Source organism: Panthera leo, chromosome A1 (genome assembly GCF_018350215.1).
Source record: "Panthera leo isolate Ple1 chromosome A1, P.leo_Ple1_pat1.1, whole genome shotgun sequence".
NCBI lineage: Eukaryota > Metazoa > Chordata > Mammalia > Carnivora > Felidae > Panthera > Panthera leo.
The window spans coordinates 226,510,422-226,582,510 of record NC_056679.1 but is presented as its reverse complement, the minus strand read 5'-3'; positions in this window follow the sequence as shown (position 1 = coordinate 226,582,510).

Genomic DNA, 72,089 nt, shown 5'->3' with positions numbered 1-72,089 from the left:
GGCAAACTGGTCGATCTCACTCCAGAATCCCTGTATAATATCACTCTCTTAGAGACCCTCTCCCCGAGGAAACATAGGCGTCTTCCGTCAAGTTTATTTAGATCCTAATCTCTTTCAGACAGAGGCTGTGCCTGTTTTGTCTGCTGTAGAGGCGACCATGTTAAATCATTCTTTGCTCACCACCAGCAAGAAACAGTGAGAGAACGCGTAAAAAAGTGGAGGCCAAGTCAGCCAGGAAGATATCTCTGGGTGGAGAATTCCTTCCTCTGTCTGGGAGAATTACAGAAATGGTAATGGAAGGGAAATTACCAAAGCCCAGAAGCTGGTCTTCTCGACTGCAGTAACATTGCTGGAGTTGCTTCTGTGCTGTTAATCACGCAGTCTCAGGGCGCGTGGCCAAGTGGCAGAGTTGGGCGAATTTTCTTCTGGATGTTTATTGGAGAGGAAAATCTTATATCATCATGTGTGTCTGAAGAGGCCACACCCCCGAACACTGAGCAGAATCCTGCAACTCTGCCCTTGAGTTTCCAGGGCTGCTACTCAAAGGACCCATCTACATTTGTTCAGCATCTCAAGGAGCTTGTCTTTTTAAGGACTCTGACTAGCACTGCAAGTATTTTCGGAACTCTCATTTACTGAGATGAGAAAGAACGTAAAGTTTCTGGACTATTTTTTTGCCAGAGGAATTCAAGAGTTCGATTTTTGGTGCGTTAAGTTTGAGATGGATATTAGATTTAAAAATGAAGTTATGTGAACAGATTTTTGGATAGAAATGAATTAGGTGTGCCCCATTCATAGTCCAGTCTTTCTTTTGCCTAACGACATGCCTTAAACTTGGTTGGGTTTGGAATTTGGTTCTGCATAATGCAGCAGAATGTAAATATAATAGTATAGACCTAGACTCACACATTGTTAATAGATGTTTCTGGTCATGTTGACATCCTTTATGCATTTAAGATTGATCCGTTTTGACACAAATAAAATTTTTAATGACACAAACTCCTTGGAGAGAGTCTATACTTTTAGAAAAGGCTTTCTTCTAGATGAAGCCCTCTTGTATCAAGGGTCCCTTTGGGGAAAAACTAGGAAATCTTTTACTCTATTGTTCTATATTCAGGGGACACTCCAAATATACTCACAGAAGGCTGCAGAGTTGACGGTAAAAGGTGTCTATCAAGACTTGCCTTATTCAAGAAATGCACTTATACTGCCACAGAAGGAGCAGGAGGAACCCACGGAGTTGCCATCCTGCAGCATTTTCCTGAAAAAAGCATCCCTTCTCTGTTTCAGGGGGATCCAAAGTGAAATCTCTTCCTCCAAGTAAGAAAAAGAGCTTCCAGTGCTTTACTAAGGAGTGACACCTGGTGGGTTATGTCACTCAGAGGAGAGAGTTGATGATGGTTTCATTTTGCAGCCTTAGTTCCTCTTGGATGTTTCCTCTCAGGAAACCCAGTGGCTACAGCCCTCGTGCACCTCCCAGGGGAAACAGCTGAGCAAAGGTGCTGCGGGAGCCTGATGAGCTCTGACATGCGACCGGGGAGGAATTCTGGGAAACTGAACACCTCACCTTTTGAAACGCGGCGTGTTTTCAGGAATAGGACAGGTGTAGCCCGTGGGTTTAGGCAAAACACTTGACAACGTATGAGAGATATACAAAAGAAAGGTTTACAACACATAGTAAAGAAATGTTTTACTTAAAGGCAAATGAGTGCTACCAATATTTAACTAACATATGGCTGCTTTTCTGGAGAGTATCAAATCACATGCTAATATTTACATAGTAAAAGAAGAATCAGGCTCCTGCTTTTGTCAGGATTTTTTTGGTTGTGAGTGAAAGAAACCTGACTCAAAGTGTCTTGACCACGGGAGATGTGTTGGCTCGCAAAACACCAAGTCTAGGGTAGATAATAGCAGGCAAGGCCACAGCCAGATGTTAACACATTGATGTCTGGAACTGATCTCTCTCTATGTCCTGGCTCTGCTTTCTCTGTCTTAGCTTCGTTCTCAGAAAGCCGTTTTCTTCATGGCGGACAACATGAATCCTAGAAGCTACAGGCTTACATTCTATCAGCTAAGCAAATTCAGAGGAGAAATTGTGCCCCTTCGCTCAGAGTTCCAGCATCGCAACCTGAGACTCTCTGATTGGCCTGACTCCGGTTAAATGCTCGACTCTGAACCGATCTCTGAGGCCTGGGGTGAGATTTTATGATTTGGGTAGGTATGGGTTGTTACCTGCCCATAATCTGAATCGCGGAAGTGAGATTAGCATCAGTCCTCCCTGAACCGCTGGGGGCAGAGTTGAGTGTCATTTTAGTCCGCTAGGACTGCTGTAACAAAATACCGCATACTGTGTGGCTTAAACAACAGAAATCCACTTTCTCACTGTTCTGGACGCTGGAAGTCCAAGATCAAGGTGTTGGCAGGCGTAGTGTCTCCTGCGGCCTCTCTCCTATGCCTGCAGATGGCTGTCTTCTTGCTGTGCTCTCACTTGGCTTTTTTTCTGGGCATACATTTCCGGTATCTCTTCCTCTTCTAATGAGGTGAATCCCCTGGTGTTTCTGGTAGACACTAATCATGTGGCAACTTTTCCCAATATACATATGTATCTATTCAGATTATCCATTTCCTTTTCTTTTAATCTTGCAAATGGCACAATTTCATTCTGTCTTATGGCTGAATAATATTCCATTCTCTGTGTGTGTGTGTGTGTGTGCGCACACACACAATGCATATATATGTAATATATAATATATAGATAGATATAGATTATATATAATCTATAAATCTATGTTATATATATTATATATTACATATAATATATAGATTATATATAATCTATATATAGATATAGGTAATTATATAATATATATATATATAATCTATATATATTGCGTCTTCTTTATCCATTCACCAATTGATGCTCACTTGGGCTCCTTCCATAATTTGGCTATTATAAATAACGATGCTATAAACATCAGAATGCATGTACCCCTTTGAATTAGTGTTCTTATATTCTTTGGGTACTCAGTAATGTGATTGCTGGATCACAAGGTAGTTCTATTTTTAACTTTTTGAGGAACCTCCATACCATTTTCCACAGTGGCTGCACCGGTTTGCGTTCCCACCAACAGTGCGAGAGGGTTCCTTTTTCTCCATATCCTCGCCAACACCTGTAGTTTCTTGTGTCGTTGATATTAGCCATTCTGATATGTGTGAGGTGATATCTCATTGTAGCTTTGATTTGCATTTCCCTGATGATGAGTGATCTTTTCACGAGTCTGTTGGCCATCTGTGTGTCTTCTTTGGAAAAAGGTCTATTCATGTCTTCTTCCCATTTTTAATTGGATTACTTGGGGTTTTGGGGGTGTTGAGTTTTGTAAGTTCTTTTTCTATCTTGGATACTAGTCTTTTAGCTGATATATCCTTTGCAAATATCTTCTCCCATTCTATGGGCTGTCTTTTAGGTTTATTGATTGTTTGCTTCACTATGCAGAAGATTTTTATTTTGATGTAGTTTCAACAGTTTATTTTTGGTTTTGTTTCCCTTGCCTCATGAGACATACCTAGATAGAAGTTGCTATGGCCAATGCCAGAGAAATTACTGCCTGTATTCTTTTCTAGGATTTTCATGGTTTCAGTACTCATGTTAGCATGCCAACCATCTTGAGCCTGTTAGTCCTCTTTCTACCGTCTTCTGTGGCAATTCTGGTATTCAGACTTTGCTCAGTGAGGGCCATTGCTTCTTTCCTGCTGCTAAGGGCCATCTTTCCTGCAAGTTTGCCTCATCTCCTATGGCCCTTGCCAGGACCATACGGCATCTCAGGAGAGCATGCCCAGGTCAGTCCTCTCCTGTTTTGTGTCCCAGTTCTCATCATCACATTCAGCACCCTCAGAATCTGGTACCATACATATTCCCTCTAGTTCTGGCCAATACTAACCAGCTAAATCTTTCAGCTCCTTTAAATGTAGTCAGTTTCTTCTTTACCAGTCTCAGTACATGCACAGCTGAGATTTCCTGTGATTTTTAAAACATTTTTCATGTTTAATTATTCATTTTTAGAGAGAGGGTGGGGGAAGGGGCAGAGGAAGAGGGAGAGAAAGAATCTCAAGCAGCATCTGTGCTGTCAGTGCAGAGCCTGGTGTGGGGCTTGATCCCACCGATCATGAGATCGTGACCTGAGCACAAATCAAGAGTCAGACGCTTAACCGACAGAGCCATCCAGGTGCCCCTACACTTTCCTATGATTTAACCTTATAGGCTGAATGGCCAAGATGTGAGGTAGAGGTAAATTCTGAGTGGAAAACCTATTGAAGGGAGAGGTGTTTGTTTTCTTTTCAGCACGGGATACAAGGCTAACTCTTCCTAGGGAAGCCTGCAGAGTTCATGCATTTTGAGAAGTTTCAGAGAAGTCGAGAGAATCAGCTCTTTGGGAGTGCTCACTAGACGGGTCCAAGCCATGGGTTTCATCACGAGAGCTCCAACCCCGGCTTCTCAGAGGTTACTTAGTTGGGAATGTAAAAACCTTTGAATTTTAGCCACTCGCACTCTTAATTACTGGCCTTGATCCTCTTACATTCTCTTCTTTGCTGCTACAGGGGATAAAACTTCTTTGTAAGAGGCCTTCATTGCCTATTATGATCTCTCAGTTTTTGGTCCTATTGTTGTATAGCACCAACACCACTTAACAACAGCCATCTGATCTCAATGTTTTTTATCTATATTTTCCATGAATCTGAAAATTCTGATAAGCCTGATGCTTGTGCTGCCTCCTCTCGTGCATTGCCTTCCAACAGCAAATCATCCCAGTTTACTCCTGCTGAAAGTTCAGCATTCGAACGTCCCCTTGTGTCCAGGGCTGTCTGTCCTCCTCCGTGCATCAGTTTAGGACCCTTATGTCCATCCGAACAATGAGTGACTTATGTCCCAAATCTCATCTTATCAACCGCTTTCTAGAACACTGTCAGTATAAAAGCTCCCAGGCTGAGTTCTCTGAAAGTAGATGCTGCAGTGCAAAATCTCTAGTGGGATGGGACCATGTGAAAGGAAGGGGGAAGGACAGAAGAAAAGCTGGGATGTAGGCCAAGAAAACACAGCCCAAAGTGTAGGAATCTCTGGAGTTCATATTGCTCATGTTAGATTTAAGTGACCAAGCCCTCTTACCTCTGCTTTGCTCAGTCATCTGGTATACCAAATGTACCCAAAATGATTTTGGACAAGACAGAGTTTTGTAGGTAAGACAGGCCCTGAAGGAGAGCATAGCTGGAAACTGTATGCCAACTGTATTCCCTACAGCTGGATTGAAAGACCGTCCCTGAAAGGACATGTTGGCAGTGTATCTTTGTTTATGTCATAGACATTGTTTCACAAGTCCTAAGATGCTCTTCCTTTCCTCCAATCTTCTGTGTCCTTCAGATGGCATGATTTCTATTTGTATCTTCAAGTTCATTGACTCTTCTACTGTCTCCAGTCTGCTGTTGAGCTCGTCTAGTAGATTTGAATTTTTATTCCTTCTAATTTTTCTGTTCTAGAATCTCCACTTGGCTCTTCTTCGTAATTTCTATTTCTTTGCTGAGATTACTCATTACAACTGCATTTCTTCCATTCTTTGAGCACGTTTTAATTTTAATTTTAATTTTTTAAAAGCTTATTTATTTATTTTGAGAGACAGAAAGAGAGCACAAGAGGGGGGAGAGGGGCAGGGAGAGTTAGAATCCCAAGCAGGCTCTGTACTGTCAGCACAGAGCGTGACTCAGGGTTCAACCCCATGAACCGTGAGATCATGACCTGAGATAAAATAAAGAGTCAGATGCTTAATTGACTGAAGCACCTAGGCGCCCCTCTTTTAATTTTTAAAACATACTTACAATAGGTGCTTTCAAGTTTTGTCTACTAAGGCCAATATCTGGTCCATTTTTGCCTTTGATTCTGTTGGATGCTTTTTTCTTGATTATGACTCATACTTATCTTCTTTATTTTTTTTCATAATTAGAATTTTTTGTTGTAGACAATGTGGATGGTGCATTATAGAACTTCAGAGTCCATTATTGTCCTCTGAAGAACACTGATGTTTGTTCTGTTGGGTGGATGAATCATTTATTGATTAAACTTGAATTTGGATAAGCTTAGCATTATGGTTTATTAAGGAAGATCTATAAAAAGAAAAGTAGTTTTTCCAAGGCCCTCTAATTTGGCCACTCAAACTTCAAACTCTCTATTTGCAAATGGCTTTGGAGCTTGGCTTTCGGCCTTGTTATAGTGGGTTTGCTGTTGGCATCCTTCTAGGACGTGGTCCTTAAGGCATATGTAACTAGTTTAAGTAGAATTAGCTATATTCATAATGTTGTGAAAACATCACTACTATATATTTCCAAAACATTTTTATTGCCCTAAACAGAAACTCTGTAATCATTAAGCATTAACTCTCATTTCTCCTTCTCTTAGTCTCTGGTAATTTTCTGTCTCTATGAATTTGCCCATTCTTGGTACCTCATATAAGAGCTAGCATACAGTATTTATTCTTTTCTATCTGGCTAATTTTGCTCAGCATAATGTTTTCAAAGTCCATGCACACTGTAGAATATATCAGAACTGCATTTTTATGACTGAATAATATTCCACTGTATGTATATATACATTTTATCCATTCAACTGTTGATAGACACTCGGATTGTTTTCACCTTTCAGCTGTGAATAATGCTACAATAAACATTGGTGTACAAGTGTCTGTTTGAGTCCCTCCTTTCAGTGCCTTTGGGTATATACCTTGACATGGGATTGGTAGATTATATGATAATTCTATGTTTAGCTCTTTGAGGAACCACCAAACTATTTTTATAGCAGCTATATATCATTGCACATTCCCATGAGCAGTGCACAAAAATTCTGATTTCTCCACATTCTGGCCAACATTTATTGTTTTTTTTTTTTGCTTTATAATAGCCATTCTAATGGGTGTGATGTGGTATCTCATTATGGTTTTCTTTCAGTTCTTTAAATACATCATTTCACTTGTCTTCTGGCTTGTAAGGTAATGTAATTGAGGATTCCTTGTATGTGACCTTTCTCTTATGGTTTTCAAGATGCTGTCTTTATTTTTTGATATTCAACAGTTTTAATATAATGTGTAGTGTGGCAGTTTGGGGGTGTATACTGCTTGAAGTTTGTGGAGCTTCCTTTATGTGTATATCCATGTATATCCTCAAATTTGGGAAGTTTTTAGCCATTATATTTCAAATAAATTCTCTCTTTTGTTCACTCTTCCTTTGGAACCCTTTCTTCCATAATGTGTATATTGGTTTGCTTGTTGGAGTTCCATAAATCCTTCAAGCTCTTTGCATTTTTCATTATTTTTTTCTTTTTACTTCTTAGACTCAATAATTTTAAATTAACTGTCTTTAAGTTCATCGATTCTTTCCTTTGCTTGCTCAAATCTGTTCTTGAACTCCTGTACTGAATTTTTCAATTCCTTAATTTCCGTTTGGTTCTTTATGATTTCTATTTCTGTTGATATTCTCGTTTTGTTCATATAACATTTCCTTGTTTCCTTTAGTTCTTTGTTTATGTTTTCCTTTAACCCTTTGGGCATATTTAAGGTAGTTGTCTTAAATTCTTTTTTAAGGAGGTCTAATGCATGTGTTTCTTCAGAAATGGTTTTTACAGATTTGTTTTATTTCCTCTAACAGACCATGTTTTCTTCTGTCGCTGTACGACTTACGACTTTTTTTTTTAATTTTGCCAAAACATCCACCTTTCTCAGTCTTCGCAGACTGTCTCTGTTCAGGGGAAACCTTCACTAATCATTGCGGCACAAACACTTAAGGTTTTCTTAAGATTTTCCATGGTGTGCCTCCTTCTTTGGCTTGTGTGTGTGTGGGTTTTTCTAATTCTACCTTATACATGGTTGCTTTTAAGTGCCTTGATTTCCTTTAGAATTTTACTCCTGCCTATTCTTGGCACCTCAGCTGTTCTATTTAATTTCTCAATCAGAAACCTCTTACCACAGGCATCTGTGGATTAGTGGTCTTCTTGACGTTTTCACAATCTGTGCCTAATGCTTCCCACAGCTTCCCTTAGTTTGAGACCTCAACTGCTTTTGAGCACCTGAATCAAGATTAGGTAACTCAGAGACTAATACCTCAGGGAGCCTGCAGACTACCGTGTCACAAATTCACTCTGTTCCATTCCCTCCCTTCCATAGAAGGTAATCGGGGAGCAAGCCACTGCTTCTTCTAAACCGTGCTGTATCTTGCCAAGTAGGAGGTAGGACAAAGGCAAGGAAAATTCCTACCATTTTGAATGTGTTTTTTTCCTGATTGGGTACCTCTTGATTTCTGTAGGTTTTTAACTGGTTCCCAGAGTACCTATGAAGTTATTTTAGTCCATTCGAATCGTTTAATTGATATATCTGGGGGGGGGGGGAATAAAGGCCCAAAACTTTCTAGTCTACTATCCTGCTGACATTACCCCCACCCACCATCTTTTAAAATATAATGGGAACTTGGACCAAAATATGTGATATCTGAGAACCGATGTGCGTTTGTGACAGGGTGAAATCTCAGCTGGGCTAGAAACTATAATGGATGTTCAGTGCGTTAGTAGGACACTGTGATTCCTATTTTGAGTTCCTAACATGCACTGTGATAGTAAACTCTGAGAATGAGAGGGTAGAGGGAACCAGTTTCAAGACTTTCTTTAGACTACATGTAATCTTGGCAGACGACCTTTCAGGCATTATATTTTCCCAATTAACTTTTATTTCAAACTTCCTGCCAAAGATAGAAAGATTAGACAAAGTTGGCTGCCATTGTAATTGTCCCCCTGACCTTTTTCGGAACACAGGAAGTGGGACCATCAGTTCAGATTTACGTCAATTTACAAACCAGGGTGGATTATCGCCTGCTAGGTATATTGCAGAGGAATTAACTTTTAATTGAGGTGACCCAGAAAAGGAAACTGTTTCAGCCCAGACCTTCTGCCCTGAGAAATTGGCTTTTAATGACCAATTTCCTTTCATGTCAAATCACTAGAGGTGGTTAGGTTCAAGAATCTTTTTTTTTTTTTAAACCCACCTCTGATGCTTTTATCCACCTCTGAGAAAGGATAGACACTAATTAAATTTGCTTTTGTGACAGGGAACTGAGAATGTCATAAGTCTGCAAAAAAATGTCAGGAAAGGAAGACAACATCGTATGTTGCTAACCAATGGAACATCTAAGCAATTAAGCTCTTGACCTTGAAGTTCCCTTATTAGAGATTAGTTTTTTTTTTTTCTGCTAGGATTTATAAAATGACTGGACCTGGGCTCATTAGAAATGGTAATCACTAATTACCATTGTTGTTACACATCTTATGTTTCTGCCGCTTTTGGACAGTTGGTCTTTTCTTCTTGGATTCATGGATTCTGCAAAAACTGATACTTGTAAAGTAGCCCATTTGAAAACTGATGTTAATTCACTTTTTTCATTTCTGTTTTTATCCTTCCATTTCAGAATGGTCATGATACACTTCTGGAACTACTTGCTGACATGATTTAAGGAAATCTTGCACACTATTTTAGAGTTACCACTCATGTTACGGGACCATCGTCCAATGACTCATCCTGTTTAGGGAAGAAAAGGAGGGCTTACTGCCTTTGAAACAGGCATGAGATTATTTAAAGTCTAATCATGTTCTTATGCTGACTGCCCGTGTGACCTAAAGAAAGTAAAGGGACACACAAATTGGAATAAAAAGAACAATCTGCCAAATGAAACGATTGACAGTTAGATAAACCCCCCTGCGACAAAGACCCTTCTAAAAGGAGTACTATGAATAAATGTACATGGGGAGAATCTTGCTTTGGCACCCTGACTGAGCTTTTCTTCTCACTAATACTTATATTCTAGATAAAAAAGGAGTGGATGGAATAAGGGGTAAAAGCAGCACAATGAATAATTTATTGGTAGTGAGTTTTTAAAATAAAAATTTTTAAACACTTCGTATTAGTGGTAGCAAAGCACAGGATGAATCACAACTAGAGTTTTCCTTGGAACTATTTTTCTTTACTAAATGGATAAAAATAAATATCCTTTTGCACCAGTCATGGCAATAACAATCCAGGATTATAATCAGAAACCCCTTTGTTTGAAAGGAACCCTGAACACATGCAGATGTTGGCAGATAGAAAGTGTTGGGAGTGTCAGTTTCAGGACAAACCCTATTAACCTCACCCACCTCTTAAAAAAATGTTTTATTTTGATATACCGAAGAGCAAACCCTTTTCAGTAGTGAGTGCAGCTATCACTGCACTAGCTAAACACGCAGGGAGCACGTCAGAGTGAAAAAATAAATACCAATTTCCTTGCAGAAATCAGTAAGACTGTCTATTTCGTTTTGTAAAGGGAAGTCAGTGACCTTCAGCAGGGAGTGTTTCACTCCTGATCGTAACTGCTTCTTTCTTTCAATCTTATAGTCTAAACTTTCAGGTTTGAAACAAAGCAACATATGAGAAAATGAATCTGTGCTTCGAAGTGAACTTGTGTCTTGAAACCTGGGGACATGAGAAGAGCTGGAAGAGGACTGACCACAGTAGCATGGCCAAACATGCATCGGACTACTGGTATACTCCCCAGGCAGGTTCCTGGGGGTGGGGGATAAGGAAGACCGACAATACTAGTAATCCAAACACATGTCTGCTTCCCCCAAAGAAGTTTTTATAACACGACTCTCGAACCCAACTAACTGCCCAAAGTATGTCTGTTGTAGAGAATGTATCTTTAGTTGGTAAACCTTCGTAGTTTTCTACGAATACTCATCCATCTGCCCTAAGAATTTTTCCTGTTTCTTTCTTTGAAGATCAGTGTTTTTTCCCCTCCTATTCAGAGAAGCACTTGTAGGAAAAGCAAGGCTATTTTACAGGTCCCAGGTGAGTTATTTTAAACAAGAAGGTTATGTGCAGGAAACCCCCCGGTGGGGGACTTGACTTGGATGTTTCATGGTCTTTGATCTCTCTCCTCACTGCCGGCTATGAGGAGAGGCCGCTCCCAGCTCCTGCTGACCCAATTATGTTCTCAGCCACAGCACTATTTTGATACCTGTGGTTTCCTGGCCTCTGGAGGTGGTGTATTTGGCAATGGGGAAGGTGAAAGAGCAGGCGGCAGATCAAGGAGTTTTGCTTGTGATGTGGGATTGAGATCCCAGAGTGAAATCTGAAAAGTCTAGAAATCTCAGATCCAGCTTTCTGACCTGTTGTCTGGACAACCTAGTGAGCTTCCAATACTACTAGCTTAGGGCCTGTTTTCAGAAGAAAAAATCAGAACGAGGTAGCAGAGCCCCGCAGCCCAATGAAGGAGGACGGTGAGGTTAGTAAAATGAAATGTCTTTAAATAGTAATAAGTGATTAAATGCATTTAAACTAAATTCAATCGACCAAGCCTTTCAAAAAATCGCTGAGTGCCCACAGGTTCATCTGTCTATCTAACTATCCACTTGTAAAACTCAAACTTGTCTCAGGACTGTATCATCCAAGTGTAATAGCTAAGTTACCTGAACTCACTCAAAATAGTGTTAGGAAATCGGTTTTTAATTGTTTGTTTATTTTTTGAGAGAGAGATTGACAGAGTGTGAACAGGGGAGGGGCAGAGAGAGAGGGAGATCCAGAATCTGAAGCAGGCTTCGGGCTCCGAGCTGTCAGCGCAGAGCAGGAGGCGGGGTTCGAACTCACAAACCGTGAGATCATGACCTGAGCCCAAGTCGGACGCTTAACTGACTGAGCCACCCAGGTGCCCTGAGATAGTTTTTCTTACAGAAAGTCAAGTAACACCTTCAGCTCTTGTTTATAGGTGGTTCACTTGGAGTGAACTCTCTTCAGTGTTGCAATCTGAGTAAATTAAAAGGGGCCAACTGGAGACAGAAATCTTGCCTAAGGGAAAAGGGGGAGAAGTTTTCATTACTTTCAGTGGATGTCAAGGTGAGATGGTTGCCTCACATTAAGAGGAATGGTATCTTGGAAACAGAGAGAAGGTAACTTCTCTTTGCTTTCGTTTGTGTGAGTCACATAATATTCCCAGACTATTCAAAATAGTGTCCTATACCACTGCAGTGATTTCCAGAAACCATAGCTTCAGTTAGCTATCTTTTAAACACATTCACAGCTCTGTTGATTTTACAAGTCTGGGAATTCATCCACACCAGAAAATGTGTGCTAAGGAGAGCGGAGAACCCTCTAGATGGTTAGATAGTATAATACGGAAAGACTGATGCAGGCAAAACTATTTGTTAAACATATATTGTCTAGCTTAAGGAAAGCTTATTGGTAACAAGATTGTATTTACCCAGCCAATTTGAGTTTTTTTCAGGTGTAATAGAAAATGCTTAGCTATTCAGGTTCAGTCTTAGAATTTCTAATATCAACTTCATTCTTTTATTTGAACGCAGTTAACACACAATGTTACACTCGCTTCAGGTGCACAACATTCTGATTCCACAAGTTTAAACATTATTCTATGCTCACCACGAGGGTAGCTACCATCCGTCACCATGCAACAATATGATTACAATATCTTTGACTGTACTCCTTCTGTGGGGCTTTTTATCCCCATGACTTACTCATTTCGTAACTGGAAGCCTGTATCTCCCACTCCCCTTCACCCCTTTTGCCCACCCCCTCTGACATCCATCAGTTTGTTCTGTGTTTACAGGTCTGATTCTGTTTTTTGTTTCTTTATTCAGTTGCTGTTGGGTTTTTTTTTGAATAGATTATATTTAATGAGTTATTGCTCTATTCTATTTAGTAGATTTTAAATGAGTGAAATCCCATTTTTCAATTTGACTTATTTCACTTAGCATAATACCGTGTTGTGACAAATGACACAATCTCATTCTTTTTTTCTGATGGCATAATATTCACACGCACACACACACACACACACACACACACACACCTTCTTTCCTCTTGGTTCATCTATTTATAGACTCTTAGGTTACTTCCATATCTTGGCTATTGTAAATAATGCTGCAATAAATATAAGGGTGCATATATCCTTTTGAATTAGTGTTTTTGCGTTTTTTGGGTAAATAGTAGTGAAATTATTGGATCATACAGTATACATGGTATTTCTATTTTTAACTTTTTAAGAAGCCTCTATTCTGTTTTCCACAGCAGCTGTACCAATTTGCCTTCCCACCGACAGTGCACAAGGGTTCCTTTTCCTCCTCGTTCTTGCCAACACTTGTTATTTCTTGTCTTTTTGATTTTAGGCGTTCTGATAGGTGTAAAGTGATATTTCCTTGTGGTTTTGATTTGCATTTCCCTGACGATTAGTGATATTGAGCATCTTTTCATACGCCTGTTGGCCGTCTGTATGTCTTCTTTGGAAAAATGTCTATTTAGGACCTCTGCTTATTGTTTAGTTGGGTTGTTTGTTTGTTTTTTCGATGTTGGATTATATCTTGTATCAATTTTTGAACGGTCTTTGATTCCCTTCAATACTTTGTATGCTATGCTCATTCAATTGTTCGTTCATTCATTCATTCATTCATTCATTCGATTTTCATGCATTCATCAAACGTGCCCTTGGATAGAATGAAGTCCATCCCTTCCCTGTTGATGAGGAGTCTGCCATCTTGTAAGTTTGTTGATGAATGATTTACTATAATACGTATATGAATAACAAAAGATTTGAAATACACGCTTAAGGCCAAAAGAATTAGCATAGCAAATCAAGGAAGCAAATAAAAATGCAGATGAATCCTGAAGTAGGTGCAGCTAGCAATGGGAGATTTTTTGAAGGCAAACCTCTCTTTGCCCCATATTCTTATTTTGAATTCCCCAAAGCAACTGGAGTGTGTTTGGTGGGTAGTCAACTGACGCTTGTGGAATGAACTCCACACAGTAAAATGTTAAAAGGCAATAGACCATAAACTGCTGTCCTGTAGGCTTGTTGTTGGGACATAGTGAACTCAGAATGTTTTGACAGAAGGTTAAGCTCTATATGATTCTTCTGTTTCCACCCTCCATCTATTTTCAGCTATTTTCATTACATTACCCACATCTCTCAAGAGTTCAATTCTGTCTGCTTTTGTTTCATTGTTCTAGACAGGTTTTTACATGTTACAAATGCTCAGCAGAGTGTTTTCTTAATTCACTGTTTTTCAAGTAAGATTAATTTTCACATTTCCCACAGGTTCAGCCTTTAATCTTCTGTATTATACGAGTAGAAAAATATAGCAACAATGGGTAAGTGAGGTTTTGAATTTCAAGACTTGGAGCTAAGTTGATGGTACAACAGAAGGGAAAAAATCTCTCTCTCTCTCTCTCTCTCTCTCTCTCTCTCTCTCTCACAAACACCAACCAGTAATGCACTTTATGAATATTTTTAAGTAGCCCCACAAATAAACCAAAACCCAAAGTTTGAGCAAGCTAGGGAATCTCTGAATAAGTAAGCAGAGAAAACCAAGCTCTACTGTTCTCAGTGGATTTGTTGAATCTGTGTGTTTCCTTCAGTCAGTCTTGGGCCCAAAGTTCTCTCTACTGTTCCTCACAGAAGGATTTTTTTTTTTTTTAATTTTATAAGATAAAGCTGCCTATTTCCTCAACACTGTTCTGTTTGTGACTTGGCAAAAAAGATCATCTATAGTTCTTTGGAGAAGGTTGTTGAAATCCATTTCAAAAAGCCACTCAATTGACACATGCTAGAAGGAGCAACTCTCTTTAGAGTACTTAGAGTGGCCTTAGGGATTTGATTGTATTTATTTTATGTGTACAGAGTACATCTCAATCCAAAAGCTTAAATTCAGTTATCTAGACAAGAGAAAATGCTTAAGGGGTTCTTTTCAGTATTTTCTTTCGTTAATGTTAAATACAGAAAACATCAGGTGGTCAGTCTTTTGGCTGTGGGAAGGTGGAAGGTGAAAGAAAATCATCTAAGTAGGTCAGCAAATTTAGTAAAGTTAAATAAGAGCTGGTCTTCCGAGGGGAATCCCAAACTCTGAGCTTTGAGGCGTGTTAGAGATGCTTCTCATTCTAAGGCGGCTCTTTTTTTTGGCATGACCATTTATATCACTCTGCCACGTTTTCTCCTTGCCTTGATGAGCACGTACGTCATCTATTCCGCCATATTTTATAGCTACTTACTTCTATTACTGCTCCTTCCTTTCACTCACAAATTTCTCAAAACTGTCTGCTTCCTTGTCCTCTGTTCACCCTCAATCTGTTATAGTCTGACTTCTGCTTTCACTTTTCTACCAACGCATTAATTCTGGGCCGGGGGTGGGGGGGCTAACAAAAACCAGAAAGAGGTTTTTAAAAAGTTTGTATTTTATTTCCCTCGAAGATAAATCTTTGTGGCTACATAGTTTTAACTTTTGAACAAATGCCTACCCACTCATGTCATTCAAAGAGAAAATGGATTTTTAATTTTTTCCCCCTTTTTTAAGAGGAAGGAAACAGCTTCTGCAAAATGGAGAAAGTTCCAGGCCTTGGACTCCCTCTGTCCCAGAGATTCAGCAGTATTATTGCAGAAAAACAACACAACTTTACAGAAGAATCTTAGGCCTTTTTGGCAAAGCGTGGAAGAGAGACAGTGGGAATGATCACATCTAATGGCAGGTTCTGAGACCCCATCTTACTTGGCATTTCTGCATTTTCCTACACGCTTGCCCCTTTTTGTCTGGCACCCTTCTTCCATCCCACCTCACCTCACTGACTTCCTCATGGCAGGGTCTGTGGCTCTCTACCTGCTCCTTCTCAGCTTACCTGGTCTCATCTCACCTTCAGTGATGGAATCCTCCAGAACCTGGTGTCAGGGCTGTCGCTGCCTCAGCACATGTACTCTCATGCCTCAACTACTACCCATACGCTCTTGCCCCCAATCACTGTGTCCACACCTGGTCCTTTCTCTGAGCTCAAGACCCACATTTCCGTCTTTCCAACGGAAACCTCAACTTGCTTATCGCTCAGGTACCTTATACTTAAAAGGTTCTAACTAGTCATTCACTACCCTTCCACCTTCCCTTCCCAAATGTGTGCTTCCTCATGCATACACTGCCCTGGAGAATGGGATCATGTTGCCATAATATCTACTTTCATACCCTCATTCTCCACGCTTAATCTTCCCCAAATCCCTTGTCCGGTCTGCTTCCTAAACAGCTTCTTGATCCGTTTTCTCTTATACTCACGACCACTCACCAACTTTCATCAGGCCATTGAAATGATCTCTTACCTACGCCCCCTCTCTCTAGCTTCATCTCCAGATGTCCTCCCAACTGGTAACAGCCTTATTTTTTCAAATAGAAATGTTCTTACCATCATACTTAAAAATCCGAGTAGCTTACAGTCACCTAAAACCTTATGGTAAAGTTAAAACTTTTAGCTTGTCATACAAGAACTTTCAGTTCTGACTCTAGTCTGCTTGGCCAACTTTGTCTTCTACAAGCTCTTCTTTTGCATCAGGCATCATGCCAAGATTGTTTTTAACTCCTTGCCAATTCTTTTACTTAGAAAGACCTCACTTTTCTCAGTCTGATTAAAGCCTACCTGTCCAAAAGCACCCAATGTACCTTGGTGTTGCCTTCTCTCAATCTTCGTTCGTTCCAAAGGTGTGGGTACATACCTCTTTATAACACTATGGAGATGCCGAGGTTATCTCATTTGTAACCACAGGAAGACTGGATTTACAATCAACCGGTCTGGCATAGACTCCTGGCTTGACCACTTACCTATTGTGTGACCCTGGATGAGACAAATAACTTATCTTTAAAAGAGATGTAATCACCTAATAAGTTTGTGAAGAATAAATGTGAGAAAAATGTATGTGAAAGTATTTTGTAGGTCACAGCATTTTATAAATATGCTATTGTTTGCTATTGATGAACAATTTTTCTTTATATGGTCAATTCTCTTTCTAGCCATGAACAGTTACTTTATTTTTGTGGAGTGGTAGAAAAAAAAATATGTTTATGTCATTTACCATATTTTGCCTTTGTTCCTGTCGTTCGTATATTTGACTCTTCTTGCCTATTCAATTGTATGTTCCTAGGGCTGGAGACATTATTACAGTCATCATCGCAAACCCTATGCTGCCTGAAATATATCAGAAGCTCCTTTAATAGGTGGTGAATTAGGGGCACCTGGGTAGTTCAGTCTGTTAAGCATCTGCCTTCAGCTCAGGCCATGATCTCATGGTTTGTGAGTTCGAGCCCCACATCAGGCTCTGAGCTGATGGTGTAGAGCCTGCTTGGGGTTCTCTCTCTCTCTCTCTCTCTCTGCCCCTCCCCTGCTCATTCTCTCTCTCCCAAAATAAATAACGAAACTTAAAAGAAAGGAGCTGGTGAATTGAATATTTAACTCTATATTAAATTATCACAATTAGTAAATATTACAACTACTGCATTTTTGTACACTTTAAGTCAGTGACTCTCAACCAGGAGTAATATTTGTTCCCGGAGGGACATTTGGTAATATTGGAAAGTATTTTATATATATATATTGCTTAAAGGAGGATCTTTGTCTCTCTCTCTCTGAATACCTATTTGGAACAATATAAAGTTGTGCTACTACAAAATAAGAAGAAATATGAAATTAGGTCCTTAAATAGGTCCAGCATTTCATCAGGAAAACAACTCTGACATCTTAGGGGATTTCTGAAAGCTTTGCTTTGCAAAATTTTCTAGGATTTTTATTTATCCTGGTGTGGATTTTTATTATCCTCATAGCTCATCTCAACTTACAGCATAAATTCAATAGAGTAATATTTCACTTGCTTTAAAAATTTGGTTTAATTTCATAAAAAATGGCAACGAGATCCCAACTTTGGGTATATTTTTAAAAAGTGGTGTCAATGTTTTCAATAGCCATGTTTAACTTTCAGAAATATAATCATAGAATAAAACGTTCCCAGGGGTGTACTTAATTTTTTATTATTCAAATATTACTTTGCAGTTGAAGAATTAAATGTAAAGGGCATACTAAGGGTAAAGAAGGAGGGAATAGTACTCTTTATTTTTGCTTAAGACCCAAGATATCCATTTACTACTTCATCAATCTTGGGCAAACTATGGTCACGGGAAGAAATGGCAGGATGGTCAGGCTGGGAATCTGAGAAGAAACCATGGCAAGACTTTATTAGACTAGAAAAAGGATTTCCCTCTATTCTCCTTCTTCTCTATCACCTTCCTGCTCAGTGGTTAAGTGTGTGGCTCAGCTTATAAAGCAACTGGATCCTTCACTTGGACAACAGAGCAATGCAGTCCAGTTCTACTTCAGGACATGTCTGTTGCGAGATTTCCGCCATCTCTCTGCTAAGACATTGTCCTGTTCTGTCTTTTGACACAGATCACACAGGACAAAAGAAGGAGGAATTACTTTTCTACACAGGGAGGCGGTTTTTCACCTTCTCTCTCTTAGTTCAACAAAAGGCATTTTTCTAGTTCTCTTTCTTTTAAAACGAATGAAGAAAATAGTCATAAGGACACTTACCCTTCAGGAGCGAAATTACTGGTTTGAGGATCAAATTTGGTGACGTGTGTGGCTTTTTGAAAGCCAACACACCATAAATAAAAAGTGATATGAATTATTACATAGAGTCTTCACTTGAATCTTGAAGAGAAAAAAACACAGCTCTTTAAAATTTCCGGAAGTCTCCTCTTCTTCTAACAATATGGCAGTAAGTGCAAATTTTCTTTCTGGAGGATCCTGGGAGCTGTTGTGTTGAGCCACTGTCCTTGAAGGTAGAGCAAGTTGTTTGCGAGAAAAGTTGATAGAGAATGTGCTAACCCTCCTTTTTTTGAACTTCAAAAATCAGACTCTAATTACAGATATCTTTTCCAGATTTAACCACCGCTAATTTAACCAGAAACATATGTGTGTAACAAAAGAACTCATAAAAGGAACATTTGAGGTTTCACATGGATTTCTGCAAAAGACAAACACAGTAAAATCACAGAATTGGCTGATGGACACTCAGCTATACGAAAGCTATAAAGCTTTTATTGAATCCTTGGGACTTGTAATATCCATTCATCCTTTAAGAGAAACTAAAGGTCTTAATCCACAGAGGATCTTTCCACCATTTACCAGAGAAGCAAATCCTTCCACCTTGAATGGCACAGTCTGGAGCCTTCTGGAACCTAGTGTGATTTGCCTTCTGATTTCCATCCAGCCCTCTATCAGATGTGCTATGGAGAGGTGTTAGCTCTGTCACTTAGCATGCGACTTGAAACGATACTGAGCATTTATAACTGGAGTTATTGCAGTATGTTTCTGAATAGAAAATTGCCCATTTTGCAACACGTATCCTGGAGAGACACCCAATAATGCCAAGAATACTAAATAGACACTTGCCAAATAATATAGTTCAACTGACTCATAATCAAGATGAATGTGCTCAGAACAAGATACCCAGAGACCCCTTATTCACCAAGAGGGCTGACAAATGGAGATGCGGTCCAAAACCCTATGAAAACATCCCTCAATGTTCTAGAGTGATGTTGAGCAAAATTATTTAATAAATGAAATTCAATAAACACTTTTTTCCCCTTGATGCAGCCTGCTAAACATTCCTATTTCCTTTGTCTCTTCTCAGAAACTGTTCAGAGAAATCTTTGAGAAACTGAACCAGCCAGTATTCTAGACCATAGGTCTTAGAGACCATCAGCTAGCTAAGATAGATAGGCAATGTCTGTTTTATTATTACACTTCCTAAGAATGAGGGTTATTGTCATGACAAGTGTCTCCTGGGTGTCAAAATGCTACAATTGAGGGAGAGAGAGAGAGAGAAGACAGAGGTAGAGCCATGACTGTAGCTAAAGGGCTAACTCTTTTGTGAATTATAGGAGTACAGAAAATGCACATCCTTGGTCTGGGGTAAACTGATTCTTCAGAACAAATAGAGATGATAGAAACTTCTGGGAGAACATGATCCTCCCCTCCTCTGAATTTCAGGCATTTGGAAGTATTTCTTTATTCATTTATCACTCAAATTCTGCTCTTGTGGCAATAAATGCAGTTGTGAGTTACCATCTCCAATGATCACTGGATTATCTGGTGAATATACATGCTGCTTATTTTGTGGGGTGTTAGTACTTCTGGGCTAAATATTTTTAGTAAAAATTAATTCAGAAGAAGTGTATGGGTAAGGTTGACAGAATAATTCAGGATCACAAATATTCTTCTAATGTCTGTAAAAATAAATCTTAAAAAGTTAAAAAAAAACAGCTAAGATTTACTGGTAGCAATCAAACCAGGAAAAATATGTAACTTTATGGTAAACATTTCTAAAAGTGGTAGCTAGGGAAAGAACTAAAAATGCTTATTTTTTTAAATGCTTATAGAGAGAGAGAGAGAGAGAGAGAGAGAGAGAGAATCCCAAGCAGGCTCCACGCTGTCAGTACAGATCTCCATGGCTCGATCTCACAAACCCTGAGATCATGACCTGAGCCAAAAACATCAAAAGTCCAATGCTTAGCTGACTAAGCCACCCACGTGTTCCCTAAAAATGGTTCTGCATAGGTTTAAGTGACAGCCAGACCAACAGCCATAAGCAGTACAAAAAAAATAAATAAATAAAATAAAGAAAAAGAAAGAAAGAAAGAAAAGAATGATAATTAACAAGATCTTATGAAATTGTACCATATAGGAATAATTGTTTCCTTAATTAAAGAACTGAACTAATGGAACAGGTGGCGCGGTGGGGGGAGAGGGAAGCATACAGAGATGTAATATGGGAAACTTTCCCCTAAATAAACGAAGAAATAAACTGCACATTGAAATGGCGTGTGGTAGACAAAGAAAAACTGATAAATAGGAGCTTATATGGAAACCTCCCTCCAAACAAAAGCCAAAGACTTTCAGTTGCCTCCAGGGCTTACATGAGTGTACCATTTACTGACCTTATCTCCTACTGATTTTTAGCAGCAACCTCCCGACACTGGCCACATTTGCTTCCTTGCTGTCGTTGAAAACTCTAGGGTATGCTAATGTCTCAGGATCTTTGTATCCTTTCTCCTTTATGTCAAGGCTATCCAATTTTCCTCCTTGATTTTTCCACAGCAATTACTATCTTGTAATATATTATATAAATTACTTTTATTTTAGTTTCTCGATGTCCCCCTACTATGTATGTGCCCTGAGGGCAAGGCTTTTTTTTTTTTTACAATATCTATGAAATGAATAATTTTCCTGTATTATTACGTGCAAGAAACGAAAATGCTGTGTTCCGGAAACAAACAGGAATGCACCAACAGGAAATGAAGGCTTGAGGTACCAGGACTCAGTACGATTGGGGCAGTGCTGTCCTGGAGCCAGTGTGCACCAGCTCGCAGAGCCAATGTGGGCATCTCTTACCAACTCTGTGCTCAATGACGTCACGTGCTAGCTTGACATCAGCCGTGGGAGCATTTACACCACAGATATCAGCAAATGCTACCAATGAGGGGTTTTATCCCCCTAGAGAGCTGGTAGTTAAACATTTACGAGTACAAAACTTTGTAAGGGACACAAAACTAAATTTGGAAGCAGAGGATTAAATTTGCATCCCCCCTCCACTACTTTCCAGGTCTCTACTTTGGGAAGATCATCTCATTATTCCAAGTCTTCATTTCCTTAACCTTAAGAGCGGGTCACCTATCACAAGATCACAAGGACAGGGGCAGCTTGAGATAAAGCAGATGAATTGACCGGCCTTCCTCACCCCTGCTCGCTAAGCCTCTCTGCGCACACACTCTGCCCAGACGCAGGTGACTGCCTTGGCTGCTTCCCTGCTTGTCTAACCCCTGGCTGGGTCCGAGATTACCGAGGTTTGCTTGTAAATACACGGTCCATAAAGTTTCCAGCACCGTGGTCATAATTTTGACACCCAGTCTGTAATTTTGTAGCGTATGTTTATCCTATCTAGTTTTGGTGACAAGGTCATCTAAATCTCGTTTGAATAAGAGGAGTGCTCTCTCTCATTTCCTGTTCTTTGGAAGAGTTTTTTAAGGTTGGAATTGTTTCCTTGTTGACTGTTGGACAGACCTTGCTTTCCTTCTGGGCCGGGTGGTATTTTGACAGGTGTATTTCTTACTAGTGACTCAATTTCTTTAATGGTCATAAAGCCATTCAGGTTTTCTTTTCCTCTTGGTTCAGGTTTGATAAGTTGTATTTTCCAATTTGGATATTTTCATCCACTATTCAAATATATAAGCCGTTATATATAATATTTTCTATACTTTAAATTCTACTGTGTGGTAACTATGTACCACCTTTTATGTGAACTATTTATTTGAACCTTCTGTCTCTTTTGTGAATCTTACCAGAAATTTATTTTATTAGTCTTTGCAGAGAACCCATGGCTTTATTGATTACTCTATACATTTTTATTTACTATTACACAGATTTCTCCTATCTTTATCGCTTCCTTCCTTCCACGTTCCTTGGATTCATTCTACTTCTCAACATCTCCAAGTTAGAAGTGCATAGCTCCTTTCTTTAGTTTTTTTTTTTTTTACATGAATATCAGGAATATATATTTTACTTACAGCTTAGCCCTATCCGACAATTTTTGTGTGTGGCATATTTATAGAGTTTTACATATCTCGACATTTCCATTATCCTATTTTTCCCTGAGTCATGAGCCACTCAGAATTATCTTTTAAAATTTTCCAAATATGGAGGTAGCGTTATGTTAATTTTGTGTTTCATATTAATTTCCAGATTAATCTCATCATTGTCTAAGACTGTGATCAGTAAGAAACTTCTATTCAATAGCACTTGATTTATGGCCAAATGCATGGTCCATTTTCATAAAAGCTCTGTGTGTGCTTGAGCAGTGTGTGCATGCTCTAATAAGGGCTACCCTTTGGTTCAAGTTTCTTCTTTTCATTGATGTTTCCTTATATTGTTCAATTCTTCTACATCTGTATTCAGTTTTATCTATTAATTACTGAGACATCTGTTTAATTCTCCCACCTTGATGGTGTTATACTGTCCATGTGACTCTCGATTTTTTGTGTATTTGTTGAGCTTAAATAATTAAGTATATACTATGATATATGTATCTTTATATCATATCTTTGTGGTAAACTCTTCTCACTAATAGTGCTTTGTGGCCTCCAGTCTATATTGCCTGTTACTAATATAGCCATAGTGCCTTTCTTTTCCTTGGTTTTGCCTGATGTATCTTTTTCCTATGACTTGACCTCAACCTACCTGCATCTTCGTGTATTGTTTGTCTATTATACCTTATACATTTTGTTTTTCTCTTTTCTTCCCTTTTCTTTTAAAGTATATTTATTTTGAGAGGAAGAGAAATCATGAGCAGGGGAGGGACAGAGAGAGAGAGAGAGAGAGAGAAACAATCCCAAGCAGGCTCTGAGCCAAGCCTGACCCAAGACTTGATCGCATGATAGTGAGATCATGACCTGACCAGCAATCAAGAGTCAGACACTTAGCCAACTGAGACATCCAGCTGCCCCTCTTCCCTTTTCGGTTGATTCACTTCTTAATTCATTTTTTATCTTTATTTTCCTGGAGATGATGCACGGTATTATTGTCTTACGTCATTTTTGTGGTTACCTTAATACATTAACATGAATAATTTTCTCTTCCCACATAATGCAAGGAGCTTAGAACAGTTTTAAGCTAAGCAATTCTTTTTTAAAGTTATTTTTACCCAATGGATTATTTCAGTCTCTTAAAATGTCTAATAGCAACATTATTACTATTGTTTGAAACCCTCAGCATTTGTTCAGATCTAACTATGTATTTATCATTTTCTTTGCTCTCTTCTCCTCAGTGGGTGTTCACCCTCCCTCCGGAGAGAATTTTACTTGTTCATTATGTACTTCTTTCACTGTACCGTATGCCCTTGTATATTCTCTTGTTTTTGCTTTTCTTCGTTTGGAAATGTCTTTATTTTTGCCTTCATTCTTGAATGATAAATTAGCCGCGTATGAAAACTGTCAGCCGATAGTTATTCGCCCGTAGCATTTTGAAGATACGAGACCACTTTGTTCTAACTTCCCTTGTCACTATTGAGAAATCAACTGCCTGTCTAACTATTGTTCCTTTGTGATTAATCTCCCTTTTCTCTGTGAGTTTTTTAAATGCTCTTCTCGTGATCAGTATATGCCATCACTGCCATAAATGCCTTCCTTTATAACTAGCTTAAGTCTTTTATGTGTTCAAAAGATCATTTTCCTCAGTCTTATTCTTACGAAGATGGTATTCTATATGGTTGTTCACCATTCCTTTATTAATTATTTCATTTCATTAGCATTTATTGGCCATCCTCCACATGCCTGGAATTGTCCTAGGTACCACCAATGGAGGAGCAAAAAACACAGAGACCCGTATTCGAATACAGCTTAATCTTCTACTTCAGATAATTAACTTCTGCCTCATTCATTCATCGGCTTTAAAAAATACCGAGATCTTTTGCAGTCTTTCTCATGTGGTTAATTTTCCACCCCTTAACAAGTATTATTTTTCTGCTAAGGCTCCTCGACATCTGCTTCGCAACCTTGAGTCTGTCGAAGAATGCTGATGATGGTCTGTGCAAGGCTTTCGTCAGGATTTCGGTGATCTCAGATGTAAACGTTATCCTTAATTTCAGAGATACAGGGAAGCGTCCGGAGTGGGATTCAGGATACCAGGAGCCTCAGTCAAGCTCAACAGCAGGGTGACCTTGAACAAATTCCTAAGCCACTCTGGGTTCTCATTTCCTAATTTTAAGATAAAGTGGTTTCAGCGATTCTCTGGGTTCTTCTAGTTCTACTGCTTTTATTTTTTCAGAGCAGTATAAAGTGGACGTCTTGGTGGTCAGTCCTGAAATCCACCCTATCCTATCTAATTGCAAAGATGAAGAGTACTTCTTGAGTAAGAACATTTGCATCAGGAATGACCTTCTCTGCAAGGACGGAAAACCAACTTGGTGGCTTAAACAGCAGGGGGCTTATCATCTCACACGATAACACATCTTAGATCAATTCGGAGTGGGCGTAGCTGCTTACATAGCACCAAGAGCTGAGGCCCCTTCTACCTTTTGCATTACCGTCATTGTAAGACGCATTTGTTTTCACTGTTGTGAGATGGCAGCTGTACCTCAGAGCATTGCATCTCTAAGGCAAACAGCAAAAGGGGGAAGGAAGAAAAAGATAGAGGGGCAAAATGGGCCATAGCTACTAAGTCTTTTCCTTTTTAAATCCTTCTTGGAAATTCCCTCTGCTGACGTCTATGAACATGCAATAGTCCAGAACTATGTTACACGGTTGTTTCTATAAGTAGCCATGAAAAGTTGAGTATTTTCGGCCTTTCCAGTAGAGAAAACTAACACATTTAAATTCTAAATAGTCATGACCCATCTTGTCCTTATGAAAAAAAATAAAGCCTTGGAGAGAAGGAAACGTGGGCTAAGAAAAAACATCCAATCATAATAAAAGCAAACAAGACAAAATTCAATGAGGGCATGTAAAGATTAACTGAAAAGGTGTGTTTTTGAGTGAAATCTCTGTTTCCTTTGCTCTATATTTTAATCACGCCAGATGTTCTCTTGAGAACAAAAGCAAGGTGCCTCTCATTGCCTTTGTTCTAATACACATACATATACATATATACAATGTATATACATATATACATCTTACAATGAAGAGAGAACTCGAGATTGATTCAATAAGGGTTCAATGTGGTTACTTTCTGTTCTCAAGTTACAATGCTATTTAATTGACAGTCATCACACAGTTTTAATTACATCCAATGGAATGTATATTGCCAATTAATAAAGTTACACCGTGGACTACTCTTTGTATGGGCAAAAGTAGCTATAAATAAATTCTCCACTATATCTAATGTACTCTAGTGTACTTAGCTCTTAATGCTCAACGTTTAAGATACAATGCTAGTCTCACTGCGTCCTGCTTCAAATATGGTGTTATGTCACGAAAAGTGTATCAGATTAAGGACCACAAGATCTGGATTCCAGTGCTTGCTTCTACGAATCTCACCAATTTGATTATCTCTCCAAACAACAAAGGGAACATCACTACCCACACCACATAATTATTGTAAGAATCGATGAGAGTAAGTTCACCATAAAACCGCACATACTTACAGAAAATTAACATTCGGCATTCTACCAGTCTCCTGGAGAAATTGGCAAAGAAATCATCACTTTTTAATATGATCATCACTAAAATGGAACTGTATACACCCAAGTGAGAGACCAGTTATAAGGAGATCTAAATCTGTGTCAGAAAATACGAGGAGCTGCTCAGAGAATGCAACCCTGAACTGAGACTTTTAAAAACATATAACATCTTCTAGAAGGATAAGATATGTGAGGGAATTTTGAGGAGGGGAACAACCAAGAACTACTGTTAGTTCAGAATTGCCTAACTCAGTATATTAGGACAGGTGTGATGGACGGGTGGACAAGTAAGCAAAGGCCAGATCATAAAGAGCCTTACATGCTTAATTAAGGAGGCGCATTTTGTTGTGTAGGATATAAAGAGCGTTGAGAAACTTTGAGGAAGCTAAAGAACAGAGAGCACCAAAAAAGGAAGGAAAAGTGAATGGTCCTATTATATTGTACAGAATGAACTGGAAGAGGGTGAGAAGCCAGCACACAGGCCATTGCAATTGTCCTACAGGGGATGATAGAACCTACCCCATAAATATGTCTGGGGGTAAATATGAGGGTGGGTGGGGTGGAAATACATTTAGGAGGAAAATTAACTAAATATTTTGATTAATGATAAAGAGGAAGAGAAGAAACTGATTGATAGTCAGATTTTGGGCTGAAGATGAGTGGGTGGGGGTTAGTAGCACCCTCTAAGAAAATTGAGGAGATGGTGTGAGAGTTAGAGGAGTCAAGAGTAATGATTGAGACATACTGAGTTGGAAATATAGACAAGGTAGAAGAGGGGACTATGGTTGTTCTAAGTAGAGATGTGTAGATAGCTGTTTCATTCACTCATTAAACACCTATGGACCGGGAACCGGGTTGGGCAGAGGGGATATAAGATGCTAGGACATCGTTTCCTCAAGGAATTTATTGCCTCGTAAGAAAATTGCCATATAAAAGTTGAATGAAACCATTGTAAATGTTAAGATGAAAGTAAATATAGAACATGGGGGCTAATGAATGAATTCAATTATTGGAGGGAAAGCCTGAAAGAGAGGCCTATTATCTGAGAACGTGAACACGAAAGAGATTGGCAAACCCATGGGCGTCACGGGAATTGCATATGGAACCATGTAAAATGAGGAGAGCATTGAAGTGTGAACCTGGGAATCACCTAGAAGCTTCAGAAAGAGGAGATTATACAGCGGTACTTAAGAGCATGCTGGGTTTACTGCAAGAAAGACCAGGATTTGAGTTCCAACTCTGCTTCTGTCAGATGAATGAACCTGTAAAACATATTCACCGTATTTAAGGACATTTTATCATCTGAAATATGGGTGTGGTGCAATTGGGTCTGACTCAGAGGGGTATTGAAAGAATTAGGGATATAATATTTGAGGGCTACCAAACGCTTAACATTTTACGTTCAAAAAAAAAAATGAAAAATGTTTCCCATCTTCAACGAAGTTGGACAATGAGAGTTTCAGGACGAGAATAAAAGCACAGAGACTGTCCTGCTATGGAACCGAGGGAAGAAGAATTTCAAGAGAGAGAGTCAGTAGTCATCAGTGGCGAAGACTGCAGCAAGGTTAATACCGTGAGGAATGAAAACTGTCAGGTTGGGAGATAGGAGGCTGATAGTGATGTGCACGCCAGCAGTTTCCAAGGTCTGCTGGGGCTAGATCGCAGTCACTTGAAAAGTGAATGGTGGATAAAGAATTGCAAAGAACAAGGAACACTTTTGCTCGCAGGATTCTTTTTTCTTTTTTTGCTGTAAAGACAAGGGAAATCGCTTGAGTGAGACAAAGTGCGAAGGATTGTGCTTTACTTTTCCTTTGTGATGGTAAAAACGGTTTTCCATGGGGATGGATAGGAGAGAATCTATGCAGAGGAAAATGGTGAAGAAGCAGGAGAGGAGAAATACTTGATGGGTAAGAGGTCCAGAAGACCGCTGGGGACACAGGACCAGAGCATGCTAGCTGGATGAGCTTTGAAGAGAACCTACGTCGGCAGGGTGGAGGAATTATCTTGATTAGGTCATCTGTATAGGCTGAGTTTCAGTTTTTCACTGAGATGAGTAGTCACTGCCTCCGGGGATCAAGGAGGTGGTTTACATGAATGAAGCTGGCCTGCCTTGAGCACATCTGCAGTCGTTACATCAGTGGTGGGATTTAGATGGAATTGGAGCTCTCAGCCTCCTCTGCCCCAGCAGGTTGTACGTTATAGAAATATTGAGGCCAGGATTGTGACACGTTCCAGTCTTCAAAAGAAGCCAGAAGCTTGGACTTTATGTGAAATATCCTGAATTTTATTTTGGTCTACATTTAAGGGGGAGAGAAAAGCCAAGCCCAACAAAAACACCATCTGCATGCCAGGATTGGCCCAAGAACCACTAGGCTGCAACCTCTACCAATGAGAGAGGAGAGTAAAGCCCTGGAAATAGTAGAGGTCCTGTAACAGAAAACAGATGTCATGTGAGTTTGGTCAAGGAAGCATCAGTCACTGAACCGGTAAGGCAAACACATAGAAAGGGACACATGGTCAGGGGTCAATAGACTATGAGCTGTCTGACTTAGTTTTCACTGCAAATGAAGACAGGAGTGAAGGTAAGAAGAACGTCAACGTCATCTTTCATCTTCTAAGAGTGCTTCTCTTTTCCGTCTCCATCTTGCCCTGGCACGGGCATGCCCAGGCACTCTGGCACACGCTACCCACTCCACACGCATCCGGGCATCTTCTCATCTTCCCACCGCTGCACTTTGCTCCTTCTCCATTCCTGGGTACCAAGGCTTGAAGTGTAGGATGGACAAATTAGAAAGTAACCAAGAGCACTCAATCCAACTTCATCCTTTTTTTCCACTGTACCCCACCCTTAGACTTGATGAAAAGGATGGCAGTTTCCAGTTTCCTATATTACACAAGTAAGTTACATTCCATTAATGTTATAATCTTCTTGGCCCCATCTTTAGCCTGGCAAGCCTGGAAAACATGGAAAGTTTACATATTGAGTAAAGACTTTTAGATTAGCTCATGTTTTGTTTGGAAAATGCCCGACTCTGCCTGGAGATAGTATAGTAACGCAGTTCCTTTATGGTGTGGGGGGACTATTGTGACATTTCCTAAACATAATTGCCTCCCAGTTTCTTGGGATGGAAAGTGTCTAGAGGAAACCTACAAAAAGTTGTCTTGTAAACTCAACAGAAACTTGAGATATAAACGTCATTTTTGGCTCTAACTGCAATGATTGCTTAAGACAGTACCTCATTGATATTTAAAAAGATCTAACAATAAAGTATTTAATCATCTGCATATCAAATTATATCTGCAGCTTTTTAGTAGGAAATGTTCAGTTTTAACATACTTCTGGTATTTTCTTATTGTGGGTAATTATCATTGCCTCTCTATTGTGGTAAACCTCAAGTAGGACTGAAATTTATCAACAGGAAATATATCAACAGGAAAATAATGCCCGGATCATACTACCAAGGATCTCCAAAACCTTTGTGCAGGTGGGATTTCAGGTGTCTGCTCACTGCTTTACCCTTGCTTGACCGATGCTTGACTTATACAGAAGACTCTTAAATTGTTCGTAAAATGAATAAACGGGAGGTGTGTCTGAGAGACATTAGATGGCATAGGACCATTTTGTTACTTTTTCAAGTTCGGTTTTGCCTCCATTAGGTTATTTTCATAATGAAGTACTTACCTTTAGACGCACTGACACCACAATCCAGTAACTTCAGTAAATTTCTGTTATGTTGACATTGCGTTTCCACATTGAACTGATTGGTTCTGATTTTTTCCACTTAGCTGCTGAAGTCCCGCAACACTTGTTGCATAGGCATAACAAGGATATATTTCCTAGAAAATCCAAAAGGGGGCTGTAGTTCTTTCCCATTGTAACTTCCCGAACTCCAGTCTGTGCAGCACTAATATGACTTGAGACGTTAATAGAGATCTGTCAAAAAAAGTTTATGGTGGCCAAGTAAGTTTAGGAAACAGCGTTGGGAGACCATACATCTAGGAGAATCTCAATGTATATTAGTTTATTGAAAGCTCTGAAAAGTCCTTCATTAAAAGAAATCTGTTCCATGCCTTTTATTCAAGCATTTCCATTTATTTTTGACCATGAGATCTATTTCGAATGGTATTAAGTGTTCCGTACAAATGGCTTAGAAAACCCTGCCCTACCCTGTATTTATATAATTGTGCTAATCCTTAATCTATTCTAAATCAAACTGAACAAACATGAAAAAGAAATTTGGATATCTATTTTCTTTCTGCTGCTGGCTAGACTGCTCTTATTTCTTTAAAATATACAATAACTTTTAAAATATGTGAAAATACATGAGGAGTGTTTAAACGACCTAACAGAGTTTTTGGTTTCTAATGTATATTTTTCTCAGCCAAACTAGATACTTTTGGAGAGGAGGGAAACAGATACAGCCACCCACTTTAGTGGCCACTTTCGTTTTGTCTGTGATAAATTCAAAATTTCTAGGGGTACACTGCACTGTCTTCATGGTGAACTCACCGTACTTTGAACATGAAACGTACAACCCTCTGGTATTGGCAGAAAATTGGGTCTTGACATGCTTACATGCCCCAGAATATGAAACCTTTTGGAGATGAGAGAAAATTTGATATTGTCTGTGTCAACATGGTTTGGACTCTGCTTTATAAGAAACTAAAATCCTGTTTCTGTTAAGTTCACTTGCATTGTTCCACTCTTGGGGAAAGAAATATGTAGAGTAAACATGTGAACAGAGCTGTTGAGAACTGAAGGGCCTCATTTAATTTACTTCAAAATCTAGATGCATGCTGTATTCCTAAAGAGTGCAGTGCACCCAAAATTGCAAAGTTAAGCCGCTAACCTGCAAAACAGAATAATATGTATGATTGGGAATTCAGTGTCCCATGTTTTATCCATACTTCTCCCTTAGATGTGTTCTGGGAGGTTAGCAAAACTGTTTTAGGTCTCAGTTTTGTTACAGAAATAAGAATAACACAGGGCAGGATATGGATGTCTAAGCCTGACTGTGTCTTCTTTAAGAATAAAAAAAATACAAAATAATTCAACTGCAGAAGGTCTGGAACTGACCTATGCAGCTTGATTTTCTAGGCATTGGAGAAACCAAATGCATCGGACCATGGGTTCTAATGTCTGTAGACTGATGACTGCATAGACTCTAAGGAAAAGCATCGAAATGGATCAAAAGACAAGAATAATCAGGCATTATCATGCTCATAAATTTTCCTGCTCAATCCTGAGAAAAGCACTGAAAGATATAGAACTGCATATGCTGTAGGAACATGAGTGTATCCTCTGTCACTATTTTACAAAAGAGCATGAACAACACTAGAGGGGATAGAGTTTCCTGGACGATTTAATGCATTTGGATGATGTCAGAGATGAGTCATTTGTGGGAATGCAGAGTCCCCTAGACAATTGTGATTCCAAGGTAGTCATCTGAATTATATGTTATAGCTTCCCCTGGTCAGCAGAAATAGTAGAAATAATTACACGCCCGCACACACACTTGCATACACAAAATCTTCAGCAGAAAACCTTTATTGGATTATGAAATTGAAATGACAGGTCTGGATTGCTAAATCCCTCTCAGCTCAGTCTCTGCTTCTCAATATACCCTCTGGCCTTGTAAGTCTTCTCTCTCCCCCCCCGCCCCCCAGTCCTTGTAACTAGGAGCATTTGACGCTTTCAGAGTGAATCTTCCACAGAGAAACACCTCTAAATTAGTAGTCTTACTTGCTGATAGGATCATAAAGTTCCTATTCTTAGATTATTTCTCCAAAACAGATATTTGGCACTTCTGGAATGATCTGTTTGCGTAGAAAGCCTTGTTGCAAAATTTATCTATTAATAGGGGCAGATGTGATGGTTTGTGTTTCCCATAACATTGCCTTTTCACATGAATACAGAAAGACATTCCTCCAAATCTCTTAGCGTGGGGTTGGGGCTATGGGCCTGGCCAATGTAATGTGCGTGGGAGTGAAGTTTGCTATTTCCAAGTCTGTTGCTTAAAACCATCCTATGAGAGCAGTTCAACGAAATGCATTAGTGAATACTAAGTATACTTGAAATTAAGTATTCTTGCCTGCATGGTACGAGATTTTCATATCCCTGGGGTACAATTCCCAGAACCAACCAACCAGAGCTGCTCAACCTCCACCACACATTGGGTGAATGAGAAATAGACATTTTTGCATCATGTCACAGCTTTGGGGTTTATCTGTTGCCACAGCTAGCATTATTACTCTCACTAATAAACTCAGAAAACAACCAAAGAAGGTGGCGGTCAAGTACTCCTATCAAATTTGGTCCCATTACACAGCTTCGTGTTGGTTGATCTCATTAATAATGGGACAAAATATTCACAGAAACTTTGAACATTTACCAATAGTCTAAGAATGTGGTATCACATGGAAACAGGCATTAATAGAACAAACGTGTCAAAAGGCCAGAGGATGCTATTTTTGTTGACCTCAATGGAAGTCTCATGCATAGCAAGATTTTCAGTTCGGTGTGAAATAAATTCTTTTTAGTCTTTGGCCTCAGGGATCTTGCAAATGCACATTATGGTTGATTTCTGGGAATCGTGTCCCAGAGAGATAAATATGCTGTCCAATTCAGGCAATAATATGTAATTGTAAGTATATTTACTGTTCACCGATGAATACTCAGATCTGTCTCATGCTTCCACTTCCGCCAGCCTCTTGTAGAGTTAATCTAGGTGTCGCATTTCTGTTGAGAGATGAAAACATGTAATTGTAATCAGTACAGGTTACCAGGAACGTAGACAATCTTCCTGCCAAATAAATAAACGCTCTTGGGCAAAATGGCACTTTTGAATTTGGGAACGGATTGATAGGCCCGTCCAGCTGATGAGGTGAGGGAGGCGGTGGGCCAAGTGGGAGAAGCAAAGCCCTTGGGGCTAGAAACTACTGCCCGGTTCTTTTCGGACAATGGCCGGCTACGATCTTAACATTTAACAGGAATCATTCAGTCTCTGAGAGCCTCCGTGTTTTCATTTGTAACATGGAGGTGCTCATATGCACCCGGCCTATTTCACATGGCTGTTTTAAGTTACGAATAAGATAATATGCATGAGAGAGCTTTACAAAGTGTTATACCGATGTATTGCTATAATTAACTTAGGGTTCTTAGAGAGTCATGAAGGAAAGTTGAAAAGGAAGCACAGATGTGCACGCCCTTCCTTTAGCCGATGTGGAGAGCCTATAGAGGAGCGACAGGAAAGGGGGTTCACCAGAAACCTTCACCCCAGTGCTCATTCCTTAGCGTGAAGAGGTTGGGAATTCTCAGCACTGGTGGTTGACTCTTGTGGGTGTAACCTCAGAGAAGAAAATGGTATTTCTCTTCTGGATTAATTAGTCCTTGAAGATGAGGAAAATAGGCAGACTTTGCTGGGCGGGCTTTCAAAACAGGGAAGAGAAAGCATCCCAGAGCCCGACAGAAGTCATGTGATGCGGCTCGTAAAATTTCTCCAGAGCTGGATTTAATTAGAAATTGCTGGAACTATTTGGCATGCAAACAGCTGCTGTCAGGGCTGCACAGCATTTCCTGGCCTTGGAACAGCTGTATGTAGTTTTTCTTTCTCTTTCCAACTAGACCTATGTAGAAAGCCTGTTATGTGCTGGTGAGGGTTTGGAGTTATTCTCATGAGCGAATCACATCAGCTTAGACAACACATGAGAACGACTTGAGTACTTTATAGCTAAACAGTCCTTTATCTTTTGTTGTTGTTGTTGTTGCTGTTGAAATTCCTCCGAATATTTTCAGTGGGAGCTCGTGAAACTTTCTGGAGGGAAAAAATATTTCTAAAGCACTCTGGAGGCTCCAGCCGTGTTGCAGTGGGTTCCGTTACACTCCGAGAGGGCCCAGTTTCGACCCTTGGACTCCTACGTGAGCTGGAGGCACTGTTTACCTCAAGCATTTAGAACGTGTCACTGATTAAAATGAGATAGAGGGATAAGGCGCCTTTGACTTTTGTACTAGAAAATGAGACGCCCAGCGGGACAATGCTTCTCCCTCGGGTCAGCCGCGGTGCAGTGAGTTCTGGTGGTCCCAAGGAGAAGACGGTGGAAGGTTCCTGTGTGGCCCATCCCTTCTAACTGGGGGAACCAATTCTAAACACATATTTCCCTGGTGAGCAAGAGCACGGCATAGTCATACACGCAGGAGCGTAGGGTGTGGGTACGTGTACGTGTGTGTGTAAAAGCTGTTCTGAAGAGTCCGTCGGGGTGGTTCTGACTCTGCCAATGGGCATGGTTCGGACTCTGGCGGTGTAAAACCCTTTCCCCCAAAGCAGCTTTAGCGCCGTGCAAAATGGTCACAACCAACCGTTTCTCGCACTCTAGAACCTGATCGAAAGCATGCAACAAATTGAGAAGGACTCATTCGGGAAAACACCTGCAACTTGATCAAGAACTCTGCGAGTCTCTGGCCTCATCCTCGGGGCGGTTGCTAACTCCCCAGTTCTCCAGCGTGGTAGTGCATCGAGGGCAGGCAGAGCAGCCAGAAACCCACCAACTTCACCGTCCCTGCAGGAAGGGGTTCACCTAATGTGGAATATTGCCAGGTAAAGGGGCAGCTTGGTGGCAAGCCAACAGGCCCACATCAGGCAAGCGATGTTCAGGTAGATCAGTCAGGGATTTCGAAGGGGTTTTCAGAACAGAAGACAACCTTGGGAGCTTGCTGAGCGCTGCTATACCCCAGGTGGACCGGATGCACGCACAGCATAGATGCAAACAGGCCTTTGCTGCGCCACACAGGCCGGCAGATGGAGGCTGAACACAGGTGCAGAGGAGGCAGAGAGAGCCAGGCATTAGCCACCTCATCGAAGTTTCTTATACGCACCACTAATTATGGCGGACTAAATCCAGCAGGCAATGAGATGCCGCCTTGATTTTGCAAGAATCGCTCTGCAGCACATGGAGTCAGAATTTGAACCAGCTCTTCAAACTGTGGTCCCTTGTCCTCTAATGCTAGAACTACATCTAAGGGGACCATGGGAAATGCAGAGTTCTAGGTTCCAGCCCAAACGTCCTGAATAGAAGGCCCAAGGAATTGGCCTTCTTGCCAAAATGGCACGTGGTTACCATGCCTTCCAGACTCAAGAACCAGAGGCCGAGGGTTGATCCAGGTGAAAAAGAAGTCTGAAATTAGGAAGAGGAAAAGATTTGGAATTTTTTTTTTTAATAGAATGGAAAAATCCGGGTAGTTTAATCGTTCCAATTGTAAAATATAAAGTATGCATTTTGTCAATTTAAGCTTCCCTTTTGAATGATAGGATATCACAGCTTATTTGGGTGTAATTATGAAGTACGTGTGTATCACATCAATTCCAATCAACAGAACTTGGTCGCTAATTTAAAAAAAAATCAGAAATTACAATTTCTAATTACTAACTGTGGTCACACAACTCACCATACAAACAGAGGCACTTTGTGAGTACTAGGGGGTGCTAAAATAATTTCTACCACAACTTTTTGAAGTATTGATTTATTGAGCTACCAGTTGATTTTATTATATTGGTGGCCATGCTTACAAAACCATTTTTTAAAAATAAATGTAGTCTTGGGATGGCTGGCTGGCTCAGGTAGTAGAGCATGTGAGTCTTAACTTCACGGTCATGAATTTGAGGGCCATGTTGGATGTGGAGCCTGCTTAAAAAAAAAAAAAAGAACTAAAAAAAACCCTCCCAATATATTAAAATATAGAATAACTGCATTAAAATAAGTATACTCTTTACTTCCTATCCCCTGTTTCACACTTCCCCCGCCACCCCCACACTCAACTCCCTTCTGGCAACCATTAATTTGTTCTCTATAGTTCAAATGTCTCTTTCTTGGATTGTCTATTTCTTTTCTTCCCCTGTGTTCTTTACAAAACCAATTTTTAAAATAAAATTATTGAAAGAAAAAAGTAACCTAGAACCATGTGCATTTTTTAAACATTTTTAAAAATGTTTATTTATTTTTTGAGAGAGAGAGAGAGAGAGAGAGAGAGAGAGACTGAGCATGAGCAGGAGAGGGGCAGAGAGAGACGAAGACACAGAGTTTGAAGCAGGCTCCAGGCTCTGAGCTATCAGCACAGAGCCCGATGCGGGGCTCAAACCCATGAACTGTGAGATCATGACCTGAGCTGAAGTTGGACACTTAACTTACTGAGCCACCCAAGTGCCTCCAGAACCATGTGCATTATATTAAAAGGAAATTTTATATTGGTCATCTGAAGATTTAAAGAAACATGAGTAGTATAGCCAGCCCTGGAATCCATTTCCTTCCCTCAATCAGGTTTTTCAGACTTCTCTTTATGATACCATGTTAATGGTATTTTTCTAAAGCATTTTACATGTCAATACAGTCTTCTTTTTGAATATAATTTACGGTCATTAGGTAACCTACAGTGTATACAGTGTTTTTTCCATAACATTGCTTACCATCTTCTTCACAGCTGTATTTTACCATTAATAAATATATAAATCTTGACACATTCAATTGACAGCTTTCTGCAGACCTTAATATTGTTAGTTTAAGGACTCTCTCCTGTCGTGTGTTAAGATATCTGGTAATTTCGGCAAAGTTGTAAAAGTATGAATGATCAATTTTCACTTTTTCCACATGGAAGTCTATCAGTATTTCAGCCCAGATATTTTCATGAGTATTGTCTTTTCACTTCCATTCATAGGACTTATACTGGACAGTATTTTTACAGGACAAAACATGCCTACATTTTCTCTACGATTCTTTTGAATGTTTTGCTATATGTAGATGCTGTAAAATCATAGGCCTTCTCAATTTCACTACATGGCAATACAGGATATACATTTATCTAAAATAAGAACCCCATCAAATATACATTTACCTAAAATAAGAGTTGCATCAAAACATGGAAAATCCAAAATCAAGTTATTCCACAGTTCAACTCTAAAATATCAAAAGTAACCCAGTGCATTAGTTTCCTATTGCTGCTATAAAAAATTAACACAAACTTATTCCCTCATAACAACACAGATTTATTATCTCACAGTTCTGAAGGTCAGATGTTCAATGCGGATTTATGGGGCTACAATCAGATGTTGGCAGGGCTATGTTCCTTCTGCAGGCTCTAGAGGAGAACCCATACCTAGTCTTCTCCAGCGTCTGGAGTCTGCCGACTGTTCTTGGCTGGTGACCTCCTTCTGTTTTCAAAGGTAGTAATGACCAGTTGAGTCTTTTTCACATGGCATCACTCTGACGCTGATTCTTTCTTGGCTTCCCAGTTCCACCTTTAAGAATCTTTGTGATTACAGTGGACCCGTCTGGATAATCCAGGATAATCTCTCTATTTTAAGGTCATCTTATTAACAATCTTAATTTCTTTTTGCTATGTGATATAACACGTTTGTAGGTTCTGGGGATTAGGATACGCATATCATTCGTGGGCCATTATTTTGCCTGTTATATCCTGAATGCAATATTTGAAAAGGAGGTATTACTTATAGGAAAGGCTTAGCAAAAAGAGTCGGGATATTGGTGGTCGATTTATAGACTTAAACACACATTATAGCGAGAACTGTATTCATTACACATGTGTATCCAGCACTACTAGACGAGATCATAGCAGAAGTTGAAAGTAGGAAGTAGAGAGCTACTAAAAATATTTTGAGATAGATATTTTGGTATAAATGTCAATGCGAAAATTTAATTAAAATAGGAAAACTCAGGGCAGATGTAAGATGTCAGACAATAGGTATAGAGTGGGAATGTAACAGGCAAACCAGACTCTATAATCAACTTGCATATGGGATAAGTTCTATTCTTACTATCTTCATCCCCATTTTACAATGGGACATTAAGCCTTGAGCTTGGGTTGGGGGTGAGTGGGTAAGAAACTCAACCAAGTTCAAAAATTCAGTAGAAGAGCTTAGAAGTTTGGTCCTAGAGCTAGTGTTTTAAATCACTGTAGAATTCTGCCTCTCATGTGGAGGACGATTGAGAATATATGGCAGAATGCATTTTCGGAAATGGCTGCAATAATATCACCCATCCGCGTGCTAGGCTTACAATGTGGTTTTGAAACTCCTTCCACTGAGCGGTAGGATCTCTGTTCCATCCACTTGAATCTGGGTGGACTTGTGACTGAAAAGTGCCCTCTACGTCAAAAAAGGCAATGCCGATTTTTGGATCTTGAGATTCTCTCCCTCAGAATCCAGCCATGTTGTAAGGAAGCACGATGCTGCCTCATAGAGAGGCCCCACCAGCGAGCACCAACTTCCCAGCCAGGTGAGAGAACTATTTTAGGGGTAGTTAGTAACAGCCCCAGGTGAGCCATTCTAGGTGACACCACCTGGAACAGGGTCATATGCAGATTTGGCAGCAAAATAAGTGATTGTTGTTATTTTCAGCTTCTACACTTTGGGGTGTTATTTGACACAATAATAGTTAACAGCAATAGGATAACTCCAAGTTTCTAAATTCAAGTAATTGCCTCTCTTATATCTATAAATGATGTTTTCTGACAACTTGGGGTGGTGGTGAGAGGAAGGACAAGTCTTGTCATCTGATGAAATGGGTGTGGAATATGTGATCTCCCTCCATCAGAGACCTCACTGTAGGGTCGGAGGGTAGAGTTCCTCTCGTTCAGACAGGAGAAACCTGAGTTCAGGGACTTGGCGTTTCACCTTTGGTGCCTCGGAAAGGCTGATGTGGACAGACTTAAAGGACGTTCATTCACGGCACTAGAGCAGTGCTTTTCATCTCTGTTGCACATTTGACCCGCCTGAAGGATTTGTAAAAATACTGATAACTGTGTATGGCCCCTATTTCCGAAATATTCTAAAGACATTCGTCTTGGATGGCCCTTGGGTATTACCAGTTTTGAAAGACTGGAATGTCCATCCATGTGTGCAAACCTGTCGACGAGATGGATAGCAGTGTCCAAATATCAATGCTGACTAAAAGGATTACAAAATGAAGAAAAGAGGAAATAAGGATTAACTGATGACAATGAAGGAAAAGTGTCCTGGAGCCTTTGCAGGACTATGGAATCCACTGCACAGGCAAGACAGCAGGGCTAGTTTGAACCTTTGCATGGTTCAAGTTGGTTTTCTTAAAGGCACCTATGGTGGTCTTTGGGATAACTCCCCCAAATCTGGTAGTCCTCTCCTTCTGGGCTCATAGATTGAATTTCTATCCCTATTACACTTTAGCAGGGCCATGGCAATATCCCTGACCAGTGAGATGTGGACTGGGGCATTATTTACAAATTCAAAATCCTCCAGAATGTTCTTTCTCTCTAGCATAGAAATGAGCAACATTTGAAACGTGGCTGTTCCATAAGCGTGGCTCACTGAGAGGTTGTGCAGAATAGAACACTACGGCCAATCTCTGTTGGATAGGCCTTTTTTTTGTTTTGGGCCACCAAGGTTTTGAACTACTTGTTATTGTAGCATGCACTATCATATCCTGACTAATTCAATGTCTGAGCAAGTTGAGCATGTGTCTCTGCAGAAGGTTTGGAAGCAGAATTCCTATGCTTCTGAAGTCAAATCTTGCCAAGAATTCCCTTAGGGGAAACAAGAGGATGAAAAATAGAATTTTCAGCTCATGCTTCAGGAATTAAAGCAACATGCTTTGACATCAAGTCAGACAACGAAATATTGTGTTTTGTTTAGAAACCAGTATTTGGAAAGCTGGCATTCCCCTAAGGGTACATGGACTGTGATGCCAAGTTCACACTCATGGAATTAATTGACTGCTCTACTTTCAACATAGGATATCAAAGCCTTCCACACTAGTGACCCATGTGAAACAAACCTTATTACATGGACTGTGGTTTTCAAGAAGTCTTCTAATAAATGAACTACTCAATATAAGTTTACTGGGGTAGGTAGGGACAGAAAAAAAACACATATACTTAAAACAGCCTTTTTTATGTCTCTTTTTCCTAATTTTATAGGTAAAGCCCCCTTTTAAAGAACTTTTTGGTATTTAGAAGTCAAAATTAGTGACAGAATTTACTTTTAATTACAGACTTCTTCCTAGAGCTGGATCATAGGAAAAGCTCGTTCTTTAAAAAAAATTTTTTTAACATTTTATTCATTTTTGAGAGACTTAGAGATATAGAGCATGAGCAGGGGAGGGGCAGAGAGAGAGGTAGACACGGCATGTGAAGCAGGCTCCAGGTTCCGAGCTGTCAGCACAGAGTCAGGACTCGGGGCTCGAACTCACCGACTGAGAGATCATGACTTGAGCTGCAGTCGGACGCTTAACTGACTGAGCCACCCAGGTGCTCCTAGAGAAGCTAGTTCTTTTAAAAAATAGTCTCAGTCAGTGAAACATCTGACTTTGACTCATGTTAGGATCTCAAGGTTCTTGAGCTCCAGTCTTGCATCGGGTGAGCATGAGCCCCACTTAAGGTGAGCCCCGCTTCTCTCTCTCCCTTCCTGACTCTCTCTCTCTCTCTCTCTCTTTCTTTCTCCCTGGCCATCATGGGATTCTCTCTCTGTGTCCCTCGCTCACTTGCACACACCCCCTCAAAACAATAGTCTACATGTAAAACTTCCATTGTGCATTCTGATCAGTTTACTGAATTTTAATGACCTGCTTTGCCACGTAAATCCTTAAGATCACCTTTAGTCACAGCCTGCTTCCTTTAAGTCATCATTTTATTTCTCATGGACCCTAAAAATCCATCTTCTGTCCATTTACTGGGGGCTTCTCCTTTCAGGAGTGTCTTTGGAAAAGCTTCACAGTCCTGAAAGCAAATGCACAGCCATAGCAGGATACAATGTTTTATGGTATTAACCTTTGTATTTCTCACCTAGTATTCCCTGCCCCACCCCCCACCCCCCAGCCAACGTTAAAGAAGATGAGGCCCATAGACAGGGCTAAGAGCAAGAAAGATTTATGACCTCTGACATTTAGTGGTTGGGTTAAATAAACACAAGTGGTCTGGTATTCAGACAAAATGACCAAAAGCAGGAAGGAAAGTGGAGTTTCCTTTAAACCTACAAAACTACAAAAGGGACCCCTGATCGGAGGGAAGAACAAAGGAGGAATTAGTGAATTAATAGAAAATCTGATGTATGGTAGGACCAATAGATCAAGAGATGACTGTCATTGAAAAGACAGTTTGTTACTCATAGTTCCCAAGGGAAAGGGGCACACTACACCATGGGGTCAGTTGGAAGGCAGAGGGAGTGGGAGAAAAACAGGGTAAGGACCGTTCCTGTGGAAGAACAGGTAAGGCAGGGTGAGCAGGATAAGGATTGGCTAGTTTGAATAATTTTCTTGGGTTCTGGAGCATAGGGACTGCCCCTAGTTGTCTGGTACTGGGCCTCTGGGTGATTAAGGGCCTCAAGTCTTTGCAGGCTTTTCCTTGCCCGGTGGGCTTCTCCATAGAGAAGCTCACAACATGGCAGCTGGCTTCCATGAGAGAGGGTGAACAACACAGAAGCCAGAATTATCTGTACCTTAACATCAGTGATGGCATCCCATCGCTTTTGCCGTATTATATCTATTCGAAGCATGTTACTAGGTCTATCCCACAGTCGAGAGAGCATGACTATCAATTTGCCTCCCATATGGACAAGAGCTCAACTTTCTGGCATTGTTTCAGGGAAGCACTCAGACCCTAGAGGAGAAGCTCAGTATCTCTGAATCAAAATACGGACAGATTTAAGACGATGCCACTCCCCTACCATGGCAGAGGGGTGACAGAAAGTCTCAGCTCCCAGACCTGATTGCCTACACAATTAAACTATGTCATTTAATGGTCAGACCCCTGTCCCCTCCTCCTACACTGAAGCCCGTAAGCCCATAGCAATGTTGAGGTGACCTGGGGATTGGGGAGGTGATTTACCAGGGTAACCACACATGGACACCCGCACACACTTGAGAGTACCAAGAATTACCCTGGAATAACTAGCATACGCCAGGACTATCCCAGGGAAGCCAGAACACAGACTCACCTGGATTAACCCGAAGGAAGATGGATTTGTTTCCTCCCATCCTAATGAAGGGAGGTTCAAAATGGAAGCTGAGTTGAGATACAAGAAATAGACTTCGGACTGCAAAGAGACCTGCTATGTAAGTCATTTCCCTTGTGAGTGCTTGGGATCCCCCAAGAAAAATATTTGTTGGGAGGAAAGGGAAAAGCCATCAAGGAAAGTTGCAAGCGTGGCAATAATCACAGATGGTCTGTAGTCCTACTCCCTTGCCAGGGAGATGGAGAGACCATTTCCATCTGCATCATGCCTGAATGTGGAGCCCTTGCTCACCTGGCCCCCGGAAGTATGTTTCTTCTATCTGTCCCTGACGGTGGAGTCAGGACAGGACAGGAGCGTGTAGGCGTCCACGGGCAGCACAGTCGTGTGGAACAGGCTTCCGCTCTCCCTGCCTGTCAGTGTTGGTTAGAACCGGATTTGTGCTCCAAAGCCCTTTAAGATCCTTTGCCTAAAGGAGACAGATTGCAGCACCAGGTGCAAATAATGACTTTTTCACCATGCAGATGATAACAGAATATCTTTTGTTCGCATATGTGCGTTTTGAAGACGTTCAAGGTGTCCAGTCTGTAAGCACAAACAGATGGTTCCTTAAACACGGGCGGATACTGGTGTCTCCTCATCACCAAACGTGGTCGTCACACGTTCATTGGCAAATGTTCTCTGTTGTCACTCCAAGTACATCTCTTTGGGTAGGAAACAAATACGTTGGGTTAGCAGTTGCCTGATGTGAAAAAGCACACTTTGCATGGACTTTTATGCTTTAGGTTCATAGGTACGAGACACCTGTATTTTATACTTAAAAAGTCTAAGGTATAATATAAAAAAACTAATTGGCTGACAAATGAAAAGACCTTTGGGGGCCTAGATTTTATTTTCACTTTTTTTCCCTGAAACAAAGCCTGATTAAAATCTCCATTAGTGTTTTTGCACATTTTTTCCCCCTAAATCTTTATTTTCTCTAGTAAATTCCCCTGTATCTCCTATTGTTTCCTTTCATAAAGATGATATATTGATAACGTTTCCTGGGAGATTTGTGAGCCTCCATTACCGCTGACATTAATAGACCATTTTTTTCAATTATGACTATGCTTTTACAGATATTCCATTTCGCGGCTCCTTGTGGACACAATTTTTGACCAGCACTAAATCTACAGAATTTGCATAATAGAAGCCTTGTGTCTTTCAAACTCTTAACCGTCCTGGGGATTTTCAGTATCAGTTACAAAGATCCTGAAAAGGGAATAATGCCAAGAATTTTTTAATGTAGTTTTCGAATAGTGAGATTTACGGAAGCGTTAGGTGTATTGTTTTTTTTAAGATATCAATTTTTCCTATCAATGGGATGTTATAAAAGCTGGATAGTCGGTGTGATCGCTCATAAAGCATTATGAACACAAACCAGGTATAACGTTATTTTCTGTATCTGACAGTGTAATTGGTACCAGGAGTAGTTTCGGATCCTCAAAATGTGTTTCTGGGCTTCGGTAACCCTTAATATCGGATGAGGGCTTGAATAACCTTGTTGCTGGTGGGGTGGGGGGGAGATCGGGCGCTGGTAATCTATGGCCTGTGGTAGCATCGTGGTCATACACGTGGCCAGAGGTAGCATGAGAGAAAGGGCAGGTGAAGGGCAAGACACAGGGAGAGCCAGTGTCTGTGGCCCTTAGTCACTACCGCCACTCTACTAATTACAAAGTTGTAGCCTCCCCTGGTAGGAAAGAATAGAGCATTGTTCCATACCTCTCCCCTAATTTCGCCCTCTGTTTTGTGTTGGTCTAAGCCTATTGATGGTGATGCTATTGGCCAGGAATGCCTGGGGCACTCAGCTGGGCCCTCTACTTCTGGCAGCCCCCACAGACATTTCCCAGATGGGAACCAATGTTGTGGTTAGATCAGCCCTTGTGCTTCTCATTATGTTTGCAAGATGCACTGTAGGTCAACTCTCAGAGGACTTTGAAAAAAAAGATCTATTACTCCCAAGTCCTGGAGGGTACGTGACACACCCAAGGGCCATGCCAAGGGGGTGACATACCAAGGGTATGTGACACACATACCGAGGGCCATGCGGGGGGGGGGGTGGAGAGGGAGAGAGGGAGCACGACTTTGAATTCTGCCTTTGCTGAGGTCGAGGGTGGGGTGTCTGAGTTCCCACGGGTTCACTCTTTATTGGCAAATGAAAATTTTTGAAGAGGAATTAGGGCACGGGAAGGGAAAAGCGGGGTCACTCAAGTGGCTAGCTATTTTGGTTCACCTAGGGCTTTCTAAGAGGGGCGCGCCATGGGGGGCGGGGCAGCCTGGTTTCTTTTGCTGTTTTACTAAAAGCTGTGCCATCCGGCTGGTAAAATGTCTCTGAAGTGAACGCCTCGGCCATCAAAAAGTGTCATGTCAGGCACCTACACTATACTGTCCCGTGGGACGGAGGAAATTTCCTGTCTCCCCACCCCTGACTTTGGGCTCGGCCACGTGTCTCGCTTTGGCCCATGGAGCGTAAGCAGGTGAGATGTGAACAGAGGTATTACGTAAGTGGTGCGGTGTTTCTCGCTTCGGTGCTCCTGAGATCCCTCTGAGAAGAGCTTAGCTCTGCTCCTCGCTGATTTGCAGCCTGATTCTCAGCAGGAGATGAGTGAGACAGACACGATTCCCTTCTGAGGCCAAAGCCGGCTGAACTTAGCTCAAAGCAAAGCCATTTCTGCCATCCCCGGGCCTCTGATCAAGAAGCGTAAACGCTGCGTCATAAGCCACTGTGATGGGGGGGGGGGGGGTGGTAGGTTATTTGGTGGCATCAGCTGACAACCGACTACAACACCTGGCTTCTTCTTAACTGCACTTCATAAGAAAGTATCCACTTAAGAACACCCACAGAGAGCCAGCAGGCTCCAATGACAGCTTTCAGGTTGTCCCTTATCTCCTAAGACTTGGGGCAGATATGGAGAGGCTTAAGCTGTGAGTCTGGTTGTCAGGGTTTCAGAGACGAAGGGCCGTTCAATGCTTCGAACTGCCTCCTTCTGTGAAACAGGACCTCATGTAGAGAAGGGCTCCGAGGGGTCAAGAGGACAGTGCGTGCTCTCCGCGGTCACCTTCGTTCCAGCTGAGACCCAGCACCGGTTGCCTGCTCTGTGCACCTGTCCCTCATCTGTGTCCTAGAAGCTCTCAGCCCTGTGTGTCCTCTGCTTCCCAGGTCTCCTTCACCTTTCATCAGACCCGTTCTCTCCCTTTCCTTGGCCAGGGTTTTGGTTTCAGGAGAGTGAGAGGAGCTATTGAGCCCCAGTTTCCTGCAGTAGGTGAATTTCTCATTAAAAATCCAAAGCTTTTAAAGGTCCTGTTCTAAGTATAGGAACGACATCTCAACTCGTCTCAGTTCCTGGGTCAGTGCCTGCAATTTATGCGAGTCCGATCAGTCAACACTGATTTTTTTGTTCCCCGTGGGAAGAACCACTTGACATTTGCAATCTTTTCCGAATGTAGAGTTTAAGAAAGTAACAAAGCCTCTGGGTGTCATTGAAGTCTGGGGAAAAGCCTCTGAAAGGGTTAAATATCTGCCAGGAAATTCTCCAGACTTGATTGAGACCTGGCACTGCTGGATGCCTCCCACCCCCAAGTCCTGAAGCATTTACGTAGATGCTACTCTTCTCCTGCCCTCCGGCTGCCTCGGGGTTTAAAGGAAGGCTCTTTTTTTTTTCTCACTTCTCATCACTACGTCTGAACTATCGTGGTTCCAGTCTGCCAAACTGTTGACGACTCAATCCGTCTGGAGCAGTGGGAGGCCGACCAGAAAGGTAGGTTGAGTTCAGACTGTGAATGACTCTGGGAACCAGGCATGGGAATGAGAAATTCACTCCATAGGGAGCTAGCGGCATAACATGGTAAGATCTGCATTTGAGAGGAGTATTTCTGGCTGTGTGTGAAGGCCAAGTTCGATGGGGCTAACACAGAACAGCGAGCAGTTAGGACGGCGTTAAAACAATCTATGTATTATATTAAGATAAAAGATGGCACCAAATCTAGAGAAGACAGACCGATTCAAACGATATTTAGGTGGTTCGACAGCTAGTGCTTGTTGTGTTATACCCCAAAGGCCCCTTCAATGTTCACCGACAGTCTCTTCTCCCATCCGTAGCGCTCATGAGGGTCTAGGTAGGGGGAGGCTTCTGCGTGACAAATCGCTTGCTCTGTCAAAATTTGCATTTCTCCCACTTCCACACTCAATTTCACATACCCTCCACTTGACGAACTCTTCCCTCGTGATGGCTTCTCTGTCTTACGTTATATGACCAAGAGTCACTATTTAGTTAAACTTCTTTATTGAATCTTTTTCTCTATGAAATATCAGCTGGCACATAGAAAAAAGAAAGCATGTTTTGTGTGAAATTCACACAAGAGCAAGGGCAAATAATTCTCCCTTAATGAATGAATACGATTCATGTGCGTGGAAGGGAATCTCTCAGAAACTGCTTCTTTTAGTTTAAACATTAAATACAATATACTGGTAAAAAAATATATAGCAGACCCCAAATGGAGTCACTTATGCTAAGTTCCACATCAAGAGACTGAGATGTAATACTTAACCTAATGATAGCTTTGGCTTCCCCAGGAATGCAATCTCAAACCAGTCAATCTGGAAATAGCTGGTCATCACCACTGGAGTCATCTGCCTTCCCTACCTGAAGGTGATCTTGCCACAACCAGTCGCTCTCTGCTACAATAACTGCCTTGTCTCGCTCTCTTCTGTCTATAAAAGTCTCTCTCTCATCTTGTACAGCTCCTTGGAACTCCTTTCTATCTCAAGGGGATGCTGCCCAATTCACTAATCATTTAATAAACCCAGAAAGATCTTTAAAATTAACTCAGTTGAAGGGTGTCTGGGTGGCTCAGTCGGTTGAGTGTCCGACTTCAACTCAGGTCATGATCTCGTGGCTCGGGAGTTCGAGCCCGGCATCGGGCTCTGGGCGGACAGCTCAGAGCCTGGAGCCTGCTTCAGATTCTGTGTCTCCCTCTCTCTCTGCCCTTCCCCTGCTCTCACTCTCTCTCTCTCTTTCTCAAAAATAATAAACACTAACAAAATAAAAAAGATAAAATGTACTCAGTTGAATTTTGTTTTGTAATTATACCCAGAAAATAATGTAAAAATAGAAATTTACTTCAGTAACATTGTTTATCTTAAACGTGATCAACCGTGTGGAAATTGCTGTGGTTCATAGATAGTCTCCATATGGTGTCATTATTCATCCTGTCTACCAAGCTGCAAATAATTTGCTCATGTGATGCCAAATTTTAAATGTATTAAATATATGAGAAGTTTACCCAAGCACGCGGCATTTGTATACTTTTCTGAGCTAACATTCAGGGCGTGTGTAGAAATTCACATACAGATTCATCTGAAACTGTGTTATAGGTAAAAAACGAACGTTGCTCAACAGAATTGATTATGGTCCTTATTCACATTTTATAGCCCCTTGATGCCATTGTGGTGATAATGAGGAATGTACATATTTTAAAACCCTATGCAAGGAACAGGGAAAACTTTTAGTCAGAGGAGGTCATGCTAATAAGTCCTACTGTGGGGCAAAGCTCTTCCCGATGCTAACGAGTGCTGGTGGGAAATTGGGAGAAAACCAAACTTCTATTTGTATGAATAAAATCTCCATATGGCTTCAAGAAGTGTGTGTGTATGTGTGTTTTTAAAGTAGCTCGCTCTTTCCCACGATAACGGGAAGACGATCATGCTCTAAGAATTTCAATTTACAAGAGCCATGCAGCTGTGGTTTAAAAAAAAAGTCTGTACTTACATTATATATATTTATTTCTTATATATATTTCATATATGATATATATATATTTCATATATTATATATATTACATATATATTTCATATATTATATATATTTCATATATGATATATATTTCATATATATATATATATGAAGTAAATATTGAAAGCATTGAAACCCAAAGGTATGTTTTGTAATGACAGAAGTTTGGTGACCTCTCTACAACTTACTTCGAAGACTTCCAAAGAACTTTAATTTGAAAAAAATGTCATTTTGTTCTTCCCTGCCATGATCTCCGTGCGGATGGGGATGGGCGACACAGAGTCCCCACTCTTTCATGTGTGCTGTTCACTGTTCTACATCGGTCTGTCCTCTCACTCTGCACGACTTGGAAGGGCCAGCCGTGACTCGGTAACGATGAGCTAGAATCCATCAGGGACACACATCTTTGTGATGGGGTTGAGAGTCGGGTAAGTGACATGAAGCACTTGCTTTGGGTGTGGAAGAGGGTGGAGTAGTGGCCTCCCAGAAAGAGATGTCCAAGTCTTAGCTCCTGGAACCTGTGAACGTGATCTTATTTGGATAAAGGGTCTTTGTAAATGTAATTAAGAATCTCCAGATGAAATCGTCTTCAGGGTGGACCTTAAATCCGGTGGCAGGTGTCTTTATCAGAGAGATTTGAGGCACAGAGGCCATGAGAACACAGAGGTGGAGATTGGAGTGGCACCTGCCACAAGTCAAAGAACATCTGGAGCTACCTGAAACCAGAGGAAGCAAAGAAGGATTCTCTCCCAGAGGTTTCAGAGGGTGGCCCTGCCACCACCAGATTTTCTGACTTCTGGCCTCCAGACCTACGAGAGAATAAGTTTTTTTTGTTGTAAGCTGCCCAGCGTGTGGTAATTTGTTACAGCAGCCCTAGGCAATGAAAGCACTTGCAAGATTTCAAAGGATGCCAGTAGGGGCACCTGGGTGGCTCAGTCGGCTGAGCGTCTGACTCTCGGTTTCGGCTCAGGTTGTCGTCTCATGGGTTTGTAGGATCACGCGCCGTGTCGGGCTCTGCACCGACAGTGGGGAGCCTGCTTGGGATTCTCTCTCTCCCTCTCTCTCTGCCCCTCCCCTGCTCTCCCTTTCTCTTTCAAAACTAAACATGCAAACAATAAAATAAAATAAAATAAAAGGATGCCAGAAACCTCAGTAATCAAAATACACCATATTTTGGCGTCATATTTTTTAACATCAGAATGACTGCAAAAAAAGAAGAGAACTCATGATGATCAAAATATTAACATTTTAAAGGAAGGTAGTATCTGTGAGGTCATGGCAGAGATGGACACATGAGTACCCTGGGCAGGCTGAACCCAGTAAGTTAATATATTGGTAACCTTTAAACGGAACAAAAGATACATAATAATTAATGCATATTTGGGACAGAGGCCAAACTGTCTGTGGGAGAACAAGGAAAACTATAGCTGCACCCAATTTCTTTTTTTCTTTTCTTTTCTTTTTTTTTTTTTTTGAATATTTATTTATTTTTGAGACAGAGCGCGAGTGGGGGAGGGGCAGAGAGAGAGGGAGATGCAGAATCTGAAACGGGCTCCAGGCTCTGAGCTGTCAGCACAGAACCCCACGAGGGGCTCGGACCCACCGACCGTGAGATCATGACCTGAGCCGAAGTCAGGTGCTTAACCGGCTGAGCCACCCAGGAGCTCCTAGCTGCACCCGATTTCTCATCTATGGTCCAGACCAATTCAGCCCTGATCCCTCAGTTACAGGGTTCTCTCAAGTGAAATGGATCTACTCTAGAGATCAGTGACATCTTCTTTCAATCTCCGGTTCCCTGCGAAGGGTTGGTTCCGGCAACTGCCTGCCTACTTACTTCTGAGTCTGGCTTTAGTCCCATCCACATTGTGCATGTTCTCATTGTCTACTTAAGCTCAGAGCCTGGGAAAGGAACCGAGTCTACATGGAAACCACCCGTTTGGGCTCTTCTCTCGGCTTCTGTTTAGGGTCATGAATCTATCTTCCTGGTCCTCCCATACCACCAAGGGATCTCACTAAGGAATGATAGGTAGCGGCCGGGGGTGGCTACAGTCCAGAAGTGTAGGATGTTCTTACCATCAGCGAGACTCATCATGTCCACTTGTCAAAGGTCAGATCCTTCATATGTAGGGTTCTTACCTCTGTCGGCATGAGTAAGGAGAGCTAGTGATCTGGAAGTAGGGTCTTCATGTTCCCCACAAACTCCTGGCTTTGGAAGGAATTGAATAAAGACTCCAAAGAAGTGAAACTCTTGAGCGATAACCCCCAAATCCCTATGGGCAGCAGGCATAAAAGAAAGCAGGAGAAAGATCTACACGGGTGGCTCTGGCATGAGACTTGGGTGTCCTTATTTCTCCTCAGGACTCTTTCCACAGCCACACGTTCAACTGCCTTTGGTTATTGAAATCATGCCAAAGATCTTCCCTGGGCTGTTTTCTATATGTGGAGACTACAGATTCTGAACTGCCTCCATGATTTGTATCGATTTGAAGCCAAGTTACAGAAAGGAACCGGGAATGGGGATCTTCCTTTACATTCCACTAACCAATGGCTCTAACAACACCTTTTTCTCTAAGATAGCCACGTGGAATGATTTCACGAGAGATTTTATGGCAATTATTTTTTAATGTATGGTGCACACAGTTCAGTTACTGAGGGTGTCATATTAAAACACAGGCAGATAACAGTGGGAAATGCAGTAACTAATCTCAACTTTCCTTCCTGTAAAGTAGAGCTCCTGAGTATTTAGAAATCGCCTTTCCTGGGATGGCTGTGACTTGAGTTGAGAAGCGAATGCAGCTCAGATGGTCCAGGTCAAGAAGGGCCGAGGCAGTGAAGCTCTGAGTGAGTGCGGTGGGGCGGTGGGAAGTGTCATGGCGTCCCTGTTTCTGCACAGTGCGGAATTCACTTTCATCTTTCTCCCCAGGCAGGAAGTGACTCTTTCTGCCAAAAGGGTTTAAAAACCGATTCTATCACCACAGCCTGCGGAAGACGGATGATACTATGGAGAGAACACAGCTGCCAGAGAGAGAAAGAGAGAGTGCACGGGTTTCCACAGTGAATGAAACTGCTGGCAGACACAGAACCCTGAGATCAGAGAGAAATGCGATGAGGAAACACAGCCAGCGGTAGGATTTTGCATAGACTTTTGGATGAAAGAGAAGCCTTCCATTGAATCAGCTGGCAAAGATTCAGTCCGTAAATGATGTACTTTGACTATATGTTGGATACATTTACTAAGATTTAGTAGCACATTCTCAAAGCTCGCTATGCCCATCCCACACCATGACACGTGGGACGAGAACACCTCAGGGCGCCCTGAATAGGGTCCAGACTCAACCAACACCATTTTTATCTTTTAGCCCTAATTAAAGTCATATTATACTCCATCGTGAAGAGGAACTAGGAGTTCAGAAGACTTAAAAATATATTCTGAAGTGTGTATTTCAGATCACAAACTCAGGTTGTTTCTAATTTTTTTTTATTATTTTTTAAAATGAGTTAAATTCTGTTTCGAGCCCCCGTTACATCAGGTTGTGGAAATTTAATCTCAGACAATTCAGGTGTATCTCACCACCTCTATTTCTTTTCCCCCCAAACACGTGCCTACATACTGAGGGGACTGTGTGGTGTTTTTCATAAGACTGGGCGGAAAGAAGAGTTTCCCACTTATCTGGTCACTCTTAAGTATCTGCTCTGCACTATTGTCCTGCCCCGCCCTTGGAGGTCCATCCAAAGGTACTACAAACTCACCTCTGAAGCCCAATTCAAGGTCCCTTAGCATTATCCTTCCCTCTGTTTTTTCAGGGCCATTCTGGGTATGCTACGTCACTGGGCATCGTCTGAGGCTACCTCCAGAATCCCCCTCAGGAATTTTTCAGCTGTTCATGCTCCACCCCGGGCCACAGACACCCTGTGTTTATGTAGGGCCTCATCTGTTTAGATGCCTCTGTGGCCACTGTTAGTTACCTCTGCATCTTCTTGCCTGCTCAGATCGCTCTGGGAATGGACGTGGGATCCCCCTCTGCTGCCGACAACTGAGGAGCGAGGAGATAGGTAGAGTCTATGCTCCTCCTTTCAGATCCACAAGCATCTCACTGTTGTTCCTCTGGATCTCTCATATCCCCAAAGATTCAAAAGATATTTTTCTTAGTTTGTAGTAGGAAGGGAGGGGAGAGCATAGAGTCAAAAACGTACTTTCTCTCAACAGATATTCTCTCAAATCTACATTTGTATCTTTTCCCTGAACGTAGAGCTTCTCAACCCAGGACAACGTTCTCTGATCTCCCGGTTTCCTGCTGCAGCTCCCTTTCTGTAAGACAATGATGCTGAATGCGTACTCACCTGAATGCAAAGAGGGCTGAGGAGTAGAGGAAATATCAACAATCAACAAGAATGTAGTCAATGTTTCAAAATACTAACACGCCTTGGAACTACATTTTAAAAACTGTTGTTTTCATAGAATATGAGTTCGGTCATTTTCAGTGGATCCCATGATTCACTTTCATGAAGTTCTAGTTTGAGGCAAGCTATATGCTATTATCAATATAAATATTCCTGGTCTTGGTGAATTCTGTATATGAAAATCAAGATTCTTGTTACCATAGGAAACGCAAGAATATGAGAACCATCTTTTACAGAGTTCTCTCTTGGGAAGCTATATTTGATATCGGTTCATGGACACGATCTAAAACATAAAAAGAATTTGCTAAGTGTTTAATATCTAAGCCCACTCAAATACAGCTTTTGGGAGGTCAACCCCAGAGTGCATTACTGAGAAATAATGATCTAACCCAAGTGTTAAACTATAAAGAGACTCTACTATCTATGTAGTGAAACGCATCTTGCTCTCTTAATGTGACCCAATTAAACAATGAATCTGAAAACTCAAAAGCAATATTAAGTCTAGGCATTCTGAGAAATCAATCATTTAGGAACTTTGCAGTGTATTATATATTCCTTGGTAACTATAAGTTCAACGTGGCAACTACAATTTTTAAATTCCAGAAAGTTCCAGGCTTTTAGAAAAATAACCTTATCCTTCTGGCATCGAAAACATTTAACAAATTGCCTGTATTTAGTTCAAGTCTACCTTGCAGGGTTTTCTCTTTCTTCTTACAAAATCACTTCACAGAGAGTGAAGTATTGGAAATACTTGGAAATAGTGTTAGAAGGGAAGCCAATAGAAACTTCAGTGAAATGAAAGAGCAACAAATGTCAAGGAGAGTTAAGACGTATTGAAACTGTTCACCAAGTCTCAGAGGGTTGACAGGCCCACGATTTGTCTTGATATGGTTAGTGTTCAGTTTCTACCTCCTTAAGGGAAACCTGCCAAACAACCCCGTAAACCATGGGCTTCTTACCAGAGACAGAGGAGAGATTTGCACCTGCAGAATTACACAAACACCCTAGGTCAAAGACAGGAGGCTTAATCTTTTGACAGGTTTCAGCCCCCCAGTTAGGACACTGGCTTGATGACATGTGACTGTACGAATATTTTACAATGGGATGTACTCAATGTTAGGATAAAGCAGTTGGTTGCCCATTGTCAAAACTGTCAGTCACCATTAGCCCCACAGGGTGGGGTGCAATTTGCTTTGTGGTACAAGGAGAGTCCGAATGTTGATTGCACAGGGCCTGACACAGGTAACACCAGTCTCTTAATTATCCTCCCATTTTTGTACCTTCCACTTTCTGGGAACCCTTAATACGTCTTAACACTTGATTCACAGAGGACCCTTGTGGCCGTGAAAATGGAATCTCAGAGCTCAGGGCCGCAGGGGTTACTTGCTATTCACATTTCATGCCACATTGCCCTGTCCGTCCTCTTCCCCAGACCAGTGTCCTAGTCTGGGCTGCCATCACAAAGGCCCACTGACCGGATTGCTTAAACCACAGACACTTCCTTTTCAGTGTTGGAGGCTGGAAGTCCAAGGTTAATGTGCCCACTTATTCTCTTCCTGGTGGGAACATCTTCCTGGCTTAGACACAGGCGCCTTCTCACTGTGTCCTCACATGGTAGAGGGAGGAGGGCTCTGGTCCCTCCGCATCTTCTAATATGGTCCGAAGTGGGGGTTAGGGCTTCCACATATGAATTGGGTGGGGGGACTCATTCGGTCCATAACAACGAGCAACTAATTCCTCCAGGTATGAACTCCTTCAGAAAAGAGTTCTGACTTCCCATTTTGATTTGGGAGCACATCTGTATCTCCCTTTGATCCGACTGCTTATAACAGCGGGTCTGAATAACAGAGCTCCTGACAGTACTTATCTAGGAGAGCTGGTGTTCACTGTCGCCAAAAGAATATGACAAATTGACATATGGCCTGCAAATCTGGCCCGTAATCCTGCCACACCTCTCTCTCTCTATCTCTCTGTCCTCAGTGACTTTGGAAGCCACCTGTTGAGAATAGCCTGAGTTATAGGACATTTGAATTTTTGCCTGCCGTTAAAAGAAAATACATACATAGAAGGTCTATTTCTTTTTACCAAAAGATTATTTTTTTAATGTTTGCTTATTTTTGAGAGAGAGAGAGAAAGCATGGGGGGAGGGGCAGAGAGAGGGGAACCGAGGATCTGAAGCAGGCTCCATGCTAACAGCAGAGAGTGCAATGTGGGGCTCGAACTCATGAACCGAGAGACAAGACCTGAGCCTAAGTTGGATGCTTAGCAGACTGAGCCACTCAGGCCGTCCCACCAAAAGATAATTTAAATGTTACTATACCGGATAAATTATTGAAACGGATACAGAAAATATGATGTTACTTATTTCCCTTTGATAAAAGTGGAAAATTAATATCTCGAGCTTGCTAAATATGCTTTAAGACCTTTTCTTCTGCTTCCGTCAACATCACAACTATGGAAAAGATTCCCCCACCGTGAGGGTGATTGAAACAAAACACAAGAACAATTTAGATACACATTCTCCCCTGAGACGTATTGGATCAACCCAACTTAGATAAAGTGAATTAACCGACCAGATACAACCTCATTTTATACATTTAAAGCTACATATATTGTTATGAACAGTGTTCAAGGTTTGTATAAAGGTATTTACTAGGGTATCATTGTTTTACTTATAACCAGGGTAATAGCAATGATCTACATTAATCTCCCATGCATACACTTTCAATAAGCAATGGGTAATATTTGGTGGCTTTTGGTTTCATTGTGCTAAGTTTCTTGTCACTTCATCTACTGAAATGTAATTTTGTGAGTGTCGAATCTAATACTAAGAGATCAGGATTTGTATTTTGCACGTATTTACAAAAATATTTCCAGTAATTCGTTTAAATTAACAATTTTAAAGTATCAGTCCATGATGGATTAAGGAAAAAACTAACAAACAAGCAGGCAAAGCCAGTCCCTCTTCACAGGCAGTTTGAGAAGCACTGATTAGGTTTCACGTGTGGGGCATGTGGGGGGGGAGGCAGATGATTTGTCTCTTTAGTTTATAGGGGACCTGACCGGTCAGTGACGGGTAGAGCTGCGTGGTACCCACAGATCCTGGACACTGAGCTGCATGTAGTGACAGGATGGGATTCGATGTTTTCTCCCGGGGAGGGGGCAGCGAGTATGCCTTATGGGAAGAAGAATGAAATTATTTGTTGACCCAAACTGGAGACTAGTTCAAAGAGAACACTCACATTATAAGAATTCCACTGATATTGTTTGATAATGTCAGTAGAGACAAAATAAATCCAGAGGCACATGGGCTGAGAATGTAAGAATAATAACCAGTATTGTTCGAGGTTACTATTCGACAGCTTCTGTCTGAGCCAGGATTTCTCAACCTTGGTGCTGTTGACATTGGAGGGAATCAGGTGACCGTCATGTGCATGGTGCTTACACCATGCCTGGGCCTCTATCCACTAAAAACTGGTAGCATGCCACATCCCAGTTGGGACAACCAAAAATGTATCCGGACGTTGCCAAAGGACCCCCGCAGAATGTAGAGCCTCCGTTGAGAATCACTGGTCTAAGTGCTTTGAACAGCAAGTCTCGAAGGAGATACTATAATCATCTGCATTGTATAGATGAGGACAATAGGATACAGGGTGGTTAATGAAATAGAAGTAGCCCGGGGCGCCTCGGTGGCTCAGTCGGTTGAGCGGCCGACTTCGGCTCAGGTCATGATCTCGCGGTCCGTGAGTTCGAGCCCCGCGTCGGGCTCTGTGCTGACAGCTCGGAGCCTGGAGCCTGTTTCGGATTCTGTCTCCCTCTCTCTGACCCTCCCCCATTCATGCTCTGTCTCTCTCTGTCTCAAAAATAAATAAACGTTAAAAAAAAAATTAAAAAAAAAAAAAAGAAATAGAAGTAGCCCAAGGCCAGGTGGGAGCTAAGAAGCATTAGAGCTGGGACTTGAACTAGGGCAGTTCACTGGAACCCAGACCATCGGGTCCACTCTGCCCGAATTCTACCAGCTTCTATAGCCGAAAGGCGCTAGTTAGGCTTTAGCCCTTTGAATGATACAATGGCTTTAAAGGGGAATATTGTAGCTCCGGTCTTCCTGTTACCCATTTCAGAGTTTTAAAAGAAATGTCAGTTGTTCTGCGATGGAATTTAACATTTCCTTAGAAACTTCCTACTTGTCTCTCTCTCTGTCTCCCTCTTTTTTTTTTTTTTTTCTCAGCAAAATGGCACTGGTAATGACCCAGTTGCTCAATTCAGAAAATTTCCCCCTCTTTCTAAAACCTGTTACCAAGCTGTGTGCCAAGATCATAAATTCAATTCAGAAATAATTTGAAGGAATAACCAACTTGTTTTTGTTTCTTACAAGGTTATCTTAAGGATATTTCCAAAGATCATTAAATATTCAGCTTCAAAGTGACTTCTTAAAATATTTTTCTTTATTTCTTTATTTGCGAGAGACAGAGAGCTCGAGTCGGGGGTAAGGGCAGAGAGAGAGAGAATCTCAAGCAAGCTCCACGCTCAGTGTGGAGCCCAACACAGGGTTTATTTTTTTTTATTTTTTTATTTTTTTTTATTTTTTTTATTTTTTTTTCCAACACAGGGTTTAATGCCAAGTTCCCGGGATCATGTCCTGATCCCACAATGAAGAGTCAGACGCTTACATGACTGAGCCACCCAGGTGCCCCAAAATGATTTTTAATGACAGTACAGTATCCCATCTTTGGGTTGTAGCCAATCTATTTCAGTGAGCCTCCATCTTTGGGCATTGTGAGTTTTTTGCTTTAATGTTTCATGCATCGTAACAGTTTTGTATTCGCCTTTCCTGTCCACAGAGTGTCAGCCAGTTTCACCATCCAGACACTATCCTCTGACATTAACATCTGACCAGGGGACTCACTGCACAGTTCCCTGGACACACTCAGACATTTTAAGTGGAAGAGTGACATGATTGATTCGGATTCTAAAAAAAGTATTCTGGATATAGATTTGAGGCTGAGACGAGCATAAGTGAAATTAGATTCAGGAAGAATAAGAAAGCAGCTAGATTTGATAAGGCTCTGAGATTAGGCAGTGGCAGTTGGAGGGGGGAAGCTTAAGAGACATTAAGAAGTAGGATTTACACCATCTGGGGACTGATCAGATAGCAGGATTGGGGAGAGAATCTCTAAGATAACTTCTGGATCTACACTTGTTTATCATCCTGATTTTAAAAAGTAACTATGGAGAGATAAACTGGACTACAATTGATTGACAGGCCCAGAAGAAAAATAATTTGAGAACTAGTTTGTCTTTCTGAAATCTAAGCCATTTTCATTCCACTTGGGACCAATTCTGTTATTCATTAGACTGGGAAATATTATCCTTCTAAAAAATCTCTCCTTCGCTCACTTTATTTTATATTTGTCAAATACATGTGATCCTTGCATATATATTTGGATAGAGGGAACAACCTTCCTTAATTCTTCCCTGTATAACGAAGGGCAAGAGGGAAAGGAAGGAACATGGAAGTTAACGCTGTATCATTGATGATCTAGTGATCATGGCAACTCAAGTAGAAGCCATTTACTGAGTTCCTATCCCAGGCAATGCTCTGGCTGGGTGCTGGTGGTGCCGTGCCTAGATTAATTAGGGGTGGCTGAAAATTCAGGGCTCCATGGTTACCAGAACAGGCAACCAAATGACTCATCTATGGAATCGCCAAGACAAAGTCAAGAAATGAGTCTGGAAGCCTGGAAACTGACCCAGAGTAAGTAGCAGAAATTATTTGTGTTCTACTTTTTTATATGTAAAGTGATTAAACAGTTGTGTGATATTTGATTTTGCATGTCATGTTTGTAAATGCAAGCTCTGATTTGTGCAAGACTGCTTACTTGTTTGCTTGGAAGCATTCTCTATCCCTTTAGTAAGGAAGACTGAGTGGTTTTTTACTCCTGTGAATGGTTGACCAAGCCCAATACCTCTGTTTTACTTTCGACGTCTTCGGGTTTGAAGCAAGCAGACAAAAACTTAAAAGTAGTTTCTCCTTAAATGTGAATCAGAAGAGAAACAGAAAGATCATATATCAATACATATGTTTTCCTAAATATCTATTTAAGAGAATTACACAAGTCTTTAAACTTACATTTTTATTTTTTAAGGAAATGTAGGTCAAGATACTATGTGAAGCAAGACACAAAAGAAATGCTAACAGGAGGTGCAATGTTAGTATCTTCTTTGCCCAAAATAAAATGGTTTTAATAGCATCTTTATTCAACAAAGAACCATCATCTCTTATTTATTTATTCAATAATTGGGCATTTATTACATACCAGCTACTGGTGGGAGTAATGGGAATACAACAGGAAACAATGCAGACAAGACCTCTACTCTCAATGTCGGAAACATTTTTTCTGTCACACACGATGCTGCTAAGTGTCTTTATGAATACAAGAAGCATGAAGATAGTCTCTAACTGATAAATTATTTTTCTAATTATTTCTATGTCTCTAACCTAATTTCCATTATTTGCATGGGATGTTATTAAGTTCTGTCGGCTCGTATGAAAATAAAGAGAATGTGGTTCTTACCCTTAATGATTTTACCAAACTGATGAAAGCGATTGACTGATTCCCAGATGATGGAAGAGAAACTAAGAATTAAATGTCAGTCTTGCAGGTGAGGTCTTTATAATACAAATGTTTCAATATAGTACTTCTTCCATCCTATTCTTCCCTGTGTAATTAGCCTGCCTAGAGCTACAAGATGCTAAAATAAAGGAAATGGAGAATATTTTGAGTAGCACCTAGAGTCTCTTTTCTGGAAAATCTCCTCTTAATATGGCAGAAATTAATATTTTCAAGTAAATGTAAAATAAAGTCCTAAGCTATGCTATAAATTCAGTAGGCACTTCAGTTTCTCTGCCGTTAGAGCAAATTCCCTAGGAAATACAAAATTTGGGATAAATTTGCTGTCAAATTATTTAAGAAGTGGTTGATAAGTGAACATAAAAAAGACTGGATTCTTGAGAGCACGTGAGTTGACTTTTAAGGCTGGGGTCGGGGGGTTGGGGAACAGAGATGAGAAAGTGTTACACCTGTCATGTCATAGAAGGGAGGGGCAAAGAGGACAAAACTTATTCCTTATTCTTGCCCAGGCTTTGCATCTGAAATTGAACAGCCATCAAAATGGCCCAAGGTTACAGTGCTCACATTCTAGTACCATTGATATGGAAGCAAAAATAGATACTCCATGCAACTCAGTTTCATTGCCTGGCACAGAGATGTCCTGAAGAAAGGGCAGACTTTTAGCAGCTATGGAGGGATGAAGTTGGGGAGGCTGTCCCAGAAAGCCTAGCGAGCCAGTGGCGTTGTTGTTGGCTAGGACGAAGATGGTGTAAGGGTAACTAACAGGGGTGCCAAGTACACAGATACACAGGAAACAGATGGGATTGCAAATACTGACTGACTGCAGCTTGTGAGACACCTGAGAAGTCCACCCATCTACCTCTCTTGAGTGGGAAAAAGAGTTTAGTGGGTATGGAAGTTCCCAAGGGTAAATCCAAAGCAAAATGGTTTTATCATTATCTGATACCTGATTACTTGAAAGAGATAGAGATAGAGATAGAGATAGAGATAGAGATAGAGATAGAGGTGATAGAGGGAGAAGGAGAGAGAGAGAGAGAGAGAGAGAGAGGGAGAGAGATTTTCTGTTAATGTTGTATAAGGATAGAGATTCTGACCTTCTTAGCGATGGCTTTTATCTTAAAATGAGGGGTTCTATTTGCCAGATACCGTTGCACTCTTCTAAGAGTATATATCGCCTTTTAACTCATTGAGGACATACATTTAGGCATTCTATTAGATCCTGGGACAAACCAATTGTAAAGCTACCTCTGCGTCTCTGTAAAGCTTGGTCTGGGATTTCATATTGACAGAGATGTTTCTAATCCACATTCCTGTCTGATGTCATTGTAGAAAGAAAACAACATTTGTGAAGTAGGATAATAAGGGGCAATTTATACATCAATAAGTAATATTTCCTCCCTTCAAAATGTTGCCTTCAGAACACAATGAATGTATTTTGTATTTTGTTGCCTCTTACTTAAGAAAAAAAAAATCCATTACACTGAAAAATAGCTTCCCGAAAACGTTTGGAGCATGTAACTAGAGATAATAAGCTGAAAATAGGAAAGAGGAATAATTAAATAGCTGACTGTAAAAGTTTATTATGCAATTAATTACACGCACACATTTGCTTGCTTTTCATTCTAGACCACGACTATAATTGGAAAAACTTTAAATAGAAGAAAAAAGAACAAAGTTATAAAATATGTAGTTCTGTTTACAACTCAATGATGACTAATTCAGATTATCAGATGGGTAATAAAGTAGAAAGTTTCCCAATAAGACAAACCATTTAACATCAGATAAAGCCTTTTTTATAGAGGTAAAAAACATAAAATTTTACCTATCAATCTTGATTTCAATAACACAGCCTGAAGATACTATGTGACTTGCCCATGTAATTCCAGAATGAATCCCTTAGGAGTTTTAAGTTGGAATAAATATCACATCTTGAATTGGAATTATCAAAGTTAATGTCTACTTAATTTCTGGCTTTAAAACTAACATAAATCATGTTTTCATGATCCATATGGTATCATTTTTCTAAGGCAGAGCATTCAGAATTAATGATTTGAGTTTGGTTTAGGAATGTATTATAAACCAGGCACAAAAATATAGTGCTGATATCATCACAAATCTATATTTGTAAATAAAATAAGGTACTGCAAGGCAGATGGCCCGAGTTCAGCTACATTGTTATTGATGTGGTATTCAATCTCTGTGTGACAAAGTTTTTCTTATTTGTATTTTAGATTTTCTGCCTATGTCATTTAAATAAAATTATTTCTAGCTCTAAAATGGTGCCTTTTTATTGCAACATAAAACATAATATGTACAGACATGCATTTACATGCAAAGCATTCATATAAACAAAAGAAATATTATTGTATCATATTATTCAACAATAATTGCTTACATTTATTTCAGGCTCGTTCTATACATATTACATTTTCCCAACAAAATTAAGAAATTTCATCATAATTAACTCCAATTATACAGGAGGAAATGAAAGTTTAAAGATGAAGAATATTGCCCAAATTCATCCAGCTAGGATTGATAGCATTGAATTCATTTTTGGCTATGATCAGCTCATTTGATTTGAAACAATCTGAAAAGAAGTCAATTTTTGACATTTTATTTTCTATTCACAGTCATTGTGTCAGACGCTATATGTTAAAACTCCGTACTGTCCCTGCCTTCCAAGCACCTCTCCATAATGCAGGAGTGGCAAGCCCTAGATTTCCTTGCCACCAGGGTCCCATTTAGTTTCTGTCCTTGACAGTTCTCAGTGAGATCTGGGATGTAGACAAGAAGAAGCTTCTATAGTGACAAATTGCTGTGGGAGGTTTCCAACAGCTTCTTGGTGACCTCTGAGAATCACTTACTGCAGTGTCATGAACATCTAAGCTCATCAGTGGCTGTTGTCTGGGATCCCACTCTTTTTTTTTTTTTTTAATTAAAAACAAATTTAATGTTTATTTATTTTTTGAGAGAGAGACAGAGTGTGAGTGGGGGAGGGGCAGAGAGAGAGGGAGACATAGAATCTGAAGAAGGTTTCAGGCTCTGAGCTGTCAGCACAGAGCCTGATGTGGGGCTTGAACCCATGAACCATGAGATCATGACCTGAGCTGAAGTCAGATGCTTAACCCACTGAGCCACCCAGGTGCTCCTGGGATCCCAGTACTTTTGATCTTCTCTCGCTAGTAGCAGCTTCCTTGAATTTTACCTCTCCAGTCTTCCCAATGACCATGCAACCTCTAATGCTTACAATATGAACAGTGGTCTCCAGTTTCCTCACTGATGCTCTTGGATACAGAATTTGGTACCAAAGTCTGATCATACACGGAACCTCATAGGTGGGAATCTGGGATTGGTTATCTGACTGGATTAGATTTGAAGGCAGTAATGATCTCATTGCCATAGAAAAATGGGTTATTGATAGTTCACAGCACACATAGACAAAATATTTGCTTGAAGTAACATCTCAAGACACTCACAACTATGTCTATTAAAAGGGAAGACATTGGAAGGTCAAGTGACTATTCCAATAAGATGTTACAGTGGAAATGGTTGTTATACAGACTTTGGAATGATTTAGCTGCTTCTTATTGCAGTAGAGAGGTTCCAGTCAGAATATGGCAAGTTTATAGTTCAGAGAAGTGGAGAGCTTCTATAACTGCCCTAAAAATATTTCGTAGTTCTTATGGTTATAGGACCAATGTATCCAAAAACCAAACTCAAGGTTGATCCTGCAGGTTGCAGAAATTAAACACCATTTGACTTCACAGTTTCACTAGGTCTCATGTGAAAATTAGGGAGTAGGCAAGAATGGGATCCTAAGAACTGGAATGGTAACTTTTGAAGGCATTCCAATGACTGAGTATTTTGATTCCCTGGTATCATGGAGCCTGGTATCACCAAAGCAGCAAGCCCTGCTGAGACATTTCCTCCATTGTTCCCCACCCCCCTCCTTGTTTGGTGATCTTTCAGTGACTTCACCTGAGACCACTGCATACAAAGAGATGCAGATTCTCCTCACAGCCAGCTCTCAAGGTCTCTTCTTGTCTCTGGTCCATAATTAGAATCCAGTGGCAGGAATTTAAGTGCAAATTCAGACCAAACGAAAGGAGAGAACATGCATGTCAAAGGCACCGTAAGATTTTTGTTCATTTATATCAAGAAAAACTCAGGGGATACATGTAAGAAATGGATTCTAAGCAGTTAAGACCAGAGAATAAAGAGACTAACATTGAAATAGGCCAAATTTGTCGATATCTTTGCACACGCCCATTTCTAGATTCAATATGTAGCTCAGGCAGGTGAGAATGACTCTAGCAGTTTCATTGTTTGGTTGATTGAAACCTAGATGCAGAGTTGTCTTCCACTAAGTGAGTTTGAGACATCAGAATTTCTTGGACACAATGGAGAAGAAGGAATCCAATGACTTAAGGAGATAGGAATGTTGGAATGAATTTATCATGTGCAATCAATTCATTAGCTTCCTCACCACATGTCCCATGATCCATAGAGTACTTCTTTCCTAAAAGCTTTGAAAACAATATATCGATGAGGAAAACAAAAGCAACCTTGGGGCTTTTTAGTGACTGCTCTCTGTAAGCCAGGGATGATAGTGGGAGATACCCTTAAGGAAATGGACTCCTACACTTAAAAAAGGAATAAGAACATCCTAGACTGGCAGAAGTCATTTATTGGCTGCATTCAGGCACCAGAAACAAGTGGGGCAGTTACTGAACTGGGCCACATAGTTGGGATCATAATCAGAATGGTTTTGTTTGCAGATTTTTTGGGGGCAGTGGCTAATTAAATATGGTGCCTGTAAGGTTGAAAAACACGGGGACCCTGCTAAAATATTACTTAAAATACATAATCCAAAAAAAGTCTAGGTCTGAATTCAATACAACGGATAGTGATGTCCACCCCACTCCGTCCCCCATTCAATTCCCAGCCCTGAACCAATTCAAAGACCAGACCAAGAGTGCTTTGACTGAAGGAAGGCCATGTTCCCTTGAGAGAAGGCCCTGTGACACTCCATACATATTTATGGTAAGTCTGCATTCTAGCTTTTCTAACAAAACATTTGGCTTTTTACCATACTGTCTGAGCACTGGAGAAATTGAGTTACCTGGGTGTTTGGGGATTTTTTGTGCGATTGCCTTGAGATGAAATGGGAACCTGAAATTCAAGTCTGTCTCTCTGATTGGAGAGGAAGCTTATGGAGATCAGTGAAGTTTTGGCCCAACTCTGTCTCGCAATTGCCCCAGTGGAACTGCAAAACCACAGTTCATTTTCATTGTTCCTGAATGCTTACTTGATTTGGACATAGTAACTGACAGAATCCCCTCAGGTAGACGGGACTCTATGGAAGGAAGTGACAAGTTTAAGCCTCACAGCCACTACCAGAAAGTAAACAAAGGTTAACAACACATCCCTATGGATATTGAGAGATTAACGTCACCTTCAGAATATTGAAAGGGAGTCGAGTCTTGTTCCATTGCTCATTTAATTCACCTAACTGGCTTATGGAAAAGAAAGATGGACCTCGGAAAATGAACAGATTATTATAAACCGAAGCAGACAGTCACTATAATTGCAGTAACTTCTAACACCTAGAATTCAGCTCTTGGTGTAGAAAAACATTTTTTTTAAATCTTTACTAATTAATAAAGAAAATTAGAGACAATTTGCTTTCACCTTATAAGAACAGAAGATCCGGGAACTATAGGAGCAGTTAAACTGATTTATCTCAGAGCTAGGTCAATTTTCCAGTTTCTAATCAAGGATTAGATCAAGGATTAGATCGTCCCACAAAACATTAGCATTGTCCACTCTCTTGATGATATACATCGTGCTGATAAAAATCTGATGAGCGAGATGTAGATGGGACCTTGGTTGCTTTGCTAAGACACATGTTGAACAGACAATTGGAGATAACCTCGTTACAATTCAGTTACCTGCCACCTCAGTGGATATTTTAATCGTGTAGTCATCTGGCCTGGTTGAGATATCACATTCATTGTGAAAGACGAGTTGCTGAACTTTTCGCTCCCTACCCCTAAGAAAGAAGTCAATGGTCTGGAAGCTTCGCTTTATTTTGGTGGCAACCTCTACTATATTTGAGTGTGCTGGTCTGCCCTATTTATGGAAGCACTTTTCTTGGAGGAAGTGGCATACTTATAAGGCCAGCCTTAAGTAGACTCTGAAGGCTAATAAATTGAATGAGCAGATGACTCAGATTCTCATGAAACCATTCCTAATGTATTACTACCTCTTCCTCCACACGCAGTTTATCCTCACAGGGAACTTCCTCTAACTAGTTGTCTGAGGGAGGAAACAACTGCTCTTGGTTTAAGCCAGTTCCACAAGATATGCGCTGGTTACATTTGGACGGTTGTAGCTTCATATCTCCCTGAGGGGATGCCTTGAGGAGCAGGGAGAGAGAAATACTTTCAGTGGAAAGAACTCTAAGCATCTTGTTTTTTATGGGGTGGGAGAAGAAAGTGACCAGAGATAAAGTTCCATATTAATTAATGGTAATATCTAACAATTTGGCCAGATGGGGTTTCAGAAAGAATTATTCTAGAGGGTAGGTGGCAGGAAGGTATTGTAAGAATGGGGCTCTCAGAAGGCACAGAGAGTATATACATATTTATTTTCCATAAGAGTGCTAATCGCTAATCAAAGGTTATTGTCTGTGAATGTCAATTAGCTTCGTCTTCCAGCCATCTCACTGCTTTCCCTATCGGACCATGAACTAAGTAGCCATGGCAATAGGATTGAACTTATGACTAGGCTATGACTAGGATAAAAACTATGGGCCTCCTTTAACCAAGCCTGATCTGGCCACAATCGCTGCTGATTGTCCAACCTGCCAATGACAGAGACTAGCAGTGAACCCCTTACGTGATTTTTCCCATATTTCCAATTCTCCAGAGCAACTAACCTACCATCTGATATCAGGTTCATTACATCAGAACTCTTTTATCATGGAGGGGACAGCATTGTGTCCTCACTCGAACAGATATTTTCTCCTGTCATAAATTAGCTTCCCTGCTCTCAGTGTTTCTGCCTGCACTATCAACTATAGATTTAATGATAACTTTATTCACTATTATGGTGATAACGAATTTACCCCTGTGATCACGGAATTCGTTTTACAATAATAAAAGCTAGGTGGATAGCAACACTGAAGAGCCTATGGAAAACTCAGTTTTGTGCAGGCTGGGAGACAATAGTATGAAGAAGCCAAACCAAATGCCGATACCTGTGAACATATGATGATCTTTCTCCTATGATAGGAAATCACAGGTCTGAGAAACAAAGGGTGGAAGTGAGCTTGATTCCTTTTAAGTTTTTCACTTAACAAGCTTCTCTCAAAAGTTATGCTTCTTGTCCCCATAACGCTGGGCTCTGAAGATTCTGATATCTTGGTTCCCAAGCATGGAGAGTTTCTATCAGGGATTACGCTGGACTTGAAGTTCAGATTGTACCCTGGCCATATTGGACTTCCAATGTCATGGAAATGACAACAAAGAAGGAAAATACTGTATGGACCGGGGTGACTAATCTTGATTGCCAAGGGGATACCATTAGAGAGGAAGAAGGCAGGCAAAAAATGCAGGCATTGTCTGAGTGTGCCGCTTTTTTTGTTTATTTATTTATTTTTGAGAGACAGAGAGAGAAAGCAAGAGAGAGAGAGAGAGAGAGAGAGAGAGAGAGAATCCCAAGCAGGCTCCACACTGTCAGCGCAGAGCCGGACACAGGGCTTGATCCCACAAAAGGTGAGATCACGACTTGAGCCAAAATCAAGATCAGATGCTTAACCGACTGAGCCACCCAGGTGCCCCTGAGTGTGCCACTTAATACCTACCCATACTGTTCATGAAAAACCATAGCTACCAGATAGAAGCAAGACTACTCATGACTTTGGCCAGTCAGGAATGAAATTTAGGGTTGTTCTGCCAGGCAAAAGGCCACATCCGCCTGAGCTGCTGACTACAGGCAAAGTGAATATGGAATGGAGAATAGAAGAAGGAAGTTCTAAACCCTTAGAGCTTTGTGATCTGCTACAGAAAGAAGGACTATAGCGACGAGGCTTATATTCTTTCTTGTTCTATCGTGCGTACATTGTATGACCCAATTTTTTTCTCCTTCCTCTCCTAGTTTCTACAAGAAGTATTGGTGCTGGTTAAACTTGTATCTTGGTCTGATTATTACAGGATATCAAATAAGGATTGTGACTGAGCTGAAAAAGAATGAATATCCAGTGACGGGTCCAGTAACATTTGTGTTTTCTTGTCTGGCCTTTGAGGGAGAGGGTGAGCCCATCTTCATTAGACTGACGGAAATTTGCAATAGTGAAAAGCCCAATATTGTTGCTTGGAATTTTAAAGATATATGTATGGAGAGCCAAACTAGATATTGTATCTTGGTATGTAGGACAACGCCTGTTCTTTTAAACTCTATCATGTAACATGGGGCATGACAGTTTGGAAGCTACGTTAACCAGATTTATTGGCCAATGGGGATTTGTTTCATATTCTGCCAATGAAAAGCATTTGTACGGGATCTGGAAGTGGAAGATGTACAGGAACATAATTCTCCAGGAGCAGCTGGACTTCTGCAGATGGCAGATATGGGGTTTTGCCAGTGGCTTCTAGCTGTCGTTTACAACGCTGTAAGCAGCATAGATCATCAGTTGATGATCAGTTTATTGGGATTCTCCTACTTTCTGATTGTTTAAGGCTATTTTTACCTTCCTTGGCTTTGCAATAATTGTATAAGACTTTAATGCCCTGTATTATACCTCCCTTGATGCTTAAGATACCCAGCATAATCTCTATTTTTCTGAGCAAGTCCTAACTGATCCATGGACTATATCTGTACTCCTGTATTTGGCCTGGCTACTAGGAAGATCTTATAAGACTGCAAGGTGAACATTGAAACTATATTCCCATCCAGTATTTCAAAATGCATGCCTAAATAAGTGTTCATCTGCAAACCTGTCTAAAAATACAAAGCTAGCCCATAAATAAAGTATTGGTGAATCTACCACATATTGTAAAATACAGCCCAAGTGGTTCAGCGGCAATAAAAACAGACTAGATTTAACTGGCCTGCTTCAATAGTCAGCCAACTCATATTTGTTCAGTTGGCATCCCAAAATATTACACTGCCGAATTTTCTGCCAGTTTAACTTACTGTGACTTTGCCAACATAAGCGGAAATAGAAGAACAGGTTTAGCTGTGTGAAATTCATTGCAGATCCAACCATACGCATTTTGAAAACATTATTATTTTAAATTCATTTCTATCTTACTTGAACTCCATCTTCTTCTGCATTACAAAAGGGGACGACGATATGAGTGTCAGCCACTTACAGCAGGGAAGACTGTATTTATTTTTTCCTTTTCGTTAGACAGGCTAACTCTCCTCCGTGGTCTTTAGTCAAGCTGCCTGGAAACATTTGGTGTCTCGAATGGCATGTCAGTGTTCTTCGAGGGACACCACGCAGATGTAAAAGAACGAAAAGGAGTTATTTCCAGGATAGGAACCAAGGATCTCAAAATGAGGTAGATTCATGGTGGAAAAAACATTTTTAAATAACATTTTAAAGAAAATATTGGCTAAAAAAACTATTGCTTTATAACCAACTTAGTCTATTTCTAAACAAATTTTTCTAAGAACAGATGTTTGTTTAAGAAAAAATAAGGAGAAAAGAAACATCGAGAATTCTCGAAAGACTGTAAGGAATAAAGTCCAAGCTCCTTGGCATTGCCCACACTCTTTAGGCCACTATTCCCTTCCAGTGATGCTGTTCTACCCTACAGCCTGGTACACACACCACTTGTTTCCATGTGGGGGTGTTTGCTTCTCCTGGACAGATCAGGACTTTATGTTCCTGCTTGGGCAATCCTTAGATCTGAACTCCCTTCGCAGTTTACAAATGTCTTTAGTTGCTTGTAGATATCTCCTCAGTTGGATTGAATTCAGTAAGTATGAAGATCATTTTATTCATCTGTGTATTAATGGTGCTTAGCCAGTGTAGATAGTAGATGCCGACAAATGGTTGATAAAGAAATGAAATAGATAGATGGATGAATAAATCACAGGACTTCTAGATTTGGAAGGAATAGTAGGGGTTCTACTCTCTAAATTCTGTGTTTTACAAAAGGAAAATGAGGCTCAGTGAAGCTCTGTTTTGTTCAAATTTACACAGTGAGGTAGCAATACCGTTGGTCCGGGAACACAAGTGTCTCAGCTTTCTGGTCCATTTCCATTTCTACTGCTTCATTCCTGGCAAATTTGGAATTTTGCTTGAAGGGCTTGTGGTTCATTTTCTAAATATTTGCTCTGTAATACTCCTAACATCCTTAGGGACCTCATTCACACTTTAAAAATAATTGAAGAAAAGTACCTTCAGGCATTCAAATAGCTACAGTAGCCTCTAGTTTTTCAGTTGGCTCCTTGCCTGTGAGCATTTCATCACTTTGATGAAACAGCAGCACCATTGTGGCAACTCCTTATAAAGTACTTTAGAATCTATATTGGGTACAGATCCTGTATTCTGTATCTGTATTTGACTTTTTATTACCGAGTGACAGGAGTTCTTTATAATTTCTGGATACAATTCTTTTGTCAGATAAATGAACAGATGGAGAGATAGATAGATAGATAGATAGATAGAGATAGAAACTATTTCCACCCAGAAGGCGTCTTGTCTTTTCATTATCTTCCTAGTATTTCTTGAAGAGTAGAAGCATTAACTGTTGATGGAGTCCGATTTATCCTTTTTTCCCCCATATTATGATTCACGCTTTTTGGGTCCCTAAGAAATCTTTGCCTACCCCGAGATCATGAATTTATGTTTTGGTGTTTTCTCTGAGAGATTTTATAGTTTTTGCTTTGAAGGTTGAGCCCATTTTTTATCTTAATTTTTTTGAGGTTGGACTTGACCTTAATTGTTTGTCCATGTATTCATCCACTTGTCCCAACATTATTTATTGAAAAGATTTTCTTTCCTCACTTATTAGATTTAATGTTACTCTTGAAAGTCAATTCATTATATGTATGTGGGTCTATTTCTGGACCTATTCTGCTCTGTCGATCTATTCAACAGCTTGCCAAATTCACTCTTCCTTTAGCTGTAAGGTCAAGTCTTTAAATCAAGTAGACATAAGTCCTGCAATTGTATTCTTCTCTTTTATGATATTTTTGTTTTGTTTTGTTTTACTATTTTAGGTCCTTTCCATTTCCATATAAATTTTAGAATCTGCTTGTTGAATTATACCATGAAGTTTATTGACTCTATAAATCAATTTCAGGACAGTGACATCCGAACAATATTATTTTCCCGTCTACGAACATGGATTTTTCTCTTCATTCATTTATTTCCTTTAGCAATGTTTTGTTATTTTCAGTAAAGATATAATGTATATTTGTGTTAAATTTATTTCTAAGTACAGTAAAATCTTAATTTGTGAGTATAATTTGTTCCAGAAACATGCTTGTAACCCAAAGCACTTGGTTTTTGTTGTTGTTGTTGCTGTTTGTTTTTAAATTTTTTAAATACTTATTTATTTTTGAGAAGCAGAGTATAAGTGGAGGAGGGGCAGAGAGAGAGAGAGGGAGACACAGAATCCAAAGCAGGCTCCAGGCTCTGAGCTGTAAACACAGAGCTTGACGGGGGTTCTAACTCACCAGCAGTGAGATCATGATCTGAGCCTAAGCAGGACACTTAACCGAATGAGCCACCCCAGTGCCCCATGCACTTGTATCTCAAAGCGAATTTCAAGAACCAATGCCTCAGTTGTGATCATGCGACATTCAGCGTCAGGTACTACTCATGCTTGTTTATGAAGTTAAAATTTATTAGAAAGGTTTGCTGGTCTTTCAAAACACTCGCAGAACGCGCTACTTGTAATCCAAGGTTTTCCTGGGTTATATTTTTCGTGTTATATTTTTTTTGATGAGGAGGCAAAACCCTACTATCTTATTTCAAGGTTTCTAAAGTCCCACTTGCATTCAAATAAATTGTAGAAAAAGTTTATTTGTTGTATAGCGTTTAAATCTTAGAATGTAATTCCACATTGATGTAATTCTCCATTTTCCACTAACAGAATGGTAGTTCATTGATCCATGCTAGCCCATCAAAAATGAACTGGACAGTATTGGTGAAACTAAGTCATATAGACGTAAATGAATCCGTATTAATATTTGAAAAACATCCTCACTCTCCAGCTTAAGTTATCTTTCCAAATTAACCCTCTGATATTGAACTCTTAAGTACGCTTAATGGTTGAATGTATACCGTCGAACGGGGTGAACACATGAAGGAGAGACTTCCAGCAGGATTGGCGGTAAGTTCAGGGCTTAAGTCTACAGCTACCAGTGTGACTTTTCTGTCCACGTGGAGTAACTGAGGACAGCTATGAAATCTGCAAAGGCAACTGGAGGAAACCAACAGGAGCGGTTGGAGCCTAGCTGGGGTGAGCTGGTATGCGCCCTCGCATTTCAGCAAGGGTGGGCAGAGCGTAAATTACTCTTCCCGTTTTTACGACTCAAAACAACATTGCATTTCTATTCCAAAAATCTTGCCAATGGTCACGTTTCATTGCACCTAGCAAATGTAAAGAGTCAGTCTTAATAATGAAGCCATTACATATTCGGAAGAAATAGCACACATGACATATTCAGAATATGTATGCATCAATATGTATGGGTGGCTTTGTCTTTCCTTTTCTTGAATGTGTAGGTGTTGAGTCTCTGGTAGTTCTTCTTTTACATCAGGTGTGAGCTGTTTGAAAACGATTTCATGATCACTGTTCATTTCAGCTTCTCAACGATTTTCACTACTCCAAACACTGCTGTGTGGCCCCTGGTAATGCATGGTCATCTTAGGAGAGCTAGAGTACCTAAAACCTCTTTCCTTCTTTCACGAAACCTGGAAATTCCTGGAATTCTGATGATGTCTGCTGAAATTGTTTTCCCCATAAAAATTAATGAAGAGAAAATCACAACTGATTCCTAATGCAGCTATTTTCTTCCTCATTTTTCTTGGTTTTAAAACTCCTTCTCCATTCTGAGCTCTTGTTTTAAGTGTCTACTTATTCCTGTTCTTTTCCACGGATACCATAGGATGCCTT